This window comes from Xenopus tropicalis, chromosome 8 (assembly GCF_000004195.4).
Source record: "Xenopus tropicalis strain Nigerian chromosome 8, UCB_Xtro_10.0, whole genome shotgun sequence".
Classification (NCBI taxonomy): Eukaryota; Metazoa; Chordata; class Amphibia; order Anura; family Pipidae; genus Xenopus; species Xenopus tropicalis.
Window position 1 is genome coordinate 114,478,973 of NC_030684.2, and position 72,089 is coordinate 114,551,061.

The window sequence follows — 72,089 nt, forward strand, 5'->3', positions numbered from 1 at the left end:
CCGTGCCATTTATTCCTATGGGAGGCTTCCAAAATTATGCAAAGTCGGAAAGGTTTTTCCGCCATTCACGATCGTTCAATATGAAAAAGTCGCGGCGGCGACGAAATAGTCGTGCAAAATACGAACAAAATCGTGCAAAATATGAAAAAATTGCGACGGCGACGAGAAAGTCGCAAAATTTTCGTTTCCAATCCGATTTTTTCCCATTCGGGATTCGGATTCGTGAATTAGTAAATGTGCCCCTAGCAGTTGGGGGGCACATTATGAATACAAGTAGAATGTCCATGACTAAGATCTTCAAGCCTAAATATAAACTTTCCTAAAGGGCTGCTATAGTCTTATTTTCTCTTCTCCATTTGTATTGGTCCAGTTGAAATATTAATAGCATAATTGTTTCCCCCATATGCCATTTTCACCTATCCTTCAGTTTTACCCCTGATTCCCTCTTCTTTCCCGTCATCTTTCAGTCTCTCATGTACATCACTGCCTTGTTTTTATGGTAAATCCTAGCAACCAGACTGCTGCTAAAAATGCCAAAGTGAATAACTGAATAAATGAAAAACTTTAACAAATTGTTTTAGAATCTCAATGTCTTCATCATCAGTTCATTTAAAGGTGATTTCTCCCCCTAACCAGTATTCCCAAAACGACTTGCACCTATATATGCTCCTACGTAAGTACCTGGCACCTAGTGAATGACATAGTTACATAGTTACATAGGGTTGAAAAAAGACCAGTGTCCATCAAGTTCAACCCATCCAAGTAAACCCAGCACACCTAACCCACACCTACCAACCTATACACTCACATACATAAACTATAAATACAACCACTAGTATTAACTGTAGATATTAGTATCACAATAGCCTTGGATATTCTGATTGTTCAAGAACTCATCTAGGCCCCTCTTAAAGGCATTAACAGACATGCTCTTGCTATTAGTTACACTGCACTGGAACTGGCACAATTCATGCACAAATAGACTAAATAACTAGTACAGCACTTGCATGTAATTTACCGGTTGTGGACACTAATTTGTGTATGCGTTGGGATATCCTGAACATGATATGGAACATGCTATTATGTGAGTGCAATTACAGTGGAATTCAAAGAAAAATCTAAATTAGAGGAAAAGCTTGGCAATTTGTGTTTGTAAATGAGCCCTATTATTAGTAATTTCCCACCCTTACCAATAGTGCTCAGCAGCCAGTGTGAGACATGGGTGTGGGCTAGTTACTAGAGAGTTACACCAGCGAGTTGCACATACTGAAACACTGACTGATTATACCAAGGACATATTGTTTCAAAAGGAAAGTTCCTACTTACAGCTAAGGGAACTATATAAGTATGGGACCTGTTATCCAGAATGCTTGAAGCTTGGGGTTTCTGGATAAGGGATCCAGAATTTTTGGATCACCTTACCTTAAGTGTACTAAAATTAATTTAAACATTGAATAAATCTAATAGGGCTGTTCTGCCCCCAATAAGGGGTAATTATATCTTAGTTGGGATCAAGTACAGGTACTGTTTTATTATTACAGAGAAAAGGGAATCATTTAACCATTAAATAAACACAATAGGGCTGTTCTGCCCCCAATAAGGGGTAATTATATCTTAGTTGGGATCAAGTACAGGTACTGTTTTATTACTACAGAGAAAAAGGAAATCTTCTATAAGAGCTTTCTGGATAATGGATTTCCGGATCCCATACCTGTACACATATAATGTATATAACATTTATATAATGTATATAATATATATATATATATATATATATATATATATATATATATATATATATATATGATTTATATCACCTGGATTAATCAGGAGTCAGTTGATTTATAAACTGGATGTAGGTGTAGCTGGGGGTATGGTTTGGACAGGACTGTCTGGTCAAGGTTTGGTGTTCCCAGAAATTGCATCTCTGCAAAGCTAATCACTGATTGGTTCTCATGAGTTACTGCCCAAGTGCAAATTTTCCCAGCTTGTGTAAACAAGCCTGACTGTGCATAATCTAATATAGAAGAAACATGATAATAAGTTTAAAAGGAACAAGAAGAGACACTGCACCTCTATATTTTACTCTATTACAAACCTGAACTTATTTAAAACAGGACATTTCCTTTTTCTCTTTAATAATAAAACAATATTATTGATTGTAACTAAGCTGCACGGTGGCAATCCTATTGGGCCTATTTAATGTTTGAAATATTTTTAAGTTGTATGTAGATCCAAACTGCGGAAAGATCCCTTATCTGGAAACCCCAGGTCCCAAACATTGTGGATAATATCTGTACAGTACAGATTTCTTTAGCCAGGCAAGGCTGCCCTCTACAGGGTATCAGAAAAATCACTGGAAACCTTACAGAAGCTGATAGACAGACAGACAGACAGACAGACAAATCCACACGAGGAACAAAAACACCAAGGGAGCTAAGGGATTGATGGGGCATTTTCCTAGTTGATTTTAAATACATGAGATGTGCCTTAACCCACACCACTAACACCGGTAGGGGCCTTCTTTCTACAGGGAATATATATATATATATTTAAGCTCTCAGTGGAATGATGGGAATTGTAGTCCAACAGCTGGACACTAAATTTTGGATAATTCTGACACAGTGTATATATATACACAAAATATTTATACTGTAAAAATGTAGCAACTTCTGCAAACTAATTTTGTTTAGACTCTTCATAACAATACTTAGATTGTAAGCTCTTTTGGGCAGAGCCCTCTTAACCTCTCGTGTAGGTTAGTGGTTGTTTGTATGTAAGCTGCGTGCTCAGTGTATACATCCATTTATTGTACAGCGTTGCGGAATATGTTGGCTCTTTATAAATACATTTTCATAATACATCATTCTTTCCTCGTGGGGTGACTTTTGGTGCTGGGGCCATAGATCAAATGCCTTCTCTGCCCTTTATGCTGCACATCACATAGACAGTAATTAGGCTGAGTACTTTGGCAAAGGAGCTAACGCGTTTCTTCCTGTAAGTGGTACAGCTGCTTAAGGAACCCTTCTGTTTTGATGTGAAATTAACCCCTCCTCTCAAGGCCTGGCAAGTTGTCAGCGTTGCCATAACAACGATCTTCAACCTCCCAGCCCAGCAGCACTGACTGGATGTGCATTTCCCTTTTAAGAGCTCTCGTCTCTTTCCTTCCCCTCCCTCTCTAATGTGGGTTTATGTCTTGGGAGCTGCGCGGAGCTCATCACTGAAGGAAGCAGATCTGCTTGCCAGAGAGGAGGCTACGGGCCTGTCCTAATCCTGTGCTAATTGTACCAAGTTCATTAGCTGAGGCAGAGTAAGACATGGAGAATTAGCCGGAATCATTGCAGGCTTACACAGGAGCTGAGCCTGATGGTGGCGGATGAGTGGGGATCGATGGTGATGCAATGCGGTGTGTCTGCGGGGAAATGATTCAGCTAAGGAGAGAAGAGGCAACGAGCAGTGAGACCACCAAGAGGCCAGGCTACTGACTGTCATCACCCTCCCATTGTCCTGTCAGAGTCGCAGAGTTGTCTCACAACAGACGCAGCAGTGGAGCACAGAGGTAAAGCCAGGGGCGCAATGAAGGACAAAGACTTCATGCCCAACACAGAGAGAGGTAAACCTGCCACTTACACCGGAGACAAGAAGGCAAGGATGGCAGCCAAAACCAACCAAAAATGGGTGAGACTGGCCACCGTCTTTGCCTATGTTCTTTCTGTATCAATGGCAGCCATAATTTTGGCTATCTACTACAGCTTAATATGGATGCCAGTGACATCAAGTCGTGGCAATAGCAGCAGTGCTAACCTTAGTCAAGAAGTGACCATATTACCACAAAATGAGACCACATCCCCGCAGCCCGACCATTCTGCTTCTGTCAGCGGTGGAGACACAACCAGCTCCATGAAGGCGCTTAGTCGTGCAAAGAGGTCTCCAGAGAACAGGGATGGCTTAAGAGCTGAGGAGCCAAGTCCCATGATGAGAAATGCAAGAGAAGAGGGCAGGTTTGGTCATCAAGGTCTGCAAGCCAGGGAGCAATACACAGGGACAACTGAAGCCTTCATCCCACAAAAGAACAAGGAGCCTGAAAATGAAGATGAAGGTGAAACTATAGCAGAGACCAAGCCCTTCCACCTGGAGAAGAGCAGAAAGGATGGTCGTAAAAGATAGCCAAAAGTGTAGGACTATTTCATCTAAATCAACTATTGTATCCTTATATGCATGGAAAATGGACAGCATACTGACATCATTGCCTCTCAGGGGGATTATAATGGAAACGTGGAGTTTCAGCAGCAGCCAACTTTGGGCCAGAGTGAGCTATTGGTAATAGTCATACCTGGATTCTGTACCATTTCTGTTGTTCAAGCTGGCTTTCTCAGATGGTGAAGGGTGTTTATATTCAGCAAATCACCACATTCATCAGTCTATCACTTTTCTGTTATCCTCGAAACTTAATGGCTTTAAAATGATATCACTCACCTCATCCATTATTGTCTATTTTACTTTCCGGCATGAGGTGTACTGCTAGCTAAGTTGGCTCTGGATTTTGGACAGACAAAGTATATTAACATATTGAAAAGGCACATTGCAATATATGGATAATCTGGTTATAATTTATTAAACAGAGAAACGTTGAAAGGTTTTCCGATACAATTTCATAAAACAAGGATCTTATATCTAATATGTATTGTACAAAAGCTCACCATGAATTTGTGTAGCCCAGAAATGCCTACTACAAGTCACATCCGCTGTTGTCAAACTACAACTCCCAGCATCCATGCCAACTGTAGCTGTCTTTAGGTGGGTACATGTAGAGAAAACTGCCCACAGCCCATAACCTTACCAGCCTCAATGAGTCACCATAAAATGGGAGAATGCTTTTTTAACTCCGCAACCAACACAGGTAAACCAGGGTGAAATAGTGCCTATAGTGGCAGTGTGATAATAGCCTCTGGGAAGGGACTGTGGCTGTGGGATAGCAGGTATAGTAGGGAGAGATGGTGCCTATAGTAGCAGTGGGATAATAGCCTCTGGGAAGGGACTGTGGCTGTGGGATAGTAGGTATAGTAGGGAGAGATGGTGCCTATAGTAGCAGTGGGATAATAGCCTCTGGGAAGGGACTGTGGCTGTGGGATAGCAGGTATAGTAGGGAGAGATGGTGCCTATAGTAGCAGTGGGATAATAGCCTCTGGGAAGGGACTGTGGCTGTGGGATAGTAGGTATAGTAGGGAGAGATGGTGCCTATAGTAGCAGTGGGATAATAGCCTCTGGGGTTGGGGTTTCAGAGAACTATATTTACCAAAAGCTGAGGAGCCATAGGTTTAACAGTCCTACTCTATAAAAGGCCCACACAACCAATTTAGATGGACCTGGTATCAGCCTTTGACTGTTGCAGGTTGCTGGGGGTTGAAGTTCAAGAAAACTGAAACTGCTGTTCATCAGATCAGGGCATGTTGTTCTAAACAGCAAAGAGAGGGATTAGTGTTTAGGACCTAAAGTCAAGTGTATGGCTTAAACTCATGGCTTTTGTTTTCCTTGTCCCTAACAGACAAGCCTGTGTACACATGGACATCTGAAAAATGCTGATGCATGTCATACATTTCCTAAATATTTAAGTCTCTAATTTGAATGTTCTGCTTATGTGCTGATAAATAGGCTGCATGCTAATCCTGTGCCGCTGAATGGCATGTCGACGTGTGTTTGGTCGATGCCCTGGCACAGCTCCTAATGCCAGAACCAATTATATAAAGCTGTTTGCTTCGTATTTCCACTAATAGGCACATAAACTTAATACAACCTCCTGCAGCTCTGGCATGTATGGAGATGGCCATTCCTGACCTGTGCTTTATGGCTAGCCTTCTTTATACTGCTGCGTCTCACACTTGCGCCAAGCTAACCCAAGCATACACATGTCCGTGTGTACTCAGTCCTGGAAATGCCTTTCCAGCCACAAAAGAAGGGTAAGAAGGAACACAAGAGCCTGCACTCGAATCACAACCCTACCTTTTCTTGGAGTCCAGAAGGCACCCCAGCTTAGCCATGGCCTCATCTTCTTCTTCTCCTATGGAAACATCAGGCTATTAGATACTCACACAAAAAAAAATCAGGGACTTACAATTCTATATGATATGGAAGTTTCTACTGAGAAAAAAAACGCATTTTTTGTAACATTTCTTTGTTTTGGTCAAACATCAATGTTTCAACTGCTTTTCCAGTACTTGAGCAGTGTAGTTTTCCTACATTCGGATCATAATGTAGTATCATTAGGTTATTGAGGTGAATGGGATGCAGGTCATTAGACAGTGTATTGTTTCCGAACAAGGATATATTATGTAATGGGTTTTTCCAAACTCAGTTAACACTTCCGCTGCTAGAAAAGCAGAGAAACAAGGAGCCCCTATTGGCTCAGGGCAGCCATGTACCATGTGCTTGGGGGGGTCAAATTATAATAAAATTATACGGAGAAGTCTGTGGAAGGCATGGAGGGCCATATCCAGCCCAAGCCTCCATTTAGACAGCCCGCCCTTAGAGATAAGCTCCTATGCCAGCGGCTATTGGATGACTCTGGGAAAAGGTAGTCCAGAAAAATAAAACCACAAGATAAACACCTCCATTCTAGCAGCTGAAGGGTTGAGTTCAATTTATTAGATGAAGAAGCAGTCTTTATTTTGTAGACTATTACACGGTTGTAAACAGACATCTGTTTTCTCCTGAGACAGAGCTAATTCACTTTTGATATATATGTATATGTATAATGATATTTTACCAGGAGAGGTGCTCAGGTATGTAAAGAGTTACATTTTATACAGATGTATATAAGGTGTACAGTGTATATAATGAGCAAAGCTGTATATCCTGTTGCATTGCTGACTATTTGTAAGGAAATGGGCCAGTGGATTAAAGGGTGAAACCCAAACAGTTGCACACCAAACTATGAGAGTATGGTCTGTTTCAATTCTCTCCGGCTGAGGGCAGGGCCGGAACTAGGGGTAGGCAGAAGAGGCAGCTGCCTAGGGCGCAACGATTGGGGGGCGCCAGGCAGCCAGTCCTGCCTACTCCTAGTCCGCTCTCTTTAGTCATTGCCCCTGCTGCTTGTCCTTACGCGGTAGGGGCAATGATCCATCAAATCGCAACGTGAACCCCGCCCCCACCGCGTTCAACTGCGCATGCGCGCCAAAGGGGGGGGGGGGGGCGAATGAGAAAGGTGCAGGGGCGAGGTGGCCAACCGGATTGCCTAGGGCACCCGGTCGGCTTGGCCCGCCCCTGGCTGAGGCATCTAACATGGTGTCAGGGAACCTAACTTGCCCTTTAAATGGGGGACTTGTGCAGGGGAATGGGAAGCTGCCAATTAAACTGTTGCAGTAATATAATAAATCAGCTTTTCATTATCATCCAGCATGTTATAAATTTCTAAATCATGGTGGGATCTAAGGGCTCTGGCACACGGGGAGATTAGTCGCCCGCGACAAAACTCCCTGTTCGCGGGCGACTAATCTCCCCGAGTTGCCTTCACCTGCCATCCCACCGGCGAACATGTAAGTCGCCGGCGGGATGGCACACGCGGCGGCGCGATTTCCCGAAATCTCCCCGTGTGCCAGAGCCCTAAAGTCGCACAAGAGCTGGCACTCTATTCCCCAGCGCTGACAATGCCTGGGGGTGGGTTGTATAGATTGCTATATGCTATGCTGTATCAGGAGATCTGTATATTTGTATTCTCTTCTCCCCTTAGAGATAGTATACTACATAATGAAAGCCACAGGTTCAATAGGTTAAAGGTTGGGTAATTAGCAAAGTGGCTGGTGCCATCGATGTCATTCACTTGCAGTAAATACTAATTCTGTAAGTATCCCCTTTGCTGCACGGTAGGCCACAACCCCCCCACAAAGCAGGGCACTCTGGCCCTATATAACTGGTAGCTCATTCATTTCTGTAGCCTGTGGTTATATAATTACACCAATGCAGGAAGAAGCAATGACTTCATATAGGAAGGAAATAATGACTTGCTGCTAGAGATAATGGAACCGGCCCATATATGATCTTATTTACCCGGCAGAATTCCCAGCTGAGCCCACTGAGCCAATAGCAGACACATTGTTAATTGTGATAATTAGTCACATGGTTGGCTCCAAGCTAATCTTTCATATATTATATTCTGTTGCTGTACATTATATACAGTATGAAGAGGTTTATTCCTGCTGTCAAGAGACTATGCAAGTACAAATAAGCCAAGATCCCCTGCACTATGGGACTTAAGGTGGGCATACACGCTGAGATCCACTCGCTTGGCAAGGTCGCCAAGCGAGCGGATCTTCTCCTGATATCCCCACGGTGGGCGATATCAGGCTAATGCAGGCTAATTCGGCCATGTGGCCCTGGGGCCAAACGATCGAATTAGAACCAATTTCAGGCCCGATATCTGTCGGGCAGGCCGTCGTTAGTGCCCATACATGGGCGATAAGCTGCCGAGTCAATCTAAGGGACCGATATCGGCAGCTAGAATTGGCCCGTTTATGGCCACCTTTATTTTCTGTGTGTCTATATGTTTAGTAGAACTCCATAAACTGTCATTAATATGAATATGCACCCAAATCATAAGGCATAGGGTCGGACTGGGCTTGTGGGACACCGACCCAGACCCAATCACAGCATGAGTTTGTTTTTAGGTTGAGGAACTCACAGTAATATCACTAAATATATAAACTGTGAGAAATATAGAGACAAAATAGTCCCCAGCATTCCTAATACACAGAGGCCCAAACAGCCCCTACCAAGAGGCAGGCCAAGCCATCCAGGCACCCTAGGCAACCTGGCTGGCCACCTTGTCCCCCTCTGGCCCCCTTCAGTGACACCGCGGACGGAGGAGGGAGAGATGTCACTACAACGCCAAGGGTAAGTGATTGCAGACTAAGGGTGGGCAGAAGAGGTACCTACCTAACGCCCTCTCAATGTTGAGCCCTAGGCATGTGCATTGATAGGAGCAATTTCCCAAGAAACGATGCTACCTTTCACTTTTAGCTGCTAATTATTATGAAGATACAGTCTACCGGCTGCCAAGACTGTACCAAATATTCCCTAATAAAGGAAAGGTTACACAATGCCCCACGAAACATTCCAGGGCCCTACTCCTTGTAAACAAACGTCACTTTATTGGCTTATAAAGACTATTCATAGCTTAGGCAGCACACGTTCCTTCCTGCACTCTGAAAGATAGCCAGATAAGATCTTTATATAGATTTCTCTCTTGTTTTTCACCTTCTTTGAATACCTGTGTATTTCCTCTATGCAAGCAGAATCACAAAAAAACTTTTATACAGAATAATTTGGAGATTTAGCCAAGAAAACATTCATTCTCCTAAAGCTGACAGTGAAGAGGAGGAGGAGAAATAAGACATTTTGAAAAGGAAATTTCTTTTGTGCCCCTAGGATGTTAACTTCCCCTTTATGAATGCTAATATCAGTCCCATGTCAGCTACAGGCATTAACTATGTATCTCTAGGGGATTAGTCTAATCACCGCAACATTCATATAGACTTAGAAATATGGGGTCAGTTGTGTTACTGGCACAACCTTCCCATCCAAACGCACACTGTGCCACAGTAGCATTGAAAACAATGGCAGCCCTGAACAGAGTAGGACCCAGGAAGGGTGATACTGCTTACAACCCCCTTAAAGGGACAGCATGAGTTCAATGAATAGGGCTTGTGCCAAAAATACTTCTAGCCTAGTGTTTTAATCTATGGCTTGTTATTTCTTGAGCTAGACAGGGAAGCTGAAACTCCTCCATGTTTGGTCCTTGCGAGGAAGATTAGAATTAGATTACCAGTGCACATACAGACATATCCTTTAGTTGTCTGGTCGAAGCCTCTCAAGTGTTTAAATTTAGCCTGATTCCCTCACTGAGTGCCCCTTCACTATAGGCAGGTGACGCCCAGGACAATTATCTCCAAACTCCTTAGTGGAGGAGATGCTGATATTGCTCTTGCTAGCTAACTTGTCTAGATCATACCCCCTAGAGTGTTCCAGACATAATTCTACTCTCTGCTTTCATCTCATTCATGGGATCCCAGTTTCTTGACTTCTGTAAGGGGTTGGTTCCCTTAGGGCACACTCTTCTTACTGGGTCCTTATGCTTCATGCTCCCCAAGCATATCCACCCCTGACCCCAGGTGAAGACAAAGAGCCATGCACTACCTGCTATTAGGAACAGGAATTACAAGCACAGCTGCCAGGGTCAGTTACAGAGCAGTATCATGGGGTGGGGAATGGGTGGGTTGGGGTCCCAGGAAAATCAAGTTATGACTCTGGCCAGAGCCTTTTGCAACTTCCACCTGATCTCAGCCCAACACAGTGCCGAAGGCAGTGTCGGACTGGAACCCCAGGGGCCCACCAGAAAATCTTAAACCATGGGCCCACTCTCCAAAATATTTATCCTCCTTTCTTCACTCAGCATCTTTATTATCCTATTATTTTTAATTACATGCTAGAATCTATCCTTTCATTTATTTTTTCTTTTGCCATTCAGAAATAGGGAATGATCATGAAGCAGGCCAAATGGTTAGGAGCAGGAGGGCCCATTGACCCCTGGGCCCACCGGGAGATTTCGTGGTATCCTGGTGGGCCAGTCCGACACTGGCCGAAGGCATGGAGCCTAAATGTGAAAACATATTCATTTTCAAAGCAGTTGTTATGGAATTATGCATGGATCTCTGGCAGACTGAATGCCTTTTGTTTCCTCCATCTCTATTAGGAGAAACAAATGCCCTAAACCTACTGTTACCTCCTCTGACCAAAATGGCTGAAACCATGTTAACACCTGCCAGCTTATATCCTTATATATGCGCTATATATATCAATATTTAGTAAATTACTCCTTTAAATAAAGTCAGCAATATGAATATAAAGTTTAATCTTGGAATAATGCCACTTGATAGGGGTGTGAATACGTCTGCGGGGCACAGCAAGAGTGAGACAAAGCAGCGGATGTGCCTGACTAACAGATCTGTCACTTGTTAGCATTGGCTGACACCCATTCTGCCCCCGTTCTCTCATACCAAGGCAGTGGATGTCTATTAATGATTCTGTTTCTATGCACCTTGCCAGAAATACACTGCCAGTTCTACAGCCTACCTGCTATAATTAATCCGCCTTAGAGGGAGAGTGTCAATACCATCACAAGACTGATATATAAATATAAAGTGTGAGTGACATCATATTTAATTTAACCATTGTGGGATACACCTTTTCCTGTGTCAGTCAGCAGGCCGGCATACTGAGTCCTACATGACTGAATAGCTGCTCACAACCCACCAATAGAAGGAAAGCCAGAATCCTTGCACCGCTCCTGTGATGTCTGTGCATTCCTAATGATACAGTTATACTGTAAGCGCTAGTATATCTTTCCCTATAGAAGAATAATAAAATGCACCCCCCACTGTTATACAATAATACAATAAAAGAATCTTAGAATGTACACAGAATAATTGTAATTATTTATTTAGGCCATAGAACTCCAGGCCACTTGCATTATCCTTTTATCTAGCAGTAGGGGGTTACATCATGTATGATAATACATAAAGGATTCTGGCACAGGCAACTGTTGGACAATAATAGCAGGTATCTGGAGGACTGCAGGTGTTGCACCATGATGCACTAATCAATGGCATACATGATGCTGAAGTAAACGTTATGGAATTAGTCACTGGATGGACAAGGAGCACCAGTCAATGTTACAAAATAGTTTGGTCTTAGATTGAGAATAAATGATATGGCTATCACTTCTATCCATGCAGCAGTGCTGGCATTTTACAATGAACCGTGCTACAAATGATAACCTTATAATTGACACATTCTGATGTCACAGCATGCTGTTTATAACTTAAAGGTTCAGGAATACAGACTTACTATAGGCACTGCTCTGGTAGTGCAGCCATGGTACTACTATAGGCACTAACATGGGTGTGTTACCATAGCAGCTACCATAGTATCAGTCATTTTATTCTGCTTGTTGACGCTTATCATGCAGTGTCGGACTGGCCCACCAGGATACCAGGAAAACTCCCGGTGGGCCCAGGTGTCAGTGGGCCATCTTGCTTCTGACGATTTGGCCTGTTTCATGGTCATTCCCTCTTTTTGAATGGGAACAAAGAAGAGAAATAGATGGAAGAATAGATGCTAGTATGTAAATAAAAGAGACTAGGAGAATAAAGAGGTTGGGTGAGAATAATAGTCTAGAGAGTGGGTCTATGGTCTAAGCTTTTCTGGTGGGTCCCTGGGGTCCCAGTCCAACACTGTTATCATCTAAACTCTCAGAATTTCTACTTTAAGTTGGTCAATTTTTAAAAAAAAATATTTTTGTTCTATGGGAAAATAACATATTCCCCAGATGGCTGAAGAGAGCACATTTAATCCCACATTTCCCAACCATTTTGATAATGAACACCAGTAGCTGCCTGCCCCAGAAACAAGCGATGACGCTAGGCCAGAACTAGATGCATTATCTGTCCCTGCACATAAACACAGCTCCGCTCCCCGCCGCATTCTACTGCTTATAATTAATGCCTTGGAAGCAGTGACTCGAGCACTTTGTTTCCACCCCGGGGCCATAGCTGTAAATTATAATTCAATGTCAGAGGAACATTTTGTGTTTTCAGGCAGCAAACATTAACCTTCTCAGCGCTGCAGGGTAAATAGGGATGTTCATGCCTTCTAATGTTACTGTGAGCAGTGTGAGTGTGTGCAAAGCCTGACTACAGTATCCTCACATAGGGGTCATATAGTGACTGAGACCAGGCAAGCAGTATGGCAGTGCTTACCTACCCAAATGGGGCATATACATAAAGATCTGTATTTTTTACAGAGGCATCAACAAATGAGTGCATCTTTGCCCATCAACAGGCCAATGATCAGATGGTAATGCAGGCCCTATATACACCGTTGGGACAGGACTGGACCAATTCACTGCTGTGGTCCTTGCCTAGTGGCATTTTCTAACCTCCCTGGTATTGGACAAGTATGTAGTTACATAGTGTTGAAAAAAGACCAGAGTCCACATACATAAACTATATATACAAACATTAATACTAACAATAGTCACAATACTCACAATAGCCTTGGATATTATGCTTGTTCAAGAACTCATCCAGGCCCCTCTTAAAGGCATTAACAGAGTCTGCCATTACCACATCACTAGGAAGGGCATTCCCCAACCTCACTGCCCTCACCGTGAAAAACCACCTACGCTGCTTCAAATGGAAGCTCCGTTCCTCTAATCTAAAGGGGTGACCTCTGGTGCGTTGATTGTTTTTATATTTTTATCTGCCTATAATCACCTCTTAAGTAAGGTTAGGTTAAGCGAAGGTCAATAAGCTGCTGCCTTGGTCTTAAGAATCTTATAGGAACACATGTGGTCTATGTTATGTTTTTTATGAATGTGTCTGGGATTCTATTTAATGGCCACCATACACAATCAGATTGGTTTGAAAGAGAGGCAGAAACATGAATGAAGGAGGGCCTAAGTAGTAACAATAACAATAAAATTGTAGCCTCACAGAGCAATAGTTTTTGGCTGCCGGGTCAGGGACCCCCTTTTAAAAGCTGGAAAGAGTCAGAAGAGGAAGGCAAATAATTCAAAAACTATAAAAAGATAAAAAATGAAGTCTTATTGAAAACTTGCTAAGAATAGGCCATTCTATAACATACTAAAAGTTAACCTGAAGGTTACCCCCCCTTTGATGTGTATGGCACACTTTGTTTTTCTTTACTTGTCTAATAGCCTACATTATGATTCATTATAGACTGAGCCGTTACTCACAGGAAGAGTGCTGTGCCTGAGAAAGTGCTCTCTTCCATGAGCAATGCCTTCACTCTGTCCTGATAAGTGCATTAGAACATGACCCATACCAGTGACTATTACTAGTAGCTGATTAATATGATAGCACTTTGTGGTTTGGATTAGTGTGCCTTTAAATCAAGCTGCAGCAGGTGAGAAGGCGGAGTTGACTGTAATTAGCCATCCTGGGAGGAAAGGATTTTATTATTCTTCTCTAAGCAATCCCACAGCTAGTTGCAAACTGCCAGACTGGTACAGGATTTTCCAGCTCACATTTAATTCTTCTTGACATGGAAAACAAAAATGGCATTTTAGCAAGCAAGCCCCCATGTGTTGCACCCTGAACAACTGCGTGATCTCTTTAAGAGTGGGTCATGAGTCTTAAATACTGAAAAGTGATTCTGCTTAAAATGACAGAGCCACAAGTATGTCCCCATGGGCACCGGATGGCCTCGATGATGAGGCACAGGGGATCTGTAAGCCTGCGTGCAACTCCTGTTTCCAGATGCTGCAATTAATTGCCACCTTATTTCTATTAAGTAAAATGAGATGGAGGTAAGTGACTGGGGACTCGGGACCATTGTAATCAGTCAGCACGATGTTCCCAAGCATCAGAGAGAGTGTTTAGCACGAATCAGCCTCAGCCATACTCTATAGGCTAATTCAAATGTGCATATGTTATACACAGGGTTTTTATAGACATCTCTTAATAGTAATAATCATTATTATAAAAGCAACATAAGTAATAATGGCTTCTACTGGCACCCACTCCACATTACACTCGTGGGCCACTCTTCTGGAAACTCTATATAAAAGACAATGGGGCTCATGTATAAGTGCAAGTGCAAAGTGCTATTATGCAGGGCTGGGCTGGTGGAAAAAACCCAGTGGGCCCCTCCAACCCAGAACCCATCCCCACAGTCACTCCCCTGCTGATCCCTTCCCTGATCACACCAAAGTATATTGTAGGCACGTTCGGAAGGGGTTGGGCGAGGAGTCCCTGCTAGGGGGGGTGACAGTCCCAGTGGGCCCTGCACACCCCAGTCCGACCCTGCTGTTATGGGCTCAAATTGCCATGTTGTTTACCTAAAAGTACAGCAGTAGTGCTATATATACTGCCCACAAGCTGCCCTCAATGCTTCAGTAGCCATAACTAAGCCATGGCTGTGAACAGATACAGGCCATTTAGCCCAGGGTGCAACAGTTGCCCACCAGTGACCCAGGAGCCTGCCTATGAACATTGTTCATAGGATCCCAAATACAAAAAATGTATGTCCCAGAATGCCCTGGTCAAAGCCCTGAGAAATGGCACTATTTGAAAACTAATGTGCATGAATCAAGCAAATGTACCTGTAATGGGCCCAAATCGCTCTGTATGTACAGTACATGCCTCAAAAGACTTACACAATAATAGGGACTAAGATACAAATCAAAATATTTCTGAGTTTTTATTGTTCACATTTTTTTTCCTAACAAAGTCATATTTAAAAAAAAAACAAAAAAAAAACAAAAAAAAAAACTAATTCTGAGGTCTGCAAAAATATCAATATTTATCAGGTATAAATCTTCTAGTGACTGGAGTACATTTAGGTAGTGTGGTCCCTTGATGTCTCCAATCACTATTTATAGGTTATATATCCTTTGTTTTTTTTCCATATTTAGTTAAGTATGGCTGTCCAAACTAAATTTCTTTACCTACCTTCCCCTCCCTGTGTACTCAACTGCTTTAAGAAACATAGTGGAGTTCACAAAAGTCCTTTTGCCAATACACAGGAACATACTGTCTCCCCATCATTGCAGAAGCCCCAAAAATCTTGGGGCCCTATGGCAGGCCTCGTGGCAGGAGGGTCCCTGGCTGAAAACTGCATCTATCAGATACAGATACAGTACACCAAGCAAACTGACAAAAGATCAACTTGTTTGGTGACCTTTCCTTGCCTAAATGCTCACACTATAAAATGCATGGGCCGGTTTAGCCATGATGGTATCACATAGGGTTGCCACCTGTCCGGTTTTGACCTGGAGAGCCTGGTTTTCGGTAGGGCTGTCCAGGTCAAAACTACCTCCCGGGTTTTCCCAATTTGGAAAACTGGGCAGGATTCTTGAAGATTGATGCAACGATTGGCCAATTATCGATTGATGTTGCTCCCAGTCCCCGCCCCAGTGATGGCACAGCCCACCCTTGTGGCTGTATTAATTTGCTTATGTAGTGGCTTGATTACCCTACCTTTTGAAAATGAAAAAAATGCCTTATTGCTAGGTTCAGTCAGCCCAACAACCAGCCATCAGGGTGACTGCTAAGCTTTAGATATGTAGAACAAAAAAGAATTCAAAACCTCTAAAACATTAAAATAATGACCATCCACAAATGATCTTGTGTGGCACCTTCAGTGCAATATTCATTAACAGGTTTGCAGTCTGGGTCGGACTGGGCCAGCGGGACAAATGAATAATCACCAGCAGGAGTTATAGGGTAGGGTTAGCAACAGGAGGTGTTGGGCCTCCATGGCTAGGGTGGTGAGCCCTTGGGTGACAGCCCTGGGTGGGCACAAAACATCCCAGCCCAACGCTGCTTGCGGAAGGACAGAGGGCATTTGACCTTTGACCCTGATAAAATTACAAATAAATTATTTGTGAAATGTTTACATTTTCTTTACTAGTTGGTGTCCAATCTAATTCCCTCCAGCTCTGGTCGACCTACCCTGTCTCTTGAAACCATTGGTGGTTTGCAGTGAGCTGAAGTAAATGAAGCCTTATTATGCCGATTGTGTGTGTATAATTAAATGCATTTTAATATATGATTTGTGTTTATTTTATACATGTTTATTACATACAGGGGTCTCGATGATGAGAACTTTACAATATGCACGGCCTCCTTGCTGTGAGACATACATCCCTGTGTACGTGCCAGGAGGCGGCAGCCAGACTCACTCACTGACAGAAGCCGGCCTTCAGCAGAACAAATAACTTAACCCTGAAACTTCCACTGATCCCGTAAGGAGGAGTAATACTGCTGGCACTCAGCACTTACAGGGTTAAGGCTCTGCTGAAAGCAAGATGCTATTGGTCAGAGCCGACTCATAGGGAGTCCCCAAAAGTAACAAACTTATATTAATATAACATGCTATATTGTGAATACGTATAAAAAGTCTATTGATGTGCTTAAAAGTATCAACACACAATGAGCAGTATAGACCCCTTTGGAGTGTCACTGGGCCTTACTAATTTGCACCTATCTTGTGAAATTCACAAGACCCATATTCTTTTTTTTTTTTTTACCACTGAAGTCATTCCAAATGGCAATGCTCCTTTATGGCATCCAACTAAACTAGGGAAAATATGCATTTTCATCATTGGCTGGAAATGATAAATGAGTCAATCTACTTTCAGGTGCAACTGCAAATAATTGTGCAAACTATACACAGATACAAACAATAACGGTTATAGGAAGTAGAAATAGTTTAATCGCTAACCAGGCTGAAAGCTCAAGCATGGCATTTGTCACAATAGCCCTTTTCATGAATGATTTTGGTGAGTGTAGATTGTACCCCGGACATACCTGAGCACCCTCCAGGTTTACTCCCCTTTAAATAGAATCTAGAGACCACATTTCCATTCAGTCCGAATCAGACCAGCTTAGTAATGAGAAAAATAAAGGAATCTGTAGAGGGCCGCCGGGCCCTATGGGAAAGTCTGGTAGAACACTGCATTATTTCTAAAAAGACAAAACATTTGATAACAAAAATATTTGTTCTATACCATTTAGATAAACATTTTGGCAGCAAACAGAGGAGTAGGGGAAGAGGAATGTATTTTATAAATAACATTAGAAACACCAGTGGTCTCTATTTTTCATTACTGAAGCAAGAAGGCTTTGTATGTTCCCTGAAGAATCATTATCAATGACTCCTATAAGCCTCCTGCGGCAGTGGTGTGTCCTGAATAGGCTGACGTAGTATCTGGCGAGCCTTGGGGGCTATGGCTTTTTGTAGCTTCACTGGCCTGATGCATTAATGACTCCAGACCTTCGCTTCCACTTGATTCCTTGCTCATATGTGTAGGAGATACTGAGTAATGCAAGCTTTCTGTGATGTCCTGCCCTGATGCATACCCTGCTGGGTCTTGGTCGAGCTGAATAAAAGGATCTGTAGGGATTTCTGAAATGTCTGCTCCTGCAGGGGTAGAATGTGTGTCAGGAAAGGTCTCTGCAGACACTGTGCTGCTCTCTGCTTTAATGTGTATTGCGTCTGGGTTTATGGCCTCTATTTCCACATGAGTATTGAGGCTGGGGGATGGCTGAGTTGCAATATCGTCATTTCCAATAAAATGGCTATTTATACCCAAAGGTTCGTTTGGTGATGAAAAGGTGCCTTCATCGAGCAGCCTGTACCCTGTGACATGTTGATGATTTAATGTTGGTGCTGTGGTCCCAAAGGGTTCCAAGTGTTCCGCTAGCACATCACCAGCAATGATCTCATCTCGCACTGATGACTGTTTCACTGAATCCTCACTTGCATTGATGACGAGAGGTGTTTCATCAAATACAACAGTTGTGCTATTACTGGAAAAAGTTGATACCTCCTGGCCATTTCCCACATCTCCGCCGGATCGTACTGGTTTCCATATGAGGCTGTAATAAATGGCTAGGATTATAGCAGCCAAGGATACTGACAGCACGTAAGCAAAAACAGTGGCCAGTCTTACCCATTTCTGGTTGGTTTTGGCTGCCATTTTTGCCTTCTTGTCCCCTGTATAAGTAGCAGGCTTCCCCCTCTCCATATGGCCAATGAAGTCTTTGTCCTTCATGTTGCTCCTGATTTTAGCTCTGGGCTCCACGGCGTTGTCTGTGTTGAAGGATCACAATCAACCAGAACCAATTTCAAAGCAGACACTAGGGAAATAGCCAAGGGAAATTCATGCTAATCTCATCTCAGGTTCTTGATAGGATGTAGCTGCTCCTTTGGCTGATATGATCATTGGCTCAAACAATGGGCATCCCTTCTGTACAATTGTTCCCTGGGTCTCTTGGCTTAGACAGCCTCAACTGGCAGCATTCTTGTGCTCCGGCCGCATTAATGTTTTTTTTTAAAGAAAATCATCCATCCTAATCTTCAGCGAAAACCTTCCTTCACTCGTGAACCAATTGAGCTGTTTCCTTCAGCAAGATACACAAAAGACAAGCAGGCAAGGGGGAGGAGGAGGGGGGCTCTTAAAAGGGCAATGTAATGATGCTGAGGTGAGGTAGCAAACCGTTACCATGACAATAGCCATACGCCAAATCCCCATCCCAGTGAAAAGCAATCAGCATCATTCAGCAAATCAGTCTAATGCAAAAGCATTGAGAAAAAAAGTTACTTTTAAGCCGAATTGGTTTGCATGACTAATACATTAAAGTGCACTAAGAAATGAAAATGGACAATTAACTTAATAAACATGCATTCCTTTGCAGGTGCCATATTGTGTTACGGTTAGGCAACATGCTGACATAATGGTGTAATATAAAGCCACTGGGCTTGCATGGCAACTATCACTTACATAGGTGAGGGACATAGAATAAATGCCTGATATTTTTCTCATTTTATAGGTTAATGTGTTGTAGGTATTTTAATTTATGCATACCAAAAGCAGGTGATTTTACACTACAAAACTATTACCATTAAAAGACTGGTTGCACCATGACTAGTATAGTAGTATAGATCCAAAATCCAATGTACAGTGTCAAGCAGGCAGGTCAGAGTACCAGAGGTTCTTCTAGTGGGCCCCAGCCCAAAGCAATTTCCATCAACCCTTTCTTACTTCCACCATAGGTGTGTATATAACGCCCATTAGATTTAACATTGTCTACATGTGTGAGAGGGAGCCCTTACCTTCAGGTTTTCTGGTCAGCCCATGCTGGCACTGTCTGCCCATATTCCCATCACCTTCAGGTTCTATTTTTGGCACCAAATTATTTTCACTGTATGTTTTATGGCTAGCTTAAGGAAAAAAAACCCCGACTGTGTTGGGAAAGGGCAGGCTAGATAAAGAGTGGGCCCCATACACAGGCAGATAACTTCCCAACTAGGCCTGAAGGGGCCACTTTGACAGCATAAATCTGCCCATGCACGGCCACCTTTACTGTGGCACCACAACATTATCCCATTTGCTTGCCCCTCTTTTATTGTTGTTGAGGTAAAGAAGGTCTGGGGGGTACAAATCGGTATTACGACTCACATTGAAGAAGGAATGCTTGCCAGTGCTCAAAGTTGCTAAGGTTTGTTATTTTCTCCTTAGACAGGGATTCGAAGAAGGAGGTAAACTGACTGTCTGTTTTCAGTTGCCCACTTATCACACACAGGATGAGGCCAGCATGGCAGATTGGCCTGAGGAAATAAACACCAAAAGGTTGCTAACATTCCACATGAGGTAGATATATTTATCCATGTTGATTTGATTCAATGATTGTTACATGCCTGTTTATTAACTGTTTGCTAATAAAGCTGCAGCTTGTTTCATTCCAAACTGACTTTCCTCATTGTCTCCAAAAGGTGTAAGTGGGGTGGGTATGAATTAAATGCAGCCTGCTAGCTTGAGTTCCCTGCCTTTCATCATAACAGAAACAATACCCTTCTCTAAGCAATTATCTTATCCACTGTGGGGAAAATGTACAAATATGATACATGGCAAAAGGGAAAATAGCTCCTGCTCTGTCCCATTATTTTGTATCCCAACAGCTAAGGCCTACTAATAGGAGTGGTGGCTTAATCAATACACACCTACACTGAGCTTCATAATTCATAGGGGATAGTTGCTCCTTAGGGACACTACCAGAGGGCCTACAGTCATAAGGGAAATATAATAAGAAGCTGTGTTTGAGGGCAGCATGATCTGCATGTTACACAAGGGATTTAAGAGAATTTCATGTTACTAAATCCATCCATTAGTATATGAAGCTGCTGTATTGCACATCTGTGTATATATACTGTACACTTTCCAACACTGGGGTGTAGCTATCCTGTTTAGCACTAAAAAAAAAGAAAAGACCTAAGCGATTGTTTAGAGAATCGGTTGGCAAGCTTAATGACTTAAGAGTTTGTTCCAATAACCAATCAATAATTGCACTGCCTAATCTACACTCCAAAAGCAGATCGGCTCTACATGATTTCATTATTCAGGTTTGACGTTCTTTAAAAATATTAAAATTGCAGCTCCTTCACCCACAGCAATGTATATAAATCACATCAGGGGCTTCCGGTGCTGCACTGAAAAGAGCCGGAATAAAAACAAACCCACTTCAATCTATTTCTGGGCCGAAGCTGACACAGGGGCATGTGAATATGTATGGAAAAGAAAAGGAATGTGGGGGATTGTTGGAGAAAGCCATTCTCCTTTCTAAGAAAGAGCTGCACAGCATCAGCACAGACGCCTACACTGCTCATTTCCCCCACTATGCTTTTCTGCAGGAACCCGCTAATCCCAACCTTTTAGCCAGTGATTTGCTGCTTATTTTGGCTGCTTGAGTAACCTACTTGGAACAATTTCACAGTGGTATGCAGCATTAAGGGCTAAGCTTGCTGCCTTCACTCACGTCATAAGAGTTGGAAAGACTTGGGAAGGGATATATATATATATATATGTGTGTGTAACAAAGGCCGCTCTTGTCCTGTTGCTAGCGCAGGCATGTCATGTCAGTGAGTCACAAGAGCTCACTACTGGCTTCCTCACTGTATCAAGGGACTCGTCGCCCTGCCAGATGCACAGCACAAGGTCACAGGAATATGCTTTTCTTCCCCATAGCAATGACATAAGCTTAGCTTGACCCACTTTAATTCAGCAAATAAAACACCAAGAAACCATGAATTTGCTAAGGGAACAGGGGGAGCTGTTATATCAGTTTCTTACATTGATTAATGGTAAAGCACATAGAGTTCTCATTAGGCAAGGGCTATTAAATGTTATATATCTGCACCACCAGTAGGGCTGCCTCATTCTGGAGTCACGTGGGAGCTATAAACGCCAATAAATCATCACAAACAATTACTTTTCTCTGACTGAAAATCTGTGGCACTGATAGGAACATAGCAATTCTGTTAATTATGAAAAAGCAGAATCAATGTGCAGTGAAGTTACGGAAGGTAGTGTTTGCACCATGATCGATTGTCTCTCAGGCGCACACTAGCAACACCCGCATGTATACACAATGGAGGCATGCAACCATAAGCAATTGGTTGTTCATACATGGGAAGAGTCTATTCAACTACTGCCATCTGGTGGTCTGGCTGAAGAAGACAAATTTTAGAATGGTACAGCTATCTTAAAGGAAAACTACACCCCCCCGAATGAATACTTAACCAGCAGATAGTTTATATCATTTTAATTGCCCAATTAAAGAATCTTCCCAAACTGAAATGTATAACAGTAAATATTGCTCTTTTCTATCCTTTACTTTAAGCCACCATTTTGGGAGGGTCTGTGTGCTCCCTCAGAGATCACGTGACAGGAAATAATGCAGCTCTAACTGTAGCAGAAAGTACTGTTGGTTTAAAAGACAGAACTCTGCCCATTCATTGGCTGATGGGGCCTAACATGTATGGGTGCCTTGGCTTGTTTGTGTGCACGGTGAATCATATGATCCCAGGAGGTGGCCCTTAGTACTTAAAATGGCAATTTTCTATTTAGGATTACTCAATGGCACATACTACTAAAAAGTATAAAGTATAATCATACTAAAGGTATATTTATTTGAAAATTGTTTGTTTGAAGCAAGGTTTTATATATAAATATATATAAGCTGTTTTATGCAATATGTCTTTCAGGGATATAGTTTTCCCTAGGGGGACAGAATTTGTATGATGTAGACAGGGGTATCCTAAGAATGTGCAGCCTGCCTTCTTTATGGTTTTTGAATGATACACTTTTGTGGCTGTCATGTTCCAGTAGAAAGTTAAAATTCTGAACCCAAGTCTTACTTCCTTGTGAATGTCAGTGGTTTGAATATGATTCTGATCTGGTATTCAGTCCAATTAGTTAGCTAACAACCCTGCAATTTCACCTGCAAGTCTTTTGGGATAAAACATACCAGCTCTGCACACTGTTCACCATGTCCGTGCTTGTGTGATTCATAGGGTATTCGCCGTATTGTTCTTCAGTCACTCCAGTGTTATTGTGCCCTTGTGTTTGCCATAACTCCTGCTGAAAGATATTTATTTCTTTTATAAGACTTAGGTTCTTTGGCAGTACATTTACCCGTACTCTGCACCATATTCCTACTTCTACTGAAACAAGATGCCCAGACCCTGGTGGTTAAACTCCCACTTAAATTCATTTTTATTCCAGGTTGGTGTGGAAAAGTCAATCAATACAGGCATGTGCCAATGACACCCTCATTTACCTTGAGCATTCATATGTGCGTGCAACTCAGATGCCAGATGTGATGAGACACAGGAACTGCAATGCCATTTCAGTGTTACTAGAATTACCCTCCTGCTGGTGACATCAGACTCGGCAGCACTCGGACAAGTAATTACCGTATATACTCTAGTATAAGCCGATCCGAATATAAGCCGAGGTACCTAATTTTACCTAAGAATACTGGAAAACCATATTGACTCGAGTATAAGCCTTGGGTGGGAAATGGAGCAGCTGATCACATGATATGGATATACCTGAGCAGTATTGCTAATAATGGGAAATACTGTACTTAGGTACTAATTATAGGTAATTATTGACTGAAGTTAAACACACGATATGTGTTTAACTACAATCAATTATGATTAACTATAATTAGGATCTATATGAAATATATACTACAGTATTATATATATGTAATGTATGTAACATGTAAAGTAATGGGAACCGTTATAAACCATATATATATCTAACTAACAGGTAGCAGGCTAATGCAGCAGGACGTGTGGATTACTCATGTAGCAGGCTCAGCGGTTCCTATCACAGCCCCAAGCTTTGAATCGCGACTATGCAAGACTGTGAAAAATCCAATATTGTACAGACCAGCCAACCAGAAACCACAAATGCATGGTGCTCTGGGAAGTCAGAGGCATGTATATTACCTGTCATAGGGCTGCGGCATCTCCGGCCTGGTTCAATAAACCTTTTGCATAACATAGATGACCTGTAAAAGTAGTTTTAAGACGTATTGGGTTCAAGCCCCACCTTTCAGGTGCAACATTTGGTTGAGGCACCCCTTAGTGCATAACAAAGGTTTCAGATATACGTAAACACAGCTGTATCAGACATTTTTTCAAGAAAACCAAGAACCAGTGCTGGGTCAAGCAGTATTGCGCCCAAGTCAATACTTTACCTGGCATCCCTTCTGCCCTACTGCCCCCAAATGCTCATGCAGCTGCTACCTATACCACTGCCATTGGCATTGCGCTCCTCTCCAGTTGCTTAGTAGGCACGTTCCTTTGCGGTCTATCACTAGTTCCGGCCCCACCTAGAACAGCCAATAAATGTTCATCTGAAATCTCACCTAAAGCAACCCTCAGGACCCCTTAATGCTGGCCCCACAGCTTCAGGCAGGAATCTTTAAATTGTATTTTTTTTTTTTTTTTTTTAACACTCTAGGCACTATCTACCATATATAATAAAAGGTACAAATTCTGCAACCAATGAGATGCCTGTTTCAGGTGACCAGTAAATGCTACCTACTGACTGGTTGCTAAAGACGCTAAGAACTGCCGCAAACTTTGCTCCTGACATTACATAACCCCATTTGGCTTTCTGCAATACAAAACAAGAAGAAAAATAGCCAGCAAATTCACATTACCACCTCAAGAAGATACTGAAGAGTAATCAGTTCAAAGGTTTAATGCAGGAAAGGTGCAACCACATGAGACAACATGTTTACATAAATGGCACATTCTTAATTACTAAGGCAGAAAAAAAAAAATATTATACAATTAAGCAACAACATTTCCAGTAAGGATCAAAAAAATCTTATCAGACATTTTCCCCTCATGCAGGATAATATGCAGTACGTTACTGGCAAGTGAAGGACATTCTTGCAGCAGGGTGTCTATGCTCTAGCCAGATTTTTCTGGTTAGGCTTGGCAAATTATGGAGCAATCCTTTATAAAATGTGCTCATTTTGGGCTAAACACTAGCATTTTGGTTTATCAAATTCTGCCAAGAGTTGTACCTGTGGTCAAAATGCTAAACTGAGTCATTAGATGGCATCACCGCATGAATGGAGTCTGCATAGCCCCCTGCAATACTTGGCGAGCCTGATGGCTGATGCAAGGTTGAAGTTCTAGTGTAAATGAAATGGTTCCACTTTAACAAAGGGACAAGGATATGAGCTTAAAAATAAAAATTTGCATCCAATTTAAAATTTCTACAGTACATACTGTAATTCTGATATGTTTATTCAAAGCCACCAAAATGATTTTATTACAGTAATAAACGTCACATAATGTCACAATGTTAGTGGCAGCGTGACCTGTTATAGTTTTAGGCTCTACAGGGGGTTCTATGGAGCGGATGAGTAAAATATTTTGTCCCTAAATTGACACTAGGAAGGGTCAAGTACCCAAATAACAGCAAATGAGTTGAAATCAATGCACCAGAGATCCAAACATGTATCTATGTGTGCATATATATACGAAAAATAGCTTTCAACTTGCAAAATGTAGTAACATGCTATTCCTTTGGTAAGGAAAAAGCGAAAACCAAACAGCAAAATGTAAATAGTGCAAAAAAAACAAAATGTATGGTTCTCAGCATGCCTGTAATAAAAAAAAACAAAAAAAAAAACAAAAACCATATCCAATTTTTTTGGAAGATTCTCTTCAATCTTCTAGGCTTCAGTTTTAGTTAGCCATGATTGGCCAGCATGGCATTTCAACATGCTAACAGCAGTGCACCTGTAACAGAAACAGAAAGCTCAGCACAAGGTCTACTAAGGAAAGTAAAAATGGGTTAAGGAGTTCCTTTCTCACATTACTTACGTGAATATATATATATATATATATATATATATATATATATATATATATATTTTTTTTTTTTTTTTTTTTTTTTTTTTTTGACTAAGGTCACACTGGACACTTTTGTCAAAGGACAGTTGGCTAAACAAAGATCCATAGTTAAGGGCCCTTAATCGCTTCTTGTGAGGCAGTTCACAAGCAGCAAATCCTTGACGAGCCTGCTACAATGGCATTATAGGAGTTTATCTCAGAGGGAATCATTTATAACGATTTGAAAGCCTATGCTTTGCACACAAAACCCAAGAATGACAATTGATAACATACCTTTGTAAACTAGACAGTTCTAGCTCTTAAAATATTTTGGGTTATGTTCTGCATTGAGAGGATTAGATATACAGCACAATTATTTCATTATATACATTTAATTTAAAATTTTCAAAAGTTTCATCTGATTTTAGTGCACAAATTCAGTGATCAGTGGCATATCTAATGTTACTGGCCTCGCAGCACATTCAAATTAAGGCCCCCAAAGTTGTCCTACTCCACACCAAGGTAAAATGAAATCAGAATGGCACTCAAAATAGGTCCTGGCATTTCAGGTGCATAGAAGCCCAAATACCTCCCCCCCCCCCCCCCCCCAATAAATAGTGACTGTCTATGGCAGTGCTGTCCAACTGGTGGCCCATGGCTCCCTCTGTGTGGCCCCCCATCTGTCTGGCTGCTGTGACTGCTTACCTTTGTGTGAGCTTTAAATGGTATCAGTACTTAGATTAGCTGGCCCCCGGCATGGTTCACACCTCAGATTTAGCCTGTAATCAACTCAATTTTTCACTCCTGTAAGATCATGTTGCCTGTGTGTGCCATACTCTGCCTGCCCTATGCCCCCCTGTATGTGCCATACTCTTCCTTACATTATGCTGCCTGTGTGCGTGCCATACTCTGCCAGCCCTGCCCTACCATGCCTGTGTGCGTGCCATACTCTGCCTGTCCTATGCTGCCTGTGTGCGCGCCATACTCTGCCTGCCCTACCTTGCCTGTGTGTGCCATACTCTGCCTGCCCTACCATGCCTGTGTGTGCCATACTCTGCCTGCCCTACCATGCCTGTGTGTGCCATACTCTGCCTGCCCTACCATGCCTGTGTGTGCCATACTCTGCCTGCCCTACCATGCCTGTGTGTGCCATACTCTGCCTGCCCTACCATGCCTGTGTGTGCCATACTCTGCCTGCCCTACCATGCCTGTGTGTGCCATACTCTGCCTGCCCTACCATGCCTGTGTGTGCCATACTCTGCCTGCCCTACCATGCCTGTGTGTGCCATACTCTGCCTGCCCTACCATGCCTGTGTGTGCCATACTCTGCCTGCCCTACCATGCCTGTGTGTGCCATACTCTGCCTGCCCTACCATGCCTGTGTGTGCCATACTCTGCCTGCCCTACCATGCCTGTGTGTGCCATACTCTGCCTGCCCTACCATGCCTGTGTGTGCCATACTCTACTCTGCCTGCCCTACCATGCCTGTGTGTGCCATACTCTGCCTGCCCTACCATGCCTGTGTGTGCCATACTCTGCCTGTCCTATGCTGCCTGTGTGCGCGCCATACTCTGCCTGCCCTACTCTGCCTGTGTGTGCCATACTCTGCCTGCCCTACCTTGCCTGTGTGTGCCATACTCTGCCTGCCCTATGCTGCCTATGGGCCATACTCTGCCTGCCCTACCATGCCTGTGTGTTCCATACTCTGCCTGCCCTACCATGCCTGTGTGTTCCATACTCTGCCTGCCCTACCATGCCTGTGTGTTCCATACTCTGCCTGCCCTACCATGCCTGTGTGTTCCATACTCTGCCTGCCCTATGCTGCCTGTGTGCGCCATACTCTGCCTGCCCTACCATGCCTGTGTGTGCCATACTCTGCCTGCTCTATGCTGCCTGTGTGCGCCATACTCTGCCTGCCCTACCATGCCTATGTGTGCCACACTCTGTCTGCCCTATGCCGTACAAACCTGGTATGAATTCCACCTATTAAAGCATGTCTGAATATAACAAAAGTTACTTTCTTTTTTTATGTGCACTCCAGAAAAAAGCTTTCCCTACCCTTCTGACCTGGACCACTGTGGGTCTCATTTAATCACAAAAGCAAAGTAACCCACTGTGACAAAACCTTTGTTTGCATTATGCAAACTACTCGCTGATTGGTTGTCATTGGTTACTGCACGAAGCAAATGTGTCCCTGTATTAGTAGGAGAGCCAAGATATTTTGGAATATGCAACTGACCACTGTCTGTCCTGTGGATTCTATGATCCATGGTACATAAAGGGGTTAAAACCAGGAAAAACTTGGGATACTCACGCCAGTATTTTAATCTGTAGAATTAACCTATCTGTGCCGAATTAGGAGATACATCAATTTAGACAAGTAAGAGTCCCTCATCCTTCTCTGAGACCCTTCTAGAACATTTTAGATTTAGAAACATATTGATAGACAGTTTGAACTCACTTGTGCTTTAGCATAGCTTTCCTTGCTTCTTCTCTGGCTTCTCACACTTTCCAAGCCTGCCAGTTCTGTGTCACTATTCAGCACTGACAGATAGTCTCCCACTCCTCTACCTTCTAGTGAGAAATCGGCATCAGTCTCTTTTCTGGCCTCTTGTTTATGTGAGGGAATGTGAAAATGACTTTCTGATATTATCCCTTCACCCAAACCTTTAGACATTTTCTCAGGTAATATTTCTGAGCATGTAACCAGATAAGCATTAGGCGAGAATGAGCCCTGGTGAAAGGAAAAATTTGCTGCATTTTCTTTGCCTTCAATTTGCCTCTTCTGCCACATGGGCTCCTGTCTCCCAAAAGCGTTACTGTATTGCTTGAAAGATTGCTCCGAGCCCTTAAGTTGTGGCATGAAGCCGGAATATTCTTTGCATTCTGAGATTCCCTGCAGAAATAGAACAAAGAAAGACACAGAAACTCAAATTTTCACATTACAAAAGTACATTTTTAACAGCCTTGAAAGCTTTACGATACTTCAGCATCTATCTAGGATGACCCAAAAAGCTTAAGCTTACAGCAAAGGTTTCGGGTCTGCTGGAGCCAGTGACCCCCATCTGAAAGCTCGAAAAAAAAATTAAATGAAAAGCAAATTATTAATAACTGTAAGAAATAATAAAGACTACAAAGTTGCTGGGAATAGGACATTCTTTAACAATATTTTCCATCCAGTGGCAACATGGTGCAACATGCCATGCTCACCAAGCCCTTGGATGTGGCTCCCAGTGGCCTCAAAGCAGGTGCTTATTCTTGAATTCCTGGCTAGACAAGTTTTGGTTGCATAAAAACCAAGTTTACTGCCAAACAGCCTTCTGTAGGCTGCCAGTCCACATAGGGGCTACCAAACAGCCAATTACAGCCCATATTGGGCACCCCCAGGAACATTTTCCATGCTTGCCGTTTTATAACATACTAAAAGATAACTTAGAGGTGAACCACCACTTTCACAATATATCACAGGCACCCTTGGCTTCAATCTCCAAAAATAGAATAGTTTAAGGTGGCATAACTTGCACCACCTTCTTCAGTTTTTTTTCTCTCCTTCTAATTCTTCTTTTGTTATTACAAAAGAAAAATAGAAACCTAAAACTATAGTGTGGTTAAAAAATGTATTTCAGAAAAAGTCGATTTTAAAAAAAAAATGTAATGTTTAATTTGTAATTTGTAACCATACTGTTTTAGCCTCCTATAGCCAACCGGCTGCTTAAGGGAAAACAGTCAGGGAACATGAGAATATAACTAAGAACTGGCGGGCCCCACAAAACCTCTGAAAGTTATCAGTTTGAAACACACATACTGAAACCGTATGTCATCCCCACACTGGGCCCCTTCTATACTTTTAAGAACTATAACTGCCGGTTCTGCTATCTACCACCTCACTGCCCCCCCCCCCCAACTGGAGGGGATCCAGATTAAATGCATCCGGATGCACAGGCCTTCAGTTATGTCACTGCAGATATCTGCAGAAACAATTGCGTGCTCGTATTTCATTTGAAAAGTGTGATAAATTTTGCATCGCATCTATTTCCTGTCTGGGAGGATAACTACAATAATTTACCAGTAATTTTATTGACTAAGGTGCAAGCTTTATTTGACCCTACTATCCAAGAGTATATCACATACACTTACCAACAGGGAAATTCCATCCAACATGTTGGCAGAATCCAGCCCCTCTGCAGTGTCCCACCTGAAACAAATACCAACACAAGTCATGACTATATGTAGAAAAATATAGAAACAGCGGATACATACTTACATAGTTAGGTTGGGTTGAAAAAAATGGCCTAAGTCCATCAAGTTCAACCCTTTCAAGTGAACCCGAAACATACATAAACCCATACTTACCTATCTATACACTCACTGTGCATAAACTATATATACCAACATCAATACCAATTGCAGATTTTAGTATCCCAGTAGCCTTGAATATTATGCTTGTTCAAGAAATCATCTAAAAGGCAATAACAGAATGTGGCAGTACCTTATTATAAAGCTACGATGCAATAGTAAAAATGAATAAGGGAATGTAGGCATTCAAGGCTGTTACATGGGTCATCTGTTAATAACATTCGGTCACCAGAAATGAGCAGCAATTTTACTAATTTAACCACTGTTTTAAGAAGGCTGGGCAGGGGGTGTGCCATGGGTTAACCTCTGGCAAGTCCTATACTAATGTTTCATGCAAACTTATAGCAGCCAGGTCCCATAATGCAAAATAAAGAACGAAGGGCACTGATGTGATTGGAGCCAGTCTTGTAATAAAAACAATATTACAGAAGTCCAATTAGCTCACTTACCCAACTTAAATGCTCAGCATGGACATAACTGAAAAGTCTATGACCAATTTGGACCCAATTAAAATGAGCTGCCTCATTTTTCATATCCAAGGAGGCAGCCTGCAAAATGCCAAACAAATAAAAACCCAAAGTAATGAATGCTGGGCAGCAGTTAAGGCTGAGGCTAAAGATGCTACCACCAGAAATACAGGGGATAAGGAAAAAATTCCTTCCTGACTTCAAGATGGCAATCGGACCAGTCCCTGGATCAACTAGTACTGAGAGCTATCTCCCCTACCCCTGTATTCCCTCACTTGTACTGAGAGCTATCTCCCCTACCCCTGTATTCCCTCACTTGTACTGAGAGCTATCTCCCCTACCCCTGTATTCCCTCACTTGTACTGAGAGCTATCTCCCCTACCCCTGTATTCCCTCACTTGTACTGAGAGCTATCTCCCCTACCCCTGTATTCCCTCACTTGTACTGAGAGCTATCTCCCATACCCCTGTATTCCCTCACTTGTACTGAGAGCTATCTCCCCTACCCCTGTATTCCCTCACTTGTACTGAGAGCTATCTCCCATAACCCTGTATTCCCTCACTTGTACTGAGAGCTATCTCCCATAACCCTGTATTCCCTCACTTGCTAAGAATCCATCCAGCCCCTTCTTAAAGTTATATAATGTATCAGCCAGCACGACTGATTCGGGGAGGGAATTCCAGAACTTCACAGCTCTCACTGTAAAAAATCCTTTCCGAATATTTAAATGGAACCTCCCTTCTTCTAAACGGAGTGGGTGCCCTCGTGTCCGTTAGAAGGACCTACTGGTAAATAAAGCATTAGAAAGGTTATTATATGATCCCCTTATATATTTATACATAGTTATCATGTCACCTCTTAAGCGCCTCTTCTCCAGTGTAAACAGACCCAACTTGGCCAGTCTTTCTTCATAACTGAGACTTTCCATACCCTTTACCAGCTTAGTTGCCCTTCTCTGGACCCTCTCTAACTCAATAATGTCCCGTTTGAGCACTGGAGACCAAAACTGAACAGCATATTCTAGATGGGGCCTTACCAGCGCTCTGTAAAGGGGAAGAATAACTCCCTCCTCCCGTGAATCTATACCCCTTTTAATACAGCTCAAAACCTTGTTTGCCCTTGCAGCTGCTGCCTGGCATTGCTTGCTACAGCCAAGTTTATTATCTACAAGGACTCCAAGGTCCTTCTCCATTATGGATTTGCCTAGTGCAGGGGTAGGGAACCTTGGCTCTCCAGCTGTTATGGAACTACCAGTCCCACAATGCATTGCAGGAGTCTGACAGCCACAGTCATGGTTAATTAAGGAAAATGCTTGCTGGGATTTGTAGTTTTATCACAGCTGGAGAGCCAAGGTTCCCTACCCCTGGCCTAGTGCAGTCCCATTAAGGGTATACGGGGCTTGCATATTTTTACATCCCAGGTGCATGACCTTACATTTATCCACATTAAATCTCATGTCTATGAAGATTCTCATTCATCCAGGTCATGATATACAGTATCTAGTAGAATTAAGTCTAAAACAACTGGACTTTTCTGAGTTTTTCTTGAAAACGTTTCACCACTCATCCGAGTGGCTTCTTCAGTTCAAATGACTGGTAGGGAATTCCCCGGTATTTAAACTCTTGATGGTAGTAGAGTCACAGACATCCAATCACAATGGTTCCATTGAACTTGTTCAGTTAGGTGTTAGCTGAAACTGACAGGTGTAAGAAGGTATGATCCAATCACAATGGTACCAAGATTCTCATTGATGAAGGTGTTAATCCTTCAAAGTACATGACTGGAAGTGTGAACTGTTGTGAAACTGCCGGGGTAAGGATGTCAACGCGCCATTGTATGTTGGTGACAAGCGGTGTCTCAGGCCCCCTCCTCTGTTCAGGGATGGTTTTTCCAGGTTGGCATAAATGGCCTCTTTCACACCTCTTTCAAACCATCTGTCCTCTCGGTCCAAAATATGCACGTTACTGTCCTCAAAAGAGTGAGAAGAGTCATCAATGAGAATCTTGGTACCATTGTGATTGGATCATACCTTCTTACACCTGTCAGTTTCAGCTAACACCTAACTGAACAAGTTCAATGGAACCATTGTGATTGGATGTCTGTGACTCTACTACCATCAAGAGTTTAAATACCGGGGAATTCCCTACCAGTCATTTGAACTGAAGAAGCCACTCGGATGAGTGGTGAAACGTTTTCAAGAAAAACTCAGAAAAGTCCAGTTGTTTTAGACTTAATTCTACTAGATACTGTATTAAATCTCATCTGCCACTTAGCTGCCCAGATTGCCAGTTGGTCAAGATCCTGCTGCAGGGATGTCACATCCTGGATAGAATTGACTGGTCCGCAGAGTTTTGTGTCATCTGCAAACACGGATACATTACTCATAATACCCTCCCCTAAGTCCTTTATGAACAAATTAAACAAAAGTGGACCCAGTACAGAACCCTGAGGGACCCCACTGAGAACCTTATTCCAAGTAGAGAATGTGCCATTAACAACCACCCTCTGTACCCGATCCTGTAGCCAGTTTTCTATCCATGTGCAAACGACTTCACTAAGACCAATAGACCTTAGCTTAGAAAGCAGTCGTTTGTGGGGAACGGTATCAAATGCTTTGGCAAAATCCAAATAGATTAAATCTACTGCATCCCCACTGTCCAGCTTCTTGCTCACCTCATCATAAAAAGCAATTAAATTGGTCTGACATGACCTGTCCTTCATAAAGCCATGCTGATTACTGCTCATAATGCCATTCTCCACTACATAATTTTGTATGTGATCCATTAACAAGCCTTCAAATAACTTGCCCACCACGGATGTCAAACTTACAGGCCTATAATTGCCAGGCTGAGATCTTACTCCCTTTTTAAATATGGGAATGACATTCGCCTTCTTCCAATCCCTAGGTACCATACCTGATGAAAGAGAGTCTGAGAATATCAGAAACAAGGGCCACTGCAATTATGCCCCTAGCTCTCTCAGTACCCGAGGGTGTATTCCATCTGGCCCAGGTACCTTGTTTACATTTATCGTGTGTAACCCTTTAAGCACCATATCCTGTGCCAACCACTGTGTATTTGGAGCTGAGGCAACAGTGCAGCTCTTAGGTGGGACTTGGCCCTCTGGCTCCTCAGCAAGGCTCTAATTACTGTGCAATTTTAATATATCTTGGTAGAACAGGTCAACAATGTTTTGGGGCCCTAAATTGCATTTGCTGTGGGCCAAGTTACATCTAGTTACCAACTATTAAAGGCTACCAGGCCCAAATTTACATATAGGGCGCTACTAGGCCCTTGTCTCCGCACGTCTTCTTCCGTGTACATGCGCAAACTTCTGTTTTTGGGTATGGAGCATTGGGTAGGACAGAACTTCCCAAGTGCTTCATATCCAATGCAGTTGCAGCTGGACGGCATTCTGCCCCTAATGACCTGCCACCCTAGGGCTGGGCCTTGCCACAAATCCGGGCCAGAAAGCTACTCTGTTACATTTCTAGTGGTAATGATAAACTTTAAATTGTACATGACTTAGAGCAGAATTGTCTAAAACCACTTGGACCTTTAATCTCTGTTTGTTAACTGGTCCCCTGGTCCCAAAATTATTGTACATTCTACATACACAATGATGAGGTTTATGAACTATTTCTATTTTAGATTTAAAGAAAGAAATGCTATTTATCATATTTTAAATTGTGTAGCAGGAGCCTTCAAGCCAAAACTGGCTCCCCGTGGTCTTTAGGGTGGGTCATGGATCATCATGAATTCTTTTATACAGAACAAATACAAAAACATAGCAGTAATACAATGTAATAACATTTTAACTCCAAGTCAAAGCTTGGGTTGTGAAGCTGACTGCCAAATAGAATTGCTTCCTAAAAGGCTAAAGGACTATGAAACTGAAATTCCCTGGGGGAGTGCCATGTACGAATGTCAGTATCAGTAAGTACCACTGGGCTGTGGATGGCTTGGGGGCAGTTTCATACAAAAATAAGATACTGGGCAATCCTTTCTTAATAATACTGTGATTTTTACTATTGATTTCATAGGAACATTTAATTTTTCGAATATATATTTCCTTTTTAGGTACAACTTTTATGCACCAAAACCATGTGTACATAAAACCATGTGTACTGCCAAACAGAGCCTCCTGTAGGCTGCCAGTCCACACTGGGCTACCAAATAACCAATCACAGCCCTTTCTGGGCACCCCTTAGGAACAGTTTTCAGGCTTGTGTTGCTCACCAACATTTTTTATATTTAAATGTTGCTCACAAGTAAAAAAGTTTGGGGGACCCCTGTCCTAGAGAGAGAGACGTATACATACACACATTTCGCTAATGTAATGCTTTTATCATACTGACTCCCGGACAAAATCTGTTTAAGCCCAGTGAGTGCCTGGGTCACTCGAATGTATTCTGACACACAAAGTACAGTATAACTTAGTATGTAGTTCAGTTTAAGTGAAGCAGACATTCTGCAGCATTTACCTTTGGGCTCTGCCAGTAAGTCTGTCTTTTCCTTTAGCATTGCTGCTTATGGTCGGTAATGGTTTTGACACATTCTCATTTACGGCCTGTGTTTGTTTCCCTGTAACAAATAATAATGGGTATTTTCTCGCTTATCCACACACTTCAAATATCCAACATAATTTTAAATTTGTTTAACTGCAATTTCACTTAGTTGGCTTGTATCTCAGCCCTTTATCTATAAATGCAAAATATTAAGAAAGGAAAGTTTATGTTGGTTGAAAAAGTGCCCAGTGTAGGACTGGGGTGTCGGGGGGCCAGCCAGATTTGCCACCTGGGAGCCCCCCACTCAAACCCAGAGCTGCTATACCTTCCCCACCCACAGTTGTCAGCGGTGGGCCTGGGTCAGTGGGGGCCACAGGGCCCACCGTTTTCTTTCCCAGTGCCCCACTGGCCTAACCCGACCCTAAAAGTTACCATACTGATTTCCTACAATTACTTTGGGAATTAGTTTTGGTCATAGCACCCAACTAAACCAGCATTCATTTACTGACATCCCAGTTAAGATCAAGAAAACAGACTGCATGCAGATAGTCACTGACACACCTCTAAGTACTGCAAGCACACCTTGCAATAGAGGGTCATATTTTTCTGTCTTCCCAGGGACACCAAAGTGTTACTGGGGAAATGCTACTAGCAAAACGAATAAACAATTCTCTCAGTTGACAATTTAACCGATGCATATGGGGGCTCACCAAATCATAATATATATAAGTTGGGGTATATACTGTTTAACCTCACACAAGCAGGTCCCTTCTTTTGACAGCTTGCTTTAATTAATTGGAAAAAGGAAAGTGGCCCTGTTCTGCTTGTTGTACCATTTGTTCTAATTATTCCTCTCAAAGAAAAATAAAGCAAACACATACTTCTCACCATTGGTCTTAACTCACCTTTGTTGTCCCCCACAGTCTGTTTATCCAGAGGCTTTTTCCCACCAAAAATTCCTGCTAGGACATAATTATTTAAGGTTTAATGGCTGAAATAATGCTTTTGATTTTATTGACATCATCAGTTTATTTAAGTGTAACACTGTTTTACGCATTTCACCCACAACTAGGGATATTTTAGAGTATTCATCCTACCCTTAATATGGCAAGCCTAAACCTATGGAACACACAGGAAACTGCTAAAGGTATGGGGTAGGAGGAAAGGAGACATGCCAGAGAGTGCCCTCTCGACAAAGGATAACTATAAAATGCTTACTTTTGGGGGGAAGGGGGGTTAAAATTTTTCCAACATCTTTTTTTTTTCCCCATCCTTTCTATACTGATAAAATGTTATGTTACTCATTTACAACAGCTACAGAGGGCAATAGGGTTTGTCACCATTTTAGAAACAAAAATATCAATATAAAATTGGCATCAAGTAAAGCTTTTTACTGGCCAGGCAGCAACCCTGCACCTTACCCAAAATAGGTGCAATTATTTGAAGAATGTTTTCTTCCCATTGCTACACAACTACTTGTGTTTAAGCTGAGACCAACAGAGATTTAGCAGTCAAACAGCTGCATGAGTGCCACTGCACTGAGTGGGTATACACTACTAATTAAACATTAACACCACATTACACTACTAATTAAACATTAACACCACATTAAATTAGACTTTTCTTGCCTTTTATGATTGTATCTTTAATATTTTAATTTAAATGGAAAGGAAAGGTATAATCACTGGGAGGTGCCAAAATGTTAGACCACCCCCCTTGTTAAAGTTCTGCTTTTTAACTCTACTGTGCAAGCGCAAGCGGTGCAGACAGAACCGGTGCTGGTTTCAGCTGACGTTAGGCTAATGTTTGGCGTATATCTTCGGAAAGATGAAAATTGCATTGATGAAAATAGCGCCATGCGCCTTCTACCTGTAGCTGCACCCGAATTAATGAAATACGCTTGGGTACAGGCACATGTAGCCAAAATACGTGAGACTTCATATCTTCAGCAGATTTCTGCTACATGTGCCTGCACCAACGTATTTCATTCATTCGGGTGCAGGCACAGGTAGGAGGCATATGGCGCTATTTTCGTCTTGCCGAAAATATATGCCAAACGCAGCGTCTGATATTAGCCTTATGGCACCCCCCAGTGATTATAACTGTAGAAATGGCTTTTTGGGAAATAAAACATGGATGGCAATTGATCTTATTTAGGAAAAACCTGAACATATTTCAATGCTCACCTCTCCTTCCACAGAATCCTTCTTGATGTATGCCAGAATAGTCACCATCAAACCTATCAAGAGGCAACCAGAAAAAAAAAAAAAGTATTCTTAAAAATGTGGTTTACAAAGTTTAGACATGGTACAAAACTAGGTTAATCCTGCATATATAGAGAAGAGACACTAAAAACAGCACAGTTGCTGCTGCTAATAAAAAAAAAAACACATAAAGGCCAGTCAGGCCGATATTTACGGCAATGGTTACTTGCCGTCTATATGATCCTAGATCTACACCAAGATGACTTATGGGAATATTGATATCTAACTTTGGCAAGTTGGACAGCAAGGGGGGTGCTTGAACCCAAGATATGTGACAAATCACTGTTGTAAGGTATGACATCTAAATCATGTTTTCCAGGTCTTACATATTTTGAGTCTTCTCAGCATCCCACGCTCGTCTCCACTCCCCTTTGGAATTTTTGTGCCGTGCAAGTCTCTCTTGGTCAATTTGTTCTCGCTCTTTCTTCCAACGCATATATTCTAAATGTTCCAGCTCAGTCATTGTTAAGGTTTCACCTGAACAGGTCACTAAAGGACCATTCTCATTCCCCTGTCAAAATGAGCAACCAACAATCAGCAAGTGCTTCCTTCAGTCCCCGGATAGTATTAGTGGTATTATTAGAGGCATTAAATGGGATGTTCATCTTTAAATTAACCTTTATTATAGCACATATAATCTTAAGATCATATGTCTTTGAGTTAACTTTTAGCATTATGCATATAATATTCTGCCTTTATCTAGATGACGTGCCATACAGGATTTATTATGATACTAGCCTTTTATTGTTATGATTTTTCAAATCACAGCCTAGTTGCTTAGGTAAACAAACTTCATATTGGAACAAAAATAACAAAGATTAACTACATATAATCTAAAGTGAATGTCAATCCAGGCAATTCAAGCTCTTTGGAACTGATAATTGTATGTAGCTCTGATGGGGGCAGACAAGTGCCCTAAATCATTCCATAAGGTTAGTGCCAATTCTCGGCCGGCTAATAAACACCCCTGTGCCTGCATCCAGAGTCACTGTTTTGCACTGAATTCTGGTTGTTCCTGGGCTGACTCAGTAGCTCCGGGTGCAACCACAACTATGAGTTGTATTTTTCTAGCTTAGGGGCCGATTCTCAGCCTGCATTTATCCACAGGCCAAGAATCCACCCAGTGTGGCACTAGCCTATTGGTACAGTAATAATGAATATATTTGTGCAAGCACTTATGTTGTACTGCAACACTGCATTAGTATCTACTGATCACTTGCTCATCACTTTTTAATCTTTGGGTAATAACAGGCCTTCTTACCTTTGAAAAAATAGACCTTAAACTTTGTGTGATGCAAATAAAACAGTAATGGTCAATGTGCTAGACACGGATGAATAATACTAAAGGCAAGCCAAAATAGCCACATGTAGGCTAACTAATAGGCATTATGAACAGTCACTCTATGGCAGAAAACAAAAGAGCTGAGCTTTTACAATAAATATACAGTATGATGCTGATCAAACAGATTAGAATATAGAAGTGGGGGGGGGGGTTCTTTGAGTTAACTCTCAGATGGATGAAAGAAGTTGCAAGCAAAATACCTTGTTCTGCTCTTTGGTAGAGGACGTCCTCTTCTTTTCATTGCTTTTCTTCGTCTGCTCCTAAAATAACAATGCAACAAGTGGCACTTATTTCTTTAGTGTCAGCATGTTCTGCAGCGTTCTACATTAATTCACACTATGATCAGTTGATTTTGCCATCTAGAATGATAACTGAGAGACATTTACTGACATCCCCATGAGGAAGTCATTTGTTCTTCATCAGTGAGATATTCTACTAGAAAAGGTAAGAATATAAGCAGGGATTTCAGGTTGGCAGCCCAGGGCCTACAGCTCCAAGAAGGAACACTGCCTGTTTGGAATACAGGTATGGAACCTGTTGTGAACATGAACCCTACCCAACTAATAGGGTATTTTGTCCCTTTAAATGCTGAAAGTAACCATTTCCCATGCCAGTGTCACAACATCTGCTTGTGGGCACAGTGCTTTTTTCCCCCAGACTGTGTTGCAGAAGATATTTCTGGGTTCCTGTTTGCACTATATTCAGGATCAATCAGGTAAGCAAGCATTATTTGTGCCAAATGTGCATATCCGTACTACACGTTCCAGTTCAATCGCCTTGTTCGGTGTTATTGTTTGGAGCGTTTGCCAGCTGACATAGCATTCTTTTTGTCCAAAGATTCTGACCATAAAAGGAAGCAGATCAGCCCTGACATGATAGCTGCAATAGGATATCTGTCCCAAAGAAATGAATGAGGCTAAAAGAAGCAGCACTGTCCTTTTACACAAAAATGAACAAAATTTGCTCACGAAAGCCTCCACAAAGCAAGTACTGCTGTATGGCAAAATATCTGAAAATTGCCCTGTATACCTTTGCCCTAACGGACATAAAAAGAAGAAAACAAAAAACACATCTACAAGTAAAAAAAAAATAAAAAATTATATATACACATAAATACCTATATATGTATGTTTCACTGAAAGTGCATGAAAATCAGCAACCTCACAAATGTTTCAAATAAGGTGAACTTTGTAGAATGACCAATTCAGACTTTCCAACTTTCAATTGGTCTTCATTTTTTTTTTTTTTATCTTTTATAGTTTTTGAATTATTTCTTTTGCCTCTTTCCTTTCAAATGGGGGTCGCTGACCCCAATTTGATTGTCATTGTTACTTTTTATTACATATCTTTCTATTCAGCCCCTCTACTATTCATATATCAGTCACTCTCTAAAACCACTCCCTGATTAAGATTGCTAAGATGGGAGCAGCCTGATATTAAAGTGGACCCGTCACCCAGACATAAAAAGCTGTATAATAAAAGTCCTTTTCAAATTAAACATGAAACCCAAATTCATTTTTATATTAACACATCCAAACCCATTATAAAGGCAATTAAAAATCCCAGCTGTCAATCATATATTGCTTGCCCCGCCTCTATGCCTTAGGTATAGAGGCGGGGCAGACAATTACTTTAGCTTTCTGTTCAGCACTACCTAGATGTCACTGCACATCTCACTTTTCCCCTCCCTCCTCACCAGCTAATTGCATAGCCAGTGCATGGGCATAGGCATCTGGTCCCCCCCATACTGGCACATAAACAAGATTTTGGCATGATACAAAGCTTGCCTTAATAACAGTGTCCACAAAATGGTGCCTGCCTGCTTGCTTGCTTTGATTGAGTAATTCCAAGACAGAAAGAAACAAGATTTATATTATTTACATAGAGTAAGTAAAGTTTATTTTGCTCAACTAACAATATAGAAAATAATTTGGAGTTATGTCTTAGGATGACAGGTCTTTAACCCCTTTTTAGCCCAACCTCACTAATGCTATTGTTGCCAAATGCAAGGAATTTTCAACAAATGTTCCAAAAAAGCCTTCAAAGGAGAGGGGAGACTTATAGCTAGGGATGCACCGAATCAAAGATTCCATTTGGGATTCTGCCTTTTTAATCAGGATTCGGCTGAATCCATGGTCCTGGCCAAACCAAATCCTTAAAATCATGTGACGTTTTGCACACAAACACGGAAGTTAAAAACTTTTTCGCTGTGTGCGTGGTTCTCATTGTCCCTTATGCAGCTTGATTTGTATATGCAAATTAGGATTCGGTTCAGTATTCGGCCGAATCTTTCACGCAGGATTAGGGGTTCGGCCAAAACACAAAATGGTGGATTCGGTGCATTCTTAGTTATAGCAGCAAGGGGAGGACCAACTGTATATTTACATACAATATGTTGGACAGGCAGGGGAATGGATACTTTTGTCATATAGTGTAATAAGAGAGAACTTTAATTTGCAAGCACCTTATAGTTACAAAAGTTCACAATCTGATATACTACATTGATGCATAAAAACCATGGACCAAACTTTACTGTGCAAGCTATCTAAAAAAATAGAGGAGTTTTGGCATTTGCATCTGAGGACTTTGTTTTTTGTTGTTTTTTTTTTTTTTTTTTTTAATTTGCCACCATCTTCAGGTCATTTTTGGAAGTGTAAAATTCTGTAATACTTGTATTTAAATCAGAGGGAGTGAAAAGATGAACATTTCAGGAAATTTAAAAAAAAAAAAAAGAATTTCTGTCCTACTTCAATGACTATTATAGCAGCAAAGGGAGACTAACTTTAAATTACTAAGTCAAAAGTACAGTAAGTCTATTAGCAGTCTAAAGCAGATATCTCAGAAACCACTAAAAGTATTACATTACTGAAATTTGCTCAAAAGTGCTCAGAGTACATTTACATAAGGTTTCCATTAGGATTTACATTCCCTTTATTGATCTTACAACACGGTAGAGCTGACAGCAAACACAGCAATAAAAAAAAAAAAATGATAAGGGAGTTCTATATCAAAGAAATGCATTTTTTATATACAGGAAAGAAATAGGGCATCTAAATTAAAGTAAAATTCCTGCCCCCCAACCAAGGGGATTCTAGGTACGCTTCTTCTAACATGGCCCTGAGTTCCTCTTATTCAAAAATGTACTCTAAAGACTGGTCACCCTGGGTGAGTATATGTACAGTACAGAACAAATTCTTTGCTGCGCAGGCTCCCTGCTAGAATCTGAACAGGGGAAAACTGGGTTAAAAAAGTGCAGTGCAGTGCTTAGTGTAAAGAACCCAGGACTGGTGCGTCTTTTACAATTTTTTTTGATGTTTCTAGTCCTTTAAACTTCAGGCAACAGGTACCTGAAAGAACTTACTAAAACCTTTATGTAACAAATAGGTGTGCTCAACTAACAAAAAAAAAATAAATTAAAATATATCATAAAAACACCTAAACCGGTGGACAGTATAGTATCATTACCAGAAACACTCACATTCTCCATTGTAATGGCAATCTGCATACGACGTCCTCTGCCAAAAGTGAATAAATTATCCATCTGTCGGTCATTAGTTAAGCCTGGGGGTTCAGTTTTGCCATGCACACTGTCTTGGCCAGTCTTCTTTGCCACTACTCTCTTGCCCTGTAGAAAGGTAACCATAAAAAGTTAATTCTACCTATGTACACCCATGGTAGGGTAGCTCTGGGTCAGTCCTTGGCAAGATGAAAACACTCTACATGGGGGTAGGGTAGCAAGACGAAAGCCTTTACCCACAGAGCAAAACAGCCAAGCCTGGCTAAACTTTGCAAAAAGGTATAGCAAGTCTCCTACAACCATGTAGAAAAACGTATTATGGTCTGATGAGGCCAAGGTTGAACTATATGGCCATAAGTCCAAAAGGTATGTTTGGCACAAAAAATATCTCAACACATCATCACAAGAACACCATACTCTATTAACAAAAGCGCAAGTAGAGAATAGGTAATATGAACAGGGCGAATAAAACCATAAATAAAATAAACACCAAAATACAGAAGCAATAGCACAAAAAGAGTAAAAGCTGAAAAAGACTAGTACACAACTACCGAATGTATAAGTTTCTTTTTTATTGTTGATATGTATAAAAATATGATGTTCAACTAAAACAATACAAGTAACAAATGTGCAGATATGACTAGAAAGTACATGCAAATGAGAAGAAAACCAATGTACAAAATGTATCTTTCTATGATGTTTCTATTTTTGTCTAAATAAAGCTTGAATAGAAAAAAAAAAGAACACCATACTCACAGTTAAGCATGGTGGAGGCGCTTTTGTCAAGGTAGATGAAATCATGAATAGCTCCAATTATCGGTCAACTTTGTAACAAAACCTTCATACATCTGTTAGGAAGCTGAAGATGAACTTCACCTTTCAGCATGACAGTGACACAAAAGCATACATCTACAAAGCAATGGCTTCACCAAAGGAGGATCAGTGTTCTGGAAAGCCCCAGTCAGAGACCAGACCTTAATCCGATTGAAAATCTGTGGGGTGATCTGAGGAGAGCTGTGCACACAAGATGCCCTCGCAATCACAGATCTGGGAAATTTCTGCAAGTAGTGTCCAGATGTGCCAAACTGATATACACTGATAAAGGTGCTTCAAGTATTAGATTAGGGGGTGCGCGCATTAATGCAAACAGTTTTTTGTATGATATCCTTTTTTCACTAAATTGTTTCTGATTGTTTCCACTTCTTTGGATAGATTGCAATTTTGCAATAAAGGTGGAATAAGTTATAAAAGGATTTATCTCAGTTTCTTTTTTTATTAAACAAAAACCTGCTATTTTGTGTAGACTCTTTATATCCACAGCATATATGTGCACTGGGGTTCATTTGGTGGGGTTTGACTTGATGTAATATGTAATCTGTGGATTCAAGGCTGAATTTACCTCTAGATGCAATTTGAGACGACACTGTCAATTCCAGTTCTGTTACTTACTTAATTAGAACACAGAGCACTGTGTTCAGAGTGGAGCCAAATACAATTAAGCACCTATATACAAAAACTTCTCCTGCCATGTGAGTTAACAGTCTGTTTTGCTGTCTTGCGCGAGCTTAGCTCATTATAACAACCTTCAGCCAAAGGCACAAAGGTAAGCAGCCATATACAATCATACCTACATAAAGCATTGCATTACCAACCTTAGAATTTTTGTCCATTGTAACTTCCAGCTCAACTTTTTTCCCCATGCGGAAAGTAAAGCTCTGCTCATCTTCCTCCTCACTGTCACTGAGGCCAATAAAGCTTTCACTTACAACTCTTTTCTCCTAAAAAGAGAGAAAACCAATCAATGCCAAATGATGCAAAAATATTTAAATTATTTCATCTTGTTTACCACTTTCAAATGCAATTACATTTACGATAAATTTTCAAGCCATTTTTAAACTGTAAGGTGACCTAACGCTCTAAAATAATTCCAAATTCTTTTCTATTGTGTTGCTCAGGCAAAATAAACTTACTTACATTAAATAAATTATTTAAATCCTGCTTCCTTGGATGTTTAAATAAACAATAAATAATTTGGGTTTCATGTTTGATTTGAAAATGACAGGTCCCCTTTAAAATTGCAACTTGTTTAACTGGGCAACACTAAGTGCTACATCTACCCTTTCACTGTTATTCTGTTTAGCATGACATACCTGCTTGCTTGCTAAAATACCCAAATACGCTAAAAACTTTCCACCAGTGCTTGTCTGTTGCAGTTAAGATATATGGACACTAAAATATAAAAATGCATTGATGCTATTGCTGATTTTGTATTACCATGAAGGGCTTTACATGAATTGCACATGAAAGTTTATGCAACCCTTCCATTATGATTATACCTAACATACTATCATAGATATCCAGAGCTATAATAGGTCCTTAAGAGTTCAAAAACCACATCATTTCTAAAAGAACTTAGGGACTGACCTCTGCAATACTCATTTCATTGTACAGATTTATATTATACTTTTCTAACAGAGACAACCTTATCATTCCATAATATGTACAGTTAACACCAACCTTTATTTATATGTTTGATGCATGTGGTTTGTTCTATACATTCTCTGAAGCTGTGCAATCATTGACACAGGATTGTAGAAGAAATATCAATCTAAACAATAAAAAAGAGCTGCAGGCCTATGGCACAAGTGGGCGGATTTTGATCACCAACTCAACTCTGTACCTGCAATAATCCCCAAACCACAGTGGTGTGCACATAGGTACGTGCAGAGCAGAATGTTTTTTTCTTATTACTCTTATTAATTGCATACATTCAAGTCTTATCACCTTAGAGACAGCACTGGTGTTGAACACATGCACTGTTCTACCTAGTACTACAAACTAGTACCTTGTTTCTCAACGTAATGCTAGATAATAACAAAAAAACCCCATTATATATATGGGGACCGAAACGTTACGTCACAGCTACAGCATCAATCAGGTCAGTGATTTATTTCAGCATACCATCTACGCCTTTCGATCACCACAGGATCGTCATCAGGATGATAGACAGGAAGTGAAGTGTCAGGTTAAAAACCCGCAGTATCCAATCAGTGTTTATACAACATTAACCCATTCAATAACATGTGCAAAGTGTAATCAAATACCAGGCACTTAAAAAATCCCCATATGATCAAAAATAAAATAATTATCAAACATCTAGGCTCATGATAATACATAAACTAGGACATATCCCATATATATCAATGTAGTAAGCCACATGGCAAAGCTCATAGTGAAATATAATTTTAAAGCACATATAAGTCAATCTATCAGGACACATGACAAAGTCACATGTCATATCTAAAACTTTAATTTATAAATATCACCATTAACTTCAATACTCATCTAAACTCATGCTAATACATAGACTAAGACATATCCCATATATATCAGTGTAGTAATTAAATTCAATTTTTAGACATGACATGTGACTTCGTCATGTGTCTTGATAGATTGACTTATATGTGTTTTAAAAAAATATATTTCACTATGAGTTTTGCCATGTGGCTTACTACACTGATATATATGGGATATGTCTTAGTCTATGTATTAGCATGAGTTTAGATGAGTATTGAAGTTAATGGTGATATTTATAAACTCAATTTTTAGATATGACATGTGACTTTGTCATGTGTCCTGATAGATTGACTTATATGTGCTTTAAAATTATATTTCACTATGAGCTTTGCCATGTGGCTTACTACATTGATATATATGGGATACTGTATGTCCTAGTTTATGTATTATCATGAGTCTAGATGTTTGATAATTATTTTATTTTTGATCATATGGGGATTTTTTAAGTGCCTGGTATTTGATTACACTTTGCACATGTTATTGAATGGGTTAATGTTGTATAAACACTGATTGGATACTGCGGGTTTTTAACCTGACACTTCACTTCCTGTCTATCATCCTGATGACAATCCTGTGGTGATCGAAACGCGTAGATGGTATGCTGAAATAAATCACTGACCTGATTGATGCTGTAGCTGTGAGTGCTTTCTACTGTTGAGTTTGAGATTATATATATATATATATATATATATATCTCAATATATATATATATATATAAAAAACATATTTCATCTCAGAATTCATTTGCCACCTGGTCTAACAATCTGTAACTGAGCTTTGCTGCTGATCCGAAATTCAAGCTTAGAGCTGAAGCCAAGTATAGCACTGCACAGTTATCTGGGGAAGGTGCTTTTTCAGGCATAACACTTTGGTGCTTCAGAATCCAGAAAGCTTTGCTAAAAGAAAGCCAATGCTCTGTTACTGCAAACTTCTACAAACGTATATACTGTATTCTTAGACATGAAATTTGCTTTGTATGTTATGGAGAAAAAGATGTTGGCTCAGAAGCCTCATCTTGGACTCCAAGGCTGCAAAGTAGAACGTAAATGGTAGTCATTACAAGCTGAGAAGCCTAGGGTGTGTTCCATGCTATGAAGAGTACAGGTATAGGATCCCTTATCCGGAAACCCATTATCCAGAAAGCTCCGAATTACGGAAAGCCTGTCTCCCATAGACTCCATTTTAATCAAATAATTCAGAATTTTAAAACTAATTTCCTTTTTCTCTGTAGTAATAAACCAGTATCTTGTAACTGATCCCAACTAAGATATAAATAATCCTTATTGGATGCAAAACAATCCTATTGGGTTTAATTAATGGTTTATTGATTTTTTGGTAGACTTAAGGTATGGAGATCCAAATTACGGAAAGACCCCTTATCCGGAATACCCTTGGTCCCGAGCATTCTGGATAATGGGTCCTATACCTGTACCATAGATATCCCTGACAGCTGACCAATTATCAAATGCTGTCAAGATCAGGTAACTCTATTAGGTAAAGAAAATGTGATGGCATAGTGGGCCTTTAAAATGTAATGGTTGATAAGAAAAACAGTAACAGATACTTGCTATTCAACTCAAATGTAATTCTACAGATTCAATCACAAAAAAAATTACATTAGGCGTCTTTGTAATTGTAATGGTTAGGCTTTCAGGTTTAGGTCTCCGCGAGGTGACTGCCATGCCAATTTTGTCTGCATTCTTTCTATCCTCTTCGATTTCCTGTAAAAAATAAAGTTTCATAAAATAAAGTTTCATTAGAGGGACAGTTGCTGTCATGATGTGGGATGTGCATCTGTGAAATCATAAGCAGAGTGTGATTGTTTTTGTTTGGGGAGACTAAAGCTAATGTCGCATGCCGTGGTTTATCCAGCTGATTTGGGCCCCTACCACCCTGTTTATTTGCCATTGACAAAAATGTTCACCTGTTGCTGCGCACACTGTACCAGTATCCAAGCAGATAATAAACACTAATTAAGCATTACTGTTAGACTTGTCGGTTGGCCATATCAAGGCAGACACTAATTATTTTTAAGCTGTTTTACACATTTCTGCATTCTGATTAAACTTGCCTCACCAACTAAGACCTTTTGAATGCTTTAAAAATTAGGGTTAAAGGAATACGGCATGGAAAAACATGTTTTTTTCAAAATCAGTTCAGTTAATAGAGCTTCTCCAGCAGAATCCTGCATTGAGATCCGTTTCTCAGAAGCGCAAACATTTTTTCTATTTTATTTTGAAATTTCACGTGGGGATAGCCATATTCTTCAATTTCCAGGGTGCCACAGCTATGTGACCTGTGCTCTGATAAACTTCAATCAGCAGCTTATCAACAGAACAATGGGAAGGGAGCAAGATAGCAGCTCCCAGTAGGTATCAGAATAGCACTCAATAGTAAGAAATCCAAGTCCGGCTTGGGACTCCTCCAATTACATGTGAGTAGGACAAACAATAGGTTAGCTGAAAGCAGTTCTAATGTGTAGCACTGGCTCCTTCTGAAAGCTCAGACTCAGGCACAATGCACTGAGATGGCGCCTACACACCAATATTACAGCTAAAAAATACATTTGTTGGTTCAAGAATAAAATTTTAAATGGCAGAGTGAATTATTTGCTATGCAAACTGTAATTTAGAAATAAAAAGTACACCATAAAAATCATGACAGTATCCCCTTAAATAATGGTAACTTTATTACAACATACAATCATCACCATTACAATATTTTAAAATCTTAAATATGCCACACATAAATGTACACTAAGTTGCAAGGCAAAAGTCTTTACTATGTTCATTTCCAGCAAGTAATCTTTTCACAGATTTGCATGGTTTGCCCAGTTAGCTGGAGAATGTGGGCAGCAATAGACAGGACATTAGTGAAATGTTTGCAGGGGAGGGGCAGAGAATGCCTGTTCTGAAGGACAATCCGAGAATGAAAGCATCTCTGAGGTTAAGAGGTGGACAATGTGCCTAAACTGCACATTAAACACTGACCTTTGCGGTCATTAACAGTAAATCCAACATAAGGGTGTGTGTGGGGGGGGGGGGCTGCGATGGACACAAGTGCTTGGCACTCAGGGGGGCTATTCTGCACTCATGTGGTACCCCCACCAGATCAGAGGTTCAGCGATATCTTGAGTGACTGAGTGATTATTTTGGTTGCCCCCACCCCATGTTTCCCATCCTGAGGTGGTGATTCAATGAAGGCAGTTATTAAGAGTTACTATATAGTTATTTTTTTAGCATACACATTTTGCAAACATTTATCTGCTACATACTTGATACCGTCGTATAAGTGCTTCATTCTTTTTTCTCAGTGCTTCAATCTTTTTATCAAGCTCTGCATCCTTCTGTTTCCTTTTAACTTCCCCATCAGGTACAGCCTCCTGCTTAAACAGAAATAGGACATGCACCAAATTATCTTGATGCCATACAAGATAATGGAGAGCTCTAGAAGATGCTTTACCTGCATTGCTGCCTAAGTACATGTACTATTGACTGGCCATGAGTGACAGACTGAGTACAGGTTTGCATGTACCCTATCAAACAAGCTATCATAACATCAGGTGCTGCTAATATAAATTGAGGGGGAAAAAAAATGAATAATGGGCGACATCAGGTAACCAGGCCTCTAGTCTGAAAAAACTTCCACTAATAAAGGAATACATCATAGAAAGTCTTAAATCTCTAAAGAGAGTAACAAGTCAATACTACTGCAAGTCTAGACCTATAGCAGCATGACACAAATGTCGGATTTAGAGCCAACTTTCTGTACCTGATCATATTCCAGTCAAATACATTCCTATCTTGTGAAAGCATAAAATTCTCAGTTGTCTGCCAATACATTCCTATCTTAATTCTCTTTCCGACAGATCACAATTCTTGTGGTCTGTCTACCATAATGGGCTTTCAGCTTTTTCAAAGGATTCTTTTACTTTAAAAGCAGCTGACCCCTTATTTAATATGAGTGCATTAACAACCCTTGTGCTAAACATACATTTTCCAATTTTAATCAGGAAAAATCTGTTGTTTTTAAGCTACACAGGGCAAACAACAACACTGATACTACTCCATGTTTGTTTCTTGCAAGGTTATCCCACCTGCATAATGAAATCTAAGGCTAATTTCCCACAAGGAGACTAGTTGTAGGCAATGTCCCACACAAAGCCCAAATGTGGAGTAGCTTCAGTTTCCCTGTTTAGCTCAAGAAATAACAAAAACCCATACATTTTTCCTGCTTAAAGCACCAGAAATAGTATGTTCAGCACAAGCCCTATTCACTGAACTCACTGAACAAGGGGTTATAATGCCCCTTGAATGAAATTGATGTTTGTTCATGAAATTTCTGTTGTTGCAGATGACACAACTTCTCTCTCAGCAATCCAGTGTAGTGAATCTCTTCTACCTAAAGCACCCTGTTGCATATCTATTAAACACTCCCTGTGCATAGAAAAGCTTCTCTTATAGTTGCGGTTTATAATGGATCAGCAGAGAATCTCCCAAAACAGCCTCTAAGTCTATACAGTTTTCTCACAAAATATAACACAAAATTTGAGAAGCTGAATTGTTGAAATAAGAATACTGAAAGCTAAGCAAAGCAGACAACCTAATGTCATAGCAGTTTAAGGTACAGCAGTGGAGTCCCAGTGGAGTCAGAAGCAATTCTGGGTACCTGGAGTCGGCAAAAATATACCGACTCTGACTCATAAGAAATTTAAATGAACTTTAATGAAAAAAATACAATATGTTACAATGACCTATTTCAGATTGAAGTCATAATAAAGTACTTCTCTGCTGTAAGGATGTGCTTGATCAGCATGGTAAAATTGTTCAGGATACTCTTCTAATCATTTACATTATTTTTTGTTTGCATTAAAGCTATTAAGCTGTTTATAAAAATTTAAGCCATAAGCTCTATGGGACAGGGGCCTCCATCCTTTTGTCTCTGACCGTACCTTGTATTTATTGCGTTGCTTTGTATTTATCTATTATTGTTATGACCCCCCTATTTGTTGTATTAAATTATTGTTCTGCCATACAGAACTGCTGACATAATTAGGACTATATAAAGACATACATACCTACATTATTAACTGCCAATATAACAGATTTTGTAACAATGACACCTGCTGGTCAGTTCTTTTAACCGTAAAGTCAAGAAGAGTATGTCAGAGAACTGTTCTCATGTTTATTAGCTCAGGAAAGTTTCTAACTTCGAAACAAAAAAAAGGTGCTTAGAAGAGCACCCCACACAATTTTACATTATTTCTTTTAAGGTTTACGTTAAAGTTCTTTAAGGTTTACTTACCCTTTAAGCATCAGCATGCACAGACATAATGCTTTTCATAGTTATTTAAATAGAAAACAAAAGAAGTGTAGATATTATGTTTATGGCATGCTGTTGGAATCTAGTTTTCTGAAAAGTAAAGGGTTGCTGGATCAACCAAGCGTTAATCAACCAAATAATCAGTGCAGAAGTTTTCTGCAAACTAGGAATCAGTTCCGTTATTCGACAGGGTTCAGATTCGGCCGAATCCACGGTCCTGGCCGAACCAAATTCAGATTCGGGGGTTCGGCTGAACCCAAAAAACTGAGTTTGGTGCATCCCTACTGGAAACAGGCCCTTTAGCGGATCACCATTACATCTGGAATTTAAAGTTCATGTTATATGGCTGACAGGTGCCCAGTTCTGAGCTGAAAGAAAAGCAGCTCCTTTACTCTGGCCTCTAAAGCTCTAAAACTTCCAAAAGCCATGCAAACAATCAATATTAACAGCAGTGTCGAAGCTGAGGCCCCTGCATACCATTCAGAGAATAAAAATTGCTAAAATGATTAAAGGGACAGTATAATGCTTTTTATGGACATCATTTTGCTGAGGCTACGTGGTCGTTCACCATAAATAGGTAGTTCACCTTTATGCTAACTTTTACTATGTTATAGACTTTTCTATCCTTGCAAATTTCAGCTGATCTCCATGTTTATTTTTTTTTAGCATTTCTAAATTAGCTAAAACATACAAAAACAGCTAGCACAGATTTCAATGCATAAAACATCCTCCAATATAAATATGGGTGCTTTGATCACCAGTTCAACAAAATAAAAAAAGAATAGAAGTCTATGGGACATGACATTCCTGTAGTTTGGAACTTCCTGGATAACTGCTTCCAGATAACAGGTTTCAGGATAATAGATCCCATACCTGCTACACACCTATTCACATTTCAGTCTTTTACTCACACTACTGCTTGGTTTGCCCACGTACAACGGACTCTAACAACCAGATAGCTAATGAAATGAAAACCCCTGTCTACATCACACTAATATTTTTCTCTTTTTTGTATTTAACACCTTTAAAATGGAATTAAAGGAGAAGAAAAGGTTAAAACTCAGGAAGCTTTATCACAAAGGTCTATGCAAATAAATCAACACACAGAAAAACTGCATTGAGTCCTATCAAAATTAACACAGGATTTATGTTCTTTTTTCGTGTACACATGTTCTTCAGTATCAGACTTTCTTCTCTCAGAAAAATCCTTTAGAGCACAACACGAGTCTGCTTAGTTTGCTCCTCTCGCCCCATTCCCTCTCTCTGCTACCAGCAGCCAAAGCTGCAGCACAGAAGTTACTGAGACCAAGCTAAAATGGCAGTTGCTATCTTAAATTAAAAAAAAGTTAGCTTCTTGGGTTGTTCTTTCTACAGAATAAATATAGCATTTTAGATTGCACTATTTCTATTGACAATAAAATGCCTTTCCTTCTCCAATAACCACAGTGTACAGGAAACCACAAGAAAACAGCAGTGAATTTTGAATCTGTGTCACCTTATTAATTTATTATAGTTCTAAGGTGATTTCTTAGTGAGCACATGCAACAAATTACTTTATTTTGTTTCTAACAACAGGCCAAGCATAAAATACTATTTGCTATTTTTGCATCTCTAGTGAAGAAACAGCTATAGGCTTATGTGATTAAATAAAAAAAGATGCGCGTCACTTACTTTCTGACATTCATCATCCATTACAAAAGATTCAGGATTCAATCTAAAAGAAAAATTGTTCATTTAAGTTTGGAACTTTTTATAAACACAAAATTCACGATATGATGGATCTGTGTAAGTGTAGGCACCGCCCAATGGTCAGGGTGAATTTATAAATACGGTACATCTGACAGAAACAGGAGTTTTAATCATGTCAGCATCCATGTTCACCAGCGGTACCAGGCCCAGACTGGCTGTCTGTGGATTCTGGCAAATGCCAGAGGGTCTGCTGTAAGATGCCATTGACACTCACTATTTATCGGTTTGGTAGGGGGCTGTTTGGCTGTTTGCCTGTTTGCTTGAAATGCTAGGGCCAATTTTGTATCCTAGTCCAGACCTGAGCCATACCCACCTGTGGCCCCACTAGGAAGCCTGTGCAGTTTTCAACAAGTTCTCAGAATGTCTGTATGCATACATGCACATAAGCTAATTTACATTGCCACCTTCAACAAAATGATGCTTCATTCACCATCTAATCAGAGAAACTGCGTGTGTTGCACACAAATTGCATACACTCTCTAACATAGTTGCACAACCTAAAATGTTGATTTTTTTTTTTTACTCAAAAGTCTCGCTGGGATCACCAACGTGAAACATAATATGTGAGCATCTGAGCAGTCAGGGGGACACACTTAAGGTCCTTGAGACCTAGATGTTGCAGAATGCTGGTTTGAATAGAATCTCTGAAACTGTGTACTTAAAAAAAAAAAAACTTCATGTAGATCTGATACTCATGGTAAACAGTATGTTATATTTCAGGGTATATGACAGTGTTACTACCCCTTTAACAGGCAGCTATTCGTTACAAGCCGGTTCTATAAATATGAGTTTGCTGACGTAGTTCAGAGCTGCTCTGCATAATACTTCCCGAGGCGTCACATTGTTGGAAATGTCTCATTACCGGCCTGACAAAATGGATTGCACTTTCCGTCCAACTGTACAGCTGTGAAGTAGGCAAACTCACTTTAATTATTTTAGATATCCTGAAAAAGGACTTAGTGATCCATTTCTTTAATTTATGTACATGTATATGAGTGAGAATGTTAAAGTATACATTAAGCAGTAGCACAGTAGAAATATACAATATAAAAGGCAAATCCATGCAATTAGTATAGTATAACAGAAATCAGTTTCAACAAATGAAAAATACAAAATCAGGGTTCGGATGAAATAATACAGATAAAAGTACTAGTTTTGCCCATTCAGGGAAGCGGGTAGGTACAGTAGCAGAGATGATTCTGTTATATAGTCTTGGCCAGGCTGGGGACTGGGTGTTTTTCTAAGGAAGAGCACACTCAAAGTGGGGAAGATGAATTAGAAAAAAATGGAGCCTGCAGTTTTAATTACATTCCCCTGATCCCTTTAACATCTCTCTGTTGCCAGTGGCCACCATCCTGGTATCTAAAAAGGAACAGCAATCCCATGTGCAGTGTGAAAGGCACAGTATCCTCATGAGAGATTTTGGGCACAGATTTTAACAGAAAGCAAAAAATATCTTTCTTTAAATAGTGACGCAAGAATAACAAGCATGGCGCTGCATTGGGAACACGCTGCGAAGCTGAAACGTACTTACTCTCAGCACTCGCGTTCCCCATTTCCAACAGCTGCGACACAAACCCTACGTTCTACATGTTCTGTATCGTCAATTTACTGAAATATCCTCACTGGCTGAAACAAAGCGCACCACAGAGATGCATCGGACATCAAGTCACAATCAATTAGCTGGCTTTTTGGCTTCCGACACAAGCACTTAAAAGGAACGGCACAAAGAGAGCACTCACAGTTCTGTGCATGTTGGCTGGGCTGCTTCCAGAGAGCTGGAGCAGGAGGCACATCGGTCTCAGGGCTGGCTGCACAGAAAACCAGATCATGTTTTCATTACAAAAGCCTTTTCTGGGCTGCCAGCCAAAGCACGGGCTGCCGAATAATCCATCCAAAGACAGGGTATTTCACTGTGCCTGCGCTCCGCCAGCTAGAAAGGTCACACTCATCCAAGCACATCCCATTATTCTGTAGCACAACAAATAGCTGTGCAGAGATATATAAATTTAACTGCAGAATGCCTTTAAGAACAAGGTTTTTCCATTTTTTTGCCTAAAACTCATAGCATGTAAGTAGTGACTGTGAATAAGGCGAGTATGGGAAATGTGTCATGTAGCCAAGTTTCATGGCAAACTAATGACATCACTTGCCTGGCCTCATATGCATTTTCCAGTGGCCCAGGGCCAAAACAGAGACGGCATACACCGACTTCCTTTCATTATTTTATAATAGCAGCACTGTCCTACCCTAGTAATGCTCTATGGCACTTCCATACACTCAAACCAGCTTAGGCAATACTGACCAAGGGGTACTGCACTTTTTGCAACTAAAGTGGAAGCAGACCTCACTTTCTCTATAGTGGTCAGAGCTCCATTTACATTGTTATTTTTTCCTTTGGTTTTCATAATATTAGTCCAACACTGCTAACATCATGACTATGTTTCACAAAAGCACCCTGCTGCTCTGCCCAGAAGAGTGGCATTTGCAAACTTCAAAAAAATTAGCAAAAGTCTGAATACGTTTACATAATTGGCGAGTATAATGGCCACTTTAAAAGGAACAAAACCCTAAAACAAACATGGGTAGAAGACATACTTTGTATACTTACTGCACCATGATAATGTTTCAGAATCTCTATAACAGTAATGACGCATGCCTTCAAATTTGTATACAGGAGGTCACCATCTTGGATTTTGTTAGGCGTGTCTGAATCACTCACATGCTCTGGGCAGCTGTTGTGCGACTAAGCTAGGATTCATCAAGCAGAAATTAAAGTTCATCTGTCATAGAACCTTCTGCTACAGGGCTAATTATTACGTTCTGATGGAAACGGCACTGGTTTCTGACCTACCATCCAACTAGAATCCAAATTACAAATCAGCCTTATATTGTGACATTTATATTCTGTTTACACAGTATATTGTGATCTTGTCCCTAAACTCAGGTAAATGACAGCAGCACAGAGCAAGTGCAGTAAATCAGCAGAAAAGATGATGAGGAGCTACTGGCCACTGATCCTCCCTTATCAAGGGCAGCAGTTATCTTGAATTGGTACAGAATTGCAAAACAAAATATACAGTATTTCTAGCCTACCTCTTTGTTAATCTTTAGTACTCCTTTAAAGCAACATACTGCTGAATTAATGTGAACATGCATGTATAGTATGTTAGCCACTTAGTAAAGACAAATTAAGGTAATATAATAACTATCCTTTATTAATATAGCTAACATTCTGCAGACAGATCAATTTTATTCAATAGCAACTAACCTTCCTGTATGTTTTTTTAGTGTGGGAAGAAACCCACTCAGATAAAGTGAGAACATACAAGCTCTGCTGCTGGGCCGCAGTCTGAATCAAATGCCGAACTCCAGCACAGCAAAGCAGCCTGCTTTCTATCTACATACTGTACATATAGAGAAACGAAGGACTCAGCACTCGCAGGATTTGCAGAAAAATTTAAATAAAATCTTTAATGTGCAATATCAATGTTTCAGTCACATCTTGGGACCTTTTTCAGTACATACTGTACCCATACATACATATGGATGAGCCTGCTGTATCTAAATAACCAGCCAGAGGTCTGAAATGCAATTTATTCTGTTTTATCCAATACTTTAACAGACTTCACATTTCAATTGGTGATTGACCAAGTTGAATAGGGGACTATATGACACTGCTGCATTTTTTGTGCTGAAACACAAAATGCAGTTTAAGTATACTGAACCAATTGGTACAGTTTGATATGACTTTAAAGGATTCGGATTGATGTTGAGCCACTATGTACTGTATATTATGCACTGTCACTTTATGTAATCCTGATTTATACTGCACTGACACTTTATATATAGTTTATGAATTTATGCTTATTGTCATGCGCTGTATTCTCATAATAACAATGTGTTTTTACCATGAAAACCACCGTCACTTTATGCCTATATTTACATCATGCACTGTATATTTAAACAATGCTATGTTCTTTATTAGGGAAAGTGTTGCTTCTTTCTAAGGCTATTTTTTCTTAAAGAGATACCAGCACCCAAAATAAAACCTTTTTTTACATCAATGATAACGTTGTATTTGCATACTATTTCTAATTTTCCCATAAGTAGTATTTGCCCAAGGATTTTAAATTACCTATCTGATCCTCCATGTTCCTCTATGAGGGGGCTGCCATATTTGTGCAGTAGAACTCCATTAGCATTAGAAGCTATAACCGACTGAGAAGGGACAGTCAGGTTGGCAAAACAGTCAGGTTTAGGAACTTCAAGTAACAATTACTTACAAAAGCAGCCCCATCAGCAAAAAAATTATCAACGTGACCTATAGGTAAATTTTAATGTACATTCATAATTTGAAGATAAGTTTTTTAGTGTCAGTATCACTTTAAGTCGGTGTTTGGTCATTTGAATTGAGGTTTACATTAGAAAACAGTCCCTTTGAAATGTTTTTTGCAAGCGAGAAAGTCCTCTACAAGCGATGTTAAGCCATAGCAGAATGTTTTTTGCTAGGATATAGAAGCCTTCACCACGATATGCTAGGTAAGGGAGCTGCATCACTCTGTGGGACGTAACATCACGTACCCCGAGGAAAGAAGCGTGCACACAGCAGAGAGAGTTTAGCACCTTATTCAAATAGGGTATTTATATCACTTGTTTACTTACACAGAATTTCCCTTGAGAAAGGCTTTCTGTGCCAAAAAGTCGGGGGAATTCGCATTTTGGCACGAGTATCCACTTCCCTGTATAATCTTTTTTTCCTGTGCACAATTTGGTGGTATGTATTGCACAGATGTACCTGATTAAATGTGTATTCATTAAATTAAGCTCTACTTTGTATTATTTTTCTAAACTACTGTTTAAAAGAGATTCTTTTGATAATACCACACACTTTACGTTATTTGTGTGCAAGCCCCTTTATACATTAAAAAAATTATAAATTGTGTTAAGTTATGTGCCCAATGATACAATACTGTTGCAAGTTTTTGGGAAGAATTTCATAATTCGCATTCTGGTGTCTGTGTGGGTAATGATACGACAATGGTTCACACTAGAATCTATTGTATAAATCATCTGAATGTCATTGGAATGAATGGAATTGTACATTTTATTGCGAAGATCAGAACAGATACTGTAAAAGACCCAGACATCTGTCAGCAATATAATCCCACCCAAATGTCCTATTCAGTTTTTTCCCAAATGGAGCATGGATGACCAATGTCTCTAGGGTTACCACCTGGCCAGTATTTCAGAAGCCTAGCTGGTAAAATACCAGCCGAGGCTGATATTACAAATTTACAGGCAAGGTGTTTGTCAGTAAATTTGTAATTACCTCTTGTTCTGACCAAGCCTGCCTCTATCAAAATTGGGTCAATATAAATAAAGGTTGCAAGTTTGCACCAACTGGTAACTCACAGCAAACAATCAACAGGTAGGAATTACTTTTTGAAATTAAACTTCAATGCTATGGGTTACGAAACCTGGCAAAAGTAGTTCTCCTGTTATTCAGCTGGCTTCTGCTACACCAGTAGCGAATAGAATACAAACAGCCAGACAATTACTGCTTTCAATAGCAAATACATTTATAAATAACCTTAAAACCATTACAATTTTTTTTCATTAATGAACATTGGAAAGTTGCTTAGCATTATTCTATTTTAACCATTGCTTTTAACCATTGGCTTGTAGATTGTAAGGTCTTTTGGGCAGGGCCCTCTTCACCTCTTGTATCGGTTATTGATTGCTTTATATGTTACTCTGTATGTCCAATGTATGAAACCCACTTATTGTACAGCGCTGCGGGATATGTTGGCGCTTTATAAATAAATGTTAATAATAAATTGTCTTACTGAATTTCTTACTGTGGGGTGGTGAAGGGATTAAATGATGCAGTGCAGAATAAGGAAGGCACAAGGTTCATGGAATGATATACAATATATGAAATAGACAGCTACTGAGCCATAGTATATTTACTAGCAATTTCAGCACATTAACATTATCCAGTAAGAGAAGGGGCTATTCCCCCACTATACCTACCCCTACTGATGGCTGACAGTATTATGCAATTGGACTGCTTTCAGATATTGAGCAGATACAAAACACAGTGAACAAAGTCATAGCTTAGGAACACAGGGACATGTGCAATGTTCAATTGCTTTACCCAGCAAAGAGAAAATGGTACGGCCCTCCTGCTCTCGTTGAACTACAACGCGTAACCACCCCTAGGAGACAATGAAACAAACGTCCTTAAATCAGCACACTGAGGGTTAACCCAGGCCACACTATCATTATAAAAAGCACCACAAGAATTTTCGCTCTTCCTCTGGGCCGGGAACAGCCGCCGAGGCACAGCACTGCCCAGTACTGCACACATGGGAATGCGCACCTCGCCTTTAAACCGCATACACCATAAGAACTATCGGAACCAAAGCTGGCCCATTACCTGGCACGCCTGTCCTTGCCCCACTCCATACTTCCCTGCGCAAACTGCGCGCACACGCCCCAAAAGCCACTCAGCGCGAACCCCGCCCACAGCTAGTAACATCCTCACACCGGCTAAGCAGAGGGGAGTTTGTTCCGAGGCCACAAGTTTTAACAACTAACCGCGTTGTACGGCACCCCCTGTGCGCAGTGGTACGGCCCGATCTGTTCTGATTGGGCAATCTGCCGATAATTCCACTTGATGTAGCTGCAAGAACTGAGAAGGGGCGGGGTTCTCACGGTGTGGTACTAGTTTGAAATGTTGAAGTGTCAATGGTGCCGAAGCTAGGTCACACATAGATTGGTGGTGTGTAACTGCCACTGATATATGCCAGGAACCTTTTTAAAAAAAATACAATAATAGTTTTACCGTCCTCTGTTTGTCTTTTTTTTAAAAAAAATAAAAATAAATGTTCTAAACATATTTCTGTGGGATGTTATCATTTATAGCAGGAGGTTGCACCAGGTCAAAAAAAAAGAAACACTTGTGTGAACTATAGTAGACAGCCTAATAAAGTGGGAAATACATGCAGTGTTAGCAAGGTCTGTGCTTTGTTATTATGATCACTGTGTATTTTTAAAGCTCCAACATATCCCACCTAAAGCTAGGGCCACATAAGAACATATTGAAATCGCACAAAACAAGGTTTTTAGTAAGATGCAGATTTATGAATATGTGAGATTAGAGCTCACTACAGAAAAATTTGCCCACTTTCTTTTTATTCCTATGGGTTTTTAGAAGCATATTTATCAACCGGTGAACTCTAGCTTTCACCCACTTGTAAAGATCCCTGACGGATGAACAGAAAGTGGGTGAATTTTTATGTGATGAGCTCTAATCTCAAATTTTGATAAATCCGCCCCTAAGTGTATGCTGGCTGGAGGATCCCGACCATTATTTATGTACCATGGATAATGGTTGGTTCATTGATTTCAAAAGTAGTAATAATGCAGTATTGGCCTGCCTTAAGGTGGCCATACACGGGCTTATTCTAGCTGCCGATATCATTCCCTTACACCGATTTGGCAGCTTATCGGCTCATGTATGGACACTAAAGATGGGCCGGCCTGAAATCAGCCAGATATCGATCAGGCAGGTTTAAAAATCATTCAGATCGAGGATTGCATCGGCTCGTTGATGCAGCCCCCAAACCGACTGAGGCCTATACCGTCGTTCTAACTCAATCGTTTGGCCCCAGGGCCAAATGTCAGTTTGAAGAGAAATGGCACGCACTCCTTGGTCCACTAAAACTTGTCTTTAGTCTTTATTGTAGAGATCTTAAAACAAAAAGGTCCTGACGTGTTTCGTATACAAAAGATACGTAGTCATAGGCACAAATTTCGAATAAACACAAACAGCTATTTAAAATAGGCCAAATGACCAAATTAGTCCGATATCACCCACCCATAGGTGGGGATATTGGGAGAAGATCCGTTCGCTTGGTGACCTTAGCGTGTATGGCCACCTTTACCCAACTGCCCAGCATTATTATTAGCCGCCTGTCAGTAATATGTGCATGTCATCAAGCTTGAGAAAGGGTCCGGAGGGTCCCGAAACGTTGCTCTTTGCTTGTTTATATGTACTTGGGCAAATAAGACACAATTTTTTCACAGCTTGCATCTTCAGTGTGCTACTGGATTTTTTTGCTGTTGGATATTGACCCCCATGCAAGGTGAGGTTCTTCCAGTATTTGCACCTGATACCCGTTTGGGTAAGTTAACAGAGGGTTGAGCTCCCCAATACTGCTATTATCAAGCATCAGATATGTCATTCACACTGGGCTGGGGGCAGGCCTCCAGTGCTGCAGCATTTCACCCCAATCTGTCTAAAAGATTGGTTTGCACAGTTTAGTGTATCAGACTCTTGGGTTACTTTGGGGCATGGGTTAGGGTGATTTTTACAAAAAATTACAATTTTTTTATTTAATAGGCGAAGATGTGCGAAAAAGACGTAAAAAATGCATACAAATTTCATATGTTTATCATCTTTTACCAATATTCTTTTACACAAAATTCTAGGGGCATAACAAAATTATAGAGTATCTGTAAGGGTCATATATTATATGTTATGTCAGTGATAGTGCAGAACAGGTATGGGATCCCTTATACGCAAGGCTGTATTTAGGTCCAGTGCCACCCTAGGCGGAAGTGACATCATGTGCAGTGGCAGTTGGGGCTGCCCCCCTAAAAGCTGCCAGCCTAGGTACAGGCCCTCGGGTGCCTATATATAAATACACCCCTGCTTATATGGAAACATTACCCAGAAGCTCTGAATTGCGGAAGGCCATCTCCAATAAACGCCATATTAAACAAGTAATTAAAATGTTAACAAATGATTTCCTTTTTCTCTGTAATAATAAAACAGTAGCTTGTACTTGACGCCAACTCAGATATCATTAATCATTTTGGGTTTATGCAATATTTAAATGAATTGATGATAGCAAAGAAAAAGTATGGAGATCCAAATTACAGAAAGATCCCTTATCTGGAAAACCACAGGTCCTAAGCAATATCTTATAAAAAAATGACACCCACATTTTTTGTACCACTTTTTTTTTTATAAATAGTGTAATGTATGTACAGCACCCTAGGTTGTTTGAGGGAAAGGAACCACCCATGTTAGTGAGTGTTTAAATTAAATTTGGCAATGGGATTTCCCAGTTTCCCTTACTCTGCTGGAGTTTGATGTAGGGTTAAGTGAGATGAGCAGAGAGACACAAGTTGGAGGAAGCAGCAGCAACCATATCACTTTTCTGATAGGTCAGAGAGCAGACAGAGATCCATTCTCAAAAAGATAAAATTACATTTTGTAAGTTATGTATTTTTTAAATGAGTTTAAAGCAGAAGCAATACATTAAGTTAGACAGGGAGACTTGCCATTTGTTATAATATCACTAGAGGGCAATAGCAGATCACTACAGGTTTTCACTTAAGCATTTCTAAATTAGATTCTTATATATATTAGGTAGACACATGAGCTGGTTATTAATCAGTCTAGCAGGAGAAAATGAAACACCCTTATGCATAATTGCATAATTCATTTAGCATATTTGAAACAATAACATGGAAATTACGTACTGGGCATTTTGGTTACCTGATTTTGGATTTGGATTTTAAGCCTAGGTCTGCTAGGTGCCTAGTGACAACTCTTGTAAGATTTACTATGTGCAAACTCTAAAATATGAAAACAAGGACAAGAAGTCTTGGCGTCAGTGAGAATGAGACTGATTAAAAAACTTATTCTAGAATTGTGATTGCCCATATACAATAATCCAGAGCGCTACAAATGACGCAGGCCACTTCATTACTCTTCAGCTTCAAAGCCAGATCATGGTCCCTATTCCTTCTGCCAGGTATGGACTAAGATTCAAAATAGGCCCTGGCAGGTACAAAAAGGCCCAAACAGCCACAATATTGGCCCATTAAATGTCTATGACATCATACAGATTGCTAAACTGGGCCTGCCCTGTTGCCGTTACGATTTGCTCGTATATTGTCGCGACTTTTTCGTATTGAGCGCTCGTAAATGGCGGGCAAAAATTTCAGACTTTGCATGATTTTGGAAACCTGCCATAGGACTCAATGGCACTCTGCAGCTCCAACCTGGCCCAAGGAAAGTCACGATACTGAAGCTTGAATGAATCCAAAACTTTCGTACTCGGCGCGATGGCTACGAAAAAGTCTCGACAATTTGCGCAAGTTGTAACGCTATGAAAAAGTCGTAACGGCTACAAAAAAGTCACGTCAATTTACGAAAAAATCGCAAAATACCAATCATTGCGCATTCAGGCGCTTTTCGGACGTTCGTGGATTAGTAAATGTGCCCCTAAATGTCCATAGCTAGTACTATGACCTCTTTTTGATCATGTTCTATCACATAAATATGGGCTAAATTTCACATTACAGGTATGGGACCTGTTATGCTCGGGACTTGGAGTTTGACGGATAAGGGATCTTTCTGTAATTCAGATCTCCATATCTCAACTCTACTAAAAATTATATAAACATTAAATAAACCCAATAGGATTGTTTTTCCTCCAATTAGAATTAATTATATCTTAGTTGGGATCAAGTATAAGGTACCGTTTTATTATTACAGAGAAAAAGGAAATCATTTTTAAAAATTAGAATTATTTGCTTATAATGGTGTCTATGGGAGATGGTCTTACCATAATTTGGAACTTTCTGGATAACGGGTTTCTGGATAAGGGATACCATACCTGTAATACATGTTAACAACTCTTGGCAGAGACAGACTGGGCATTATTTTTATGTTCTATACCCAACCAGATGAAGTAGGGTCTTTCAAATGAGCAATTCCCCTTGGAATTAAGGCTGGCACAACTATGCTTAGTCATTCTTTACAGACCCATATTACTACCTACGAAGGAAAGTCTCAATCACTTGGGGGGTGCCAAAAGTTAGGTCCTGATACCCTGGCCCAGTGCACCTGTTAGCAGAAAACTGCACCGGGGGGGGGGGGGGGGGGTACCTGCAAGCGAGCAGTCTTCTACCTTCTATCTTCCTTCTTTACAATCCTGGAGCTTACACATGCTCAGTACAGTGAAAAATCCAGCTTTTTTTGTTAAAGTTAGGCTTTGCACTTTATTGCACATGCACCAGCAGCATGAGTAAGGAAGAGGATTGCTTGCTTGTAGGTAGCCCGGGCCAGTGTATCAGGTAAGTGATCACAATCACTTAGGGGTGCCTAACATTTTGGCACCCTTCAGTGATTGAGACTTTCCTTCTCCTTTAAAACATCAGTTCTCTAAAATGCTTGGTACCTGGGTTTTCCTGATAAGGGGGTCTTTTGTACTTTGGATCTCCATACCTTATTGCGTTTATGTAATAAAAAGTAATAAAATGCACTAAGTTTGCACAGCAGCAGTAACCCATAGCAACCAATCAGCAGGTAGCATTTAATGGTCACCTGTTTAAAAGCAAACATCTTATTGGTTGGTATGGGTTACTGCTCCTGGGCAAAGTGCTTTTTATTATTTGAACATTAAATAAACCCAAAAGTGTATTGTGCCCCCTGTAAGGAATAATTATATCTTAGTTGGGATAAAGTACAAGGTTCTGTTAAAAAATTTACCTATTTGATTATAATGGAGTCTATAGAATATGGCCTTCCCACAAGCTTTCTGAATAACATGTTTCCAGATAATTGCTCCCATACCTGTACTATGTGTATGCCATAAGTGTTACCTTAAAAAAAGGAACTACTCATTCGCTCTGATATTGAAAATTGCTATTGTAAGAAGTCATAGAAACCATTATAACTAGTGCATGCTGGAGCATCCATGTCAAGTATAAATGAAGGTTTAACCACCATGTGCTTGAAAGTCTGTGTCATTAAGCTGTAATTGCATGATGAATATGGAAGTATGCAGTTGCAGGGGTTACTTTTCTGACCTCTAGTATTAGCTGTTTAATGGAACATGTCAAGGCTGAAACTGTAGCCTAACTGCACATTAAGTTACAGTTTTATAACATATTATTAAAAGAAAAATAAAAGATACATTCTACGGTGGGATACTGTTGCAGCTATAAATTTGATAAAGAGGACACAAATTTGTTAAAAAACACATAAACAATTCCGATAAAAGTGGGAATTTCTGCTAAAATCCTCTCTGATAATTCTCTGCTAGGCCCAGAGAATTTACAGCTGCCTCCCTTGGCCTTGCCAACTATAGACAGGCCCGGATTTGTGGAGAGGCCACAAAGGCCAGGGCCTAGGGCGGCAGAAGCTTAGGGGCGGCATGCCGCCCCGCCGCAAGAAAAATTTTAAGTTTGGCTCCCATACAGAGCAGTCGGGACCTCTCCCCACTGCTCCGTATGGGAGTTTAAAGAGCGCATGCGCACTCGCGGCTGCGTTCGCGCATGCCCACTGGGGGGCGAGCGTTTGCGCATGCGCACGGGGGGGGGGCACCAACAGGGGCGGCCTCGAGGCGGCCAGAAGAGAAATCCGGCCCTGACTATAGACCTACTAGAAAGAGAGAGTTACAAGTATAATATTAGTGCAATTGTTATAGGACCGCCGAGGGCCTTAGTAATGACACGCCAGTAGGTATTCCTTTGGTGACATTACACATAGTGGGATGCTTCTTGTTTTTCCTGACCTATCAATGGCACAGAACTGAAACATTTTTGTTTGTTAATGAAAATTCAACCACCTGATTAATCAAACTGCATCACACACCAGCATCATTTGGTTACTTTTAGTACACCAGCACAAAATACAAATGAGTAATATTGTTTACAACATGCCCGTAAGACTCAATAAATAAATAAAAAATGAGTTGGGGTAACAGGTCTGATGGGGCTAAACAGACAGATATTGTACGAGGGGCCATATACGGTATGGACACTTTTCTGTTCTTCTGTTCATTCATAATTACATTTCCAATCCTGCCCAATCCCTTAACATGGGAGATGGGAAGGCCATCTCCCATAGACTCCATTATAAGCAAATAATTCAAATTTTTTTAAATTTCCTTTTTTCTCATAATAATAAAACAGTACCTTGTACTTAGATATAATTATTCCTTACTGGAAACAAAACACTCCTATTGGGTTTATTTAATGTTTAAAAAATTCCTTTTAGTAGACTTAAGGTGTGGAGATCCAAATTACAGAAAGATCCCTTATCTGGCAAACCCCAGGTCCTGAGCATTCTGGATAATGGGTCTCTACATACCTGTACATAAATGCATACTACATATGTATTGCTTGGGATCTTCAGGACACCCTACACATACTGAAAAATGAAACAATTATTGGTACGTTATTGCCAGCTTTAGGGTAGTGATCCTATATGTCGTTAGATCTTTAGCATGTAAACAAATATATTAAAACACCACAGTAGCTATAACCAGCTTATCCAGAACAAAAAATAAGAACTGGCCCAAACTGACAATCTGTAGATTCTGGCAAATGCCAGAGGGGCTGCTGTAAGATACCATAGACAGTCACTATTTATTGGGCTGGTGGGGGGCTGTTTGGGCCTCTGTGTACTTGAATTGCCAGGGCCTATTTTAAATCCCAGTCTGGGCCTGTTGAATTTCTTTTATTTTCTTGAAGTGTCCATACATGGGCCAATAAAATCAGTCAATTTGGTCCTTCCAAAATGAGTCAGCAGCTTATTGGACCATGTATGGGGCCCTTTAACAGACCTGTCCAAAGGGCAGCAGCATGGATAGTGTAAAGCCATCCTATATAAAGTCGTCCTATGCACAAAAAATACTTGCTTGTGATCCCCTGCTAAACTGCATTCCTTTGGATGAGGTGCTTGTGCTACCGCCAAAAGGCTACCCAGTCACACCAACCAATGCAAAAACATGTGCAACATAAGGGAACTGGGCATCTAACAGGTGTATGGAACACAGTTGCTATTATATGCACAGTCTGTTAAACTATTATTTTAAGGTTGTAAATGTGAAAAAAACGATAGATTAAAACTGTTGGGTATTGTAGTACGGGTATGGGACCTATTATCCAGAATGCTCGGGACCTGGGGTTTTCTGGATAAGGGATCTTTCTGTAATTTGGATCTCCATAACTTAAATCTGCTAAAAATCATTTAAATATTGAATAAACCCAATAGGATTGTTTTGCCTCCAATAAGGATTAATTATAGAATTAATTAGAATAATTTAGAATTAATTAGAATTATTTGCTTATAATGGAGTCTATGGGAGATGGGCTTTCCGTAATTTGGAACTTTCTGGATAACGGCTTTCCGGATAAGGGATCCCATACCTGTGTAACAGTAACAGCTTTTAGGCTAATGACAGACAAGCCTGATTCTCAGTCTGTAGATAAATGCTGGCCAAGGATCAGCCCCTACGCTGGCATTAGCCTGCTCTGGAGCCACTGTGCCAAGAAATCTGTACTCGCCCTTTTCAGCACCAAAATCCGCTCCATGTGCCTGCGCCTGCGCCAATGCAATGACTCTGGCATTAGTCATAGGGTATAAATTGGGTGTCCTACATTTGATGCCATATTATCTTTTTTTTTTTTTTTTTTTTACATTTGTTTTAGTAGCTTTTAGGCATGCTTCAAATTTATACAGATAAATACTTTTATCCAGGTCCCAGTGATTGGCAATATTAGATTCTGGTACCTCAACCTATAATTCATTTATTGGTTTATACTTGGGTTCTATTCCATGTTATTGTATATCCTGTGATTTTGGCATTTGCATCTTTTTGTACCTGCTCTAAAAATACTGTTCCGTAAGTACAAAGGACGGAGGAAGTATGGAAAAATACAGAATTTGTATTAAGTTTCATGGGTTTCTGGTTAATTAGGTTACTTGTAATTGCAGCTTATCTCTATCTTTACCTAGCATTGTTTGTGCTGAAACTATAGCTCCTAATGAAATCTTTCTGTGTTGTCTATATGTATATTTCATATATACGGTTACCAGGGCCATTGCTACACCCTGCTTTTATATAATGATTACTCACCATGGGCTGTATTTAATATCTGCCAGTAACATCTACTAACATAAACCAATTTTCTTAATCGGTTACTTGCTATGGAGACATATTCTGGCTAAGCAGTAAATGGCAGCATTATGCAGTGAGTCATTGACTCATTAGTGAATGGTCACTTGCATAGAGAACTTCATATAATGAGCCCAGATGACAGGCAGTTCACTTGAGCAGGTTTTCCTGACATGATAAATTACCCTTTGATATATATGTTCTATTAGCAATGCTTAATGTCATCACCATTAAGCAAACTGTTTGAAGTGCACACTGAGCCGTCATTATGATTTCATACATGCATCTAATGAGATTCTGTGTGGCTTTATAAAGACTTGCACATAGGAACATCATTAAAGGACCATTAATGCCAAAAAAATTAAAAGCTTTTGTGTGAATTTAAATACATACAGTTACCCCATATGGGTTAAAAATTGTGTGTTTGGTTCAGAAGCATGACTACACTCAGTGGCATATCTACTGGGGCCAATTGCACCCGTGCTCTTGAGGCCCACAGGTAGAAGCAGGCAAAGCCGCCAGGCGCCCTAGGCAACCTGGCTGGCCACCTTGCCTCTCTACCCTCCCCCCCCGCATGCACAATGGTAAGCACCAATAGGGGCAAGAGAGCGCAGACTAGGGGTAGACATTACCAGTGCCCGATTTTTTATCAAAGTTTTGGTGTGGCGGGGCGGCATGCCACCCCTAAATTTGTGCCGCTCTAGGCTTGGGCCTTTGTGGCCTCGCCACAGATTTGGGCCTGGACATTACCCCTAGTTTTGGCCCTGCCGCCCAATGCCACATTGTGACTGATTTTTTCTGCAAGTACACAAAGGCCCAGGCCTAGGGCGGCACAAATTTAGGGGTGGCATGCGGCCCAGCCCCACTGGAATTTTGCTTGCATACGAAACAATGGGGACCGGACGCACAGAAACTTTAGCGTGTCCTCTCCCCACTTCTCCATATGAGTTGAGTGGTCTAAAATAAGCCAGATGTTGATCAGGCAGGTCTGATCTATCGGATCGGGGACCGCATTGCCTCATTGGGGTACAGGGGCGTTCCTGGGACACAATAGTGCTCATAGCACTAGAAGAGCTGGAATTAAAATTTTGATGGGGGTAGCATAGGTATCAGTGCGCCATGACCCCTGTGCTGTGATTGATGTGCCGATATATTAATGTCTTGTTTTCATATTTTAGGTAATTGCACAGCTGCCGTGGAAGGCATTTTTGGGCAGTATTCAGGTAGGGAGAGCTCAGCCTTCTCTGTCTTGATCATAAACTGGCACTAGCATCACTGGCTTTCTCTCCTGTTCCACAAAAGGCCTGAAGAACCTGTTACTGAAACTTAATTCAAATGTCTGTCAGCATGTTCTTACAGTTCTTACTCCACCCGCTGACCAGTAAAGTTGCAAGTGAAATCCACAGTTAAAGAGCAGCCTCTTTTAAACCTTTCTAATGCCAGCCGTGGTGGTGCTGCCCCTTTAAGTTCGTAAACCCTAAAAAGCCCACTTCCTTTTCTTTTAACGTTAAAATGATTGAGCCATCCTTTATAAGAGGTTGTCCGTACGATTCACCAAATAAAGTAAGATTCCCAGGTTAATTTCAATGGCTTAAATTTATTTTAAAAGTCCTGTTGACCTTGAAAATGCAGTCCTTATATATATGTATATATATATATATATATATATATATATATATATATATAGCAGAAGAGGACAGGCACTCACGTTTACTACTGGGTTTAAGATGCCTGGGTGCAGTATACCGATGTAGTATAATCCTTGGAAGAAGATGCAGCACTCACAGGACTTCAAGCAAAATAATACATTTTATTTAACCATGTAACTAACGTTTTGGCTGTGTCCACAGCCTTTAGGCACACAGCCGAAACGTTAGTTACATGGTTAAATAAAATGTATTATGTTGCTTGAAGTCCTGTGAGTGCGACATCTTCTTCCAAGGATATAATGACCAAGTATCTGAGCACCTGCCTGTTCAATATCTCATTCAAGGCAGCAACCAGAAACGAGCTCATCAGCCGCCACCCGCACTCATTACACCTTCCTCCTGCTCCTCCCCCTATCACTCCCGCAATAAATTTTCAAGACCTGCACTTCAGAAGAAGAAAGAAGGGGGTTTGGGAGAGGACCTGGAGGGAGCAGTAACAAGCTACAAAAGAGCTAGAATTTGGGTCAGGAAGGGAGAAAACGTACATTCCTAGCATGTTGTGCCCTAGCACATACCTATTTAGCCTACCCATTGTATGGGCCTGCATTTTGAAACAAAGGGTATAATTATAAGGATGGTCTCCCATTGCTGCTATGACAGCCGCCATTCTTCTGGGAAGGCTTTTCTCTTGATGTTGGAACATTGTTTCTGGGAAGGCTTTTCTCTTGATGTTGGAACATTGTTGGTGGGATTCGCTTCTATTCAGCCACCAGAACAATAGAGTGGTTTGGCAGTGATGTTAGGGGTTAGAACTGGCTTAAACTTGGCAGTCCAATTTATACTGCAGATGTAAAGTTAAGTTGAGGCTAGGTCTCTGCAGGCCAGACAGATTCTTTCTCTCTCATCTCAGCAAATCCATTCTGTACAGACCTTGCTTTGTGCATGGGGGCATTATAGTGCCTTTCCTAAACTTTCATGACAAAGTAATTTGCTTTTATTGGAGGACCTAGCCCAAACAATGGAAAACAGCCCCAGCCATATATTCCTCTCAGCCTATACTGTCAGCATTATGCATTCAGGAAGTTCTGGTATTTACCAAACCTAGACTTTTCCATCATTATAGATAATGAAATGCCAGAACATGAAATATAAGGGTAATGTCCCACGGAGATATTAGTCGCCTGTGATAGTTCTCTGCTACCGCTGGTGACTAATCTCTCCAAAATGCCTTTCCCACTGGCAACAAAAGCAATCGCTGGTGAAAAGGCCTCTGCACTGCTTCCATTTCCAGAAGTTGCATGAAGTTTCCTCCTGCGGGCAACTTCAGGTGACTTCGGAAAACAAAAGTGATGCCTAGGCCTTTCCACTGGTGATTCCTTTTGTTGCTGGTGGAAAGGCATTTCGGAGACATTAGTTGTAGTAGCAAAGACAAATCGCTGGCGACTAATCTCTCTGATACTGACACTGATAATTGTCTTTACGTGTGCTTTAGCAGAGGCAGTTTTCAGTATTGTCTATGGCAGGGTATATTCTGGAGTTTAGTAGCCATGACAAGTAGCTGCTACTAAGTAGCTCCGTGTGTTTTTGTCCTAAGACAGAGTGAATGATTTTGCCTAAAAATGTGTTTGGATGTTAAAAAAGGAGAGGGTCAGTTGGGCCCATTATACTTCATAACTATCCAGTCACTTTTTGTCACTGTTGTTACACCCCTGCTGATTATTATTTATAGATCAGGATATTGCTAGGGCAGGTGATAACAATAAAAGTCAAGACAAAATCTTGTAATAGCAGTAGGTATCACATAAAAGATAATACCATTAATAGCAACCAGTTGAATTATATTTTAAGTATTGCTTAGGCACAAGCATTCACGTGTATAACTTGGACAAAGCTTTTAACAGTGGAAGCTTAGTGGACAAGGCCTATAACAGTGGCAGAATAGTGGAGATGGTCTTTAACAGTGGAAGGATATTGTGGACAAGGCCTATACCAGAGGGAGGATAGTGTGGAGAAGGCCTTTAACTGTGGGGGAATAGTGTGGAGAAGGCCTTTAACTGTGGGGGGATAGTGTGGAGAAGGCCTTTAATGGTGGGAGGATAGTGTGAACAAGGCCTATAACAGTGGGACAGAAGTGTGGACAAGGCATAATAACAGTGGGACAAAAGTGTGGACAAGACCTATAACAGTGATAGGATAGTGCGGAGAAGGCCTTTAACAGTGGAAGGATGAGTTTAAGTAATGGCATACAAAACATTTTATACGCTGTCGTTTTCTAGTGGAAAAAATACCTATCCACTCTGATCTGCCCCATGTTGCAGAAGTATATATACTATCAATGTGCAAAAGTGGTGACTTTTGGCATTATAATGCTAAATTGACACTGGGCTGTGAAATTATAGAGCAGGGCTGTGATGCCATTTTGGCAGCTCTAAATTACGCATAGTTTACCTATTCCCCTGTCAAACAGCAGAGGTAGCTTTTCTCTGTGTCTAAAATAATTTGCACTTAATACATACGAATTAAGCTGTTTAGTGAACATAAACATAATTTAGGAATTATGATTATGTGGATTGGATATCCATACTCCAAATTCATACTAAACCTGCCATATTGTTTCATTTAAATGATCAACTCCTTAGGTTACCACTTTCTAGGGCTAATGCCACACAGAGCTGATTCTCTACCTGTGGAGAAATGCTGGATGAGAATCAGCCCCGACACTGACATCTGCTTTTCCCAGTGCTTGTACCTGAAACCATTGTGTCAGCCTTGGGTGCAGGCACATGG

General features: G+C 40.7%; 2 protein-coding genes across 12 annotated transcripts; both read right to left on the bottom strand.

The window, feature by feature from the left end:
* Window positions 1-15,248: 15,248 nt before the first annotated feature.
* On the bottom strand, window positions 15,249-19,003 carry inafm2 (InaF motif containing 2). The gene has a single exon (XM_012969679.3). The coding sequence runs from the start codon at window positions 18,629-18,631 to the stop codon at window positions 17,735-17,737; it is 897 nt and encodes a 298-aa protein (XP_012825133.2). The 5' UTR covers window positions 18,632-19,003; the 3' UTR covers window positions 15,249-17,734.
* A 5,613-nt stretch (window positions 19,004-24,616) lies between these two features.
* On the bottom strand, window positions 24,617-59,170 carry ccdc9b (coiled-coil domain containing 9B). Of its 11 annotated transcripts, none has more exons than XM_031891516.1 (15): window positions 54,406-54,700; window positions 54,194-54,288; window positions 52,586-52,628; window positions 48,867-48,977; window positions 47,209-47,313; window positions 43,888-44,013; window positions 42,197-42,343; window positions 38,919-38,978; window positions 37,703-37,887; window positions 37,299-37,351; window positions 36,018-36,074; window positions 35,089-35,188; window positions 29,920-29,977; window positions 28,244-28,678; window positions 24,617-25,689 (listed from the first exon to the last, which is right to left on the bottom strand). In XM_031891516.1, exons 2-15 carry the CDS (start codon window positions 54,217-54,219, stop codon window positions 25,675-25,677), a joined length of 1,521 nt encoding a protein of 506 aa, XP_031747376.1. In that variant the 5' UTR covers window positions 54,220-54,288; window positions 54,406-54,700; the 3' UTR covers window positions 24,617-25,674. The 11 variants fall into 11 exon arrangements, with proteins under 11 accessions (XP_031747376.1, XP_031747375.1, XP_004917354.3 ...); XM_031891515.1 differs by having other exon boundaries at window positions 54,194-54,292; XM_004917297.4 differs by lacking the exons at window positions 54,194-54,288; window positions 54,406-54,700 and adding an exon at window positions 59,106-59,170 and having other exon boundaries at window positions 48,867-48,974.
* Window positions 59,171-72,089: the final 12,919 nt, after the last annotated feature.

Bases quoted from the DNA above. Each gene is read 5' to 3' on its own strand.
- inafm2 (XM_012969679.3), bottom strand. From the start codon at position 18,631: ATGAAGGACAAAGACTTCATTGGCCATATGGAGAGGGGGAAGCCTGCT.
- ccdc9b (XM_004917298.4), bottom strand. From the start codon at position 59,134: ATGGAGTGGGGCAAGGACAGGCGTGCCAG. The intron at 37,888-38,918 runs GTATTTTGCTTG...TCATTTTGACAG, and splicing joins CTACCAAAGAGCAGAACAAG to GGGAATGAGAATGGTCCTTT. The intron at 29,978-35,088 runs GTAAATGCTGCA...TATTTGTTTCAG, and splicing joins CTTACTGGCAGAGCCCAAAG to GTGGGACACTGCAGAGGGGC.